Source organism: Marmota monax, unplaced genomic scaffold (genome assembly GCF_021218885.2).
Source record: "Marmota monax isolate L192 unplaced genomic scaffold, Marmota_monax_Labrador192_F-V1.1 WCK01_AAM20220418_F8-fsc00016, whole genome shotgun sequence".
Lineage (NCBI taxonomy): Eukaryota > Metazoa > Chordata > Mammalia > Rodentia > Sciuridae > Marmota > Marmota monax.
The window spans coordinates 12,501,567-12,573,655 of NW_026695209.1; the positions used below are offsets into that span (position 1 = coordinate 12,501,567).

A 72,089-nucleotide genomic window follows, 5' to 3' on the forward strand; every position below is an offset into this window, starting at 1 on the left:
AGTTGCAGCAGAGACCATCTGGCCTGCAAAGCCGAAAATATTTACTATCTGGCCCTTTACCAAAAAAGTTTGCTGAATCTCTGTCTATATTAAGGGAGTCTCGGGAGTTTTCTTGATGTTAAAGTATTTTGGCAATCAGAAGAATTTGAGGCTGTTTCAGAGCAGGGTTTTAGAACAGGAAGAAGACTCTAGTTCTCACTAAAAGAGCTGGAAAAGAGAGAGCATGAAGACCTTCAAGGGGTGGGCAGGAGGCAGAGGCATGGAATTAGAAGTGGACAATTGTCAAAGTTAACTTCCTTCCTATCTTATTTCGTGATGTGGTTTGAATGGTTGTCCCCAGAAGCAGCCTGCGGAACTTGGTTCCCAGTGCCACAGTGGTGGAAAGCGAGGTCTAACAGGAGGTGTTTGGGTCAAGGAAGCGGAGCCGTCAGGAATAGGTTAATGTAATCATACAGGGAGTGGATTAGATGAGATGGTAGTTATGTTTGTTATAAAGTAAGTTCATGCTTTGTCTCTGCATGCTAACTTGCCTTCTGCCTTTCTGCCATAAATAACACAATCTAAAAGTCCTTGCCAAACACTGGCCATGCCCATGGCCTTCCCAGCCTTCAGAATTGTGAGCCAAGTAAACTTTTCTTCTTTATAAATTACTCAGTCTATAGTATCCTGTAGCAATTGGAAGTGGACTAAAACACTTAGTAACAGCTCTGGTTGTTTTATTCACCCCAAACTTTGCATATCACCTTTTTCTCTAAGGATTAAGAGAAAAAAATCACTGAAATACTAGAAGGAAGGGTCCCTAGCTAATGTATGAGTGATGGGGGCAGACAGCTGCTCTCTGATGAAACTAACCTGCACTAAGAGAACAGTAGATTTGATTCAAATCTACCCACAGTCCAAATCTTATAATGCATAGATTTTATTATCAATAGGCTTTATGGGAAGGTGGGAAAATGAAATTTTGTAGTTTCAGTTTCCCAAAACTAGACTGTGAATGACAGATTCAGAAAGAAATCTTGGCAAGTTCTTCTCTGCCTTGTTCTTTTTTCCCTTCCTTCCAGATGCCAGAAACACTAAGTATGGCTATGTTTAAAAGGCATGCTAATTTCAGCCATTTATGTGCACTGCTTGTCTGTTATGCCATTATTATCATGTAGCACAATTACAATTATTAATGCCATTAAGGATGTATGCATTAACTTGCCAATGATTTTACTGTTCACTTTCTATGGAATAGCTCAGGCAATATGCAGGGAAGTAAGTGCATCACTCTTAAAGTCAAAGATCTCTACTAAAGTCATGATTCTTTGAATTAATCATGTGTCATCTTCATAAATGAATTAAATTCTTTTAGTTTTCGTTTTCTCATCTGTAAAATAATGACAACTTACTAAATTCACAGGGTTGCTGTGGGTGCTAGAAAAGATGATATAAGAGGTGAAAAAAATCTGAAGTTATTGATATTTGGCCTTAACGCATGGAGACCCATTTTCCTTAAAAGCAAGCAAGGAAACTGATAATTCTTGTGCATAGGGAAATATCAGTTGGAACTGTTCTCCTGTCTTCTTATTCCTTCTACCCACCACCATTCATTCTCCTTCTACTGAAATCATTCTCAAAGTGGGGGAGGGTTAATGGTGGGGAAATGTTCCAATCCCTCCCTACCCAAATCTAGTCACCACAGTGGGAAAATACTGACTTAGGTTCTAAAAGAGTTGAACGTGTGAAGGGCTATATTTTACCATTGATTTTCAGCCAATTCTTAGACAATTACTCAATGTTAACATGTCTATACTGCTCTAAAGAGACAGCTTCAGAGGATAAAGTAACAGTTGACTGTGGAATGAGAATGTTCTAAAAATAAAGACTTCTTACAAAGTCTTAGAGTTACATTTTATTTATTCTGATAGTAATTTTTAGATTCCAGGTGTCAACGTTGTTGTGTTGTTGTTTCAATGTTGGATCTACCATGATAGTGACTGGAACTTTCAGAAAAAAGGACTTCTCTGCAAAATGTCTAGAAACAGAAACCCAAGTCGCTCTTTTTTTCATATGTTATTTGCCTTTTGGATTTTGAAAGGAGAATTTTAAAACTTGATATCTTAGAGTTTATACAAATTTCAGCTTTGAACTAGTAAAAGTATTTCTGTATATTTCTTGAATTAGCCAACCTTTGAACTTCCACTTAAAGCCTAATTATTCAAGAATTTTTATGGATGGCTATAGGTCTTTGGGGGGAAATCAGCAAGACTTTAACTGTCCATTAGTTAAAGCTAAATGATAGTGGAACATCTAGAAAAGCACACATGGTATCTATAGATGTGAATACTAAATTAATTCAGCATACTAGCCCAGCCAAGATAAAATATTCACGAAACATTTTGTATGGCCTGGAAGAGAAGATGGAAGTTGAAAACATAAATGCTACTAAACTATATGACTGTCAAAGAAAGATACACTTCACAATATTTACTGAATGTTAATGAAATAACAAAGCATCACTTTAAAATTTTTAAATTCCAGAAATGTCCATTCTGTAATAGGTTTTGCAGCTATTATATTGCTTAAGTCATTATCAGTCAAGTTCTTAATAAGCAACCAGAAAATTTTACCACAAAGAGTAGAAGACAAATAATAGTTAATCAGTCAAAAATATTTATTTAATACTTATCAAGTTCAAGAACTGTTCTTGATATGCTAGGAAGAGTTAACAAAATGAGTTAGACTTCTTTTCCATCCTAAGATTCAAATAATCCAGTTGGGGGAAATATATACATGCTCACACATACATACACATGTGTATACACACACACACACACACACACATACACACATATATGCATTTATCTTACAGTATAAAGATGTAAAAATAGCATCTAACATTTCTTGGGTCCTCATTACAGATGAGGTACTGAACCAAGTTCTTTACAGGAATCATTTAATTTTTTCCAGGAAACTGAGAGAAGATCTTTTATGATTCACAATTTACAGAGGAGGAAACTGATGATTAGAGAGGTCAAATACCTCACCCACAGTCACCCAGCTGAGAACCAGAGAGTCAAGATTAAAGCCAAACTCTTTCAATACCATCCTTTCAACATTTTATAAATTCAGAGGAGTGGTCAAGACTCTAGAAGCCAAGTGTCTGGTTTTAAATGGTGGCATCCCATTCTTCACTAGGTGACCTGGGACAAATGTTAAAACCCCTAATGACAGTAGTAGATTTCGGATACTTTGAGGTGAGTTCAGAAGCCAGAAGTCCACACAGAGGTGGACTGAGGAGGGATGAGGATGTCCCAGGCACCATCCTGTTACAGGAAGAGATGCTTCATAGCTATGAGATCTAAACCCAGAAGCAGGGAGGAAGCAGAATGGGGAGGGTCTTACCACCAAGACAAGGGGTTCTCATTGAAATCTTCAAGCAGTTGAGAAGGCAGAAGTTGAAAGGAACAGCTTAGATTAATATGTTTTCAATTATTTCTCTATGATCAGACCTGTAAAAAAATATTTCCTTCAAACTTCTGGGCCTCCGTCTCAAGGGATTTAAGTACTTCTGCACAATACAAGGTAAATATTGATGATTTCATGGTATATTTTTATAAAGAATTGGCTGAAACAGGATAATTCAGAGTGGGTGTTAAAATATTTAGTGAACAAGGCTGTTCATATTTCAAAAACAATAAAACACGCACAAGCTTTTTTTTTTCCCACAATCTTTACTTTCTTTATTCCTCCTACCCTACAAAATGAGATGGGAAGATCGTTATATCAAATGATATAAACTGGTAGTATAATCTTATTGAATTCCTAGTATTATAAACTAAGTTATCTTTTAAACTAGCTAATTTGATTAATTTTCATCAGACATATGAAGACAATCTTTGGCAGGCAGTGTAGTTATTCCAGAAATATTTTTTCCATGTTATCCTATATATAGCAGTTAAGTAAATACATTTTTACCTCTCTCATGAGACCAGTTTTTGAAAGTAACTTAATGTATCTAGGTTGTGAGAACATAAACTGCCTATATTCTCATGGTTTTTACATCATTTATCTTTTAGAGGTCTTCTCTTATTTTAGCTATTGAAAAATACTGGTTGTCTCTCTAAATTCTACATATAACTTAATATATGGATTAAAACAAATTCCGCCTACCATTTACAGCCTGAGGAATGAGAAGTTATGCTCCATTTGTGTATGTCAAAATGCATTCTACTGTCATGTAGAATTAGAACAAATTTTACATTTTCATCTAAGATTTTAAAAAATACATGAATTCTACTACAATCTGATCTTTTAATTTTATAAAGTGTTAGATACTGCTAAAGTCATTTTCATAAAACAATCACTTTTTCTCACTCACCTAGATGGCTTATGGCACTTTGATTGTTTTGGTTCTATTTTGTATCACTTAAGTAAAAGTTCAGTTGTAATTGCAATACACTTCAGAGATACACAATGTTAAGACTTGAATATTTTATTTTTATTTATTTATTTTTTAACATGAGCTTTATTATTATTATTATTATTATTTGCATTACAATTCTTAATACACCTTTATACCACAATTTATCATATCTCTTTATACAAGATATGTTGACACCAAATTCACATTTTCATACATGTATTTTGTACAACAATGAGGGTCTCCTTCCACCATCCATGCAATTCCCCTTCTCCTTCCCTTTCCCTCCCACCCCTCTTCCCTAACTAGAGGTAATCTTCTTCCCATGCTCTTCCTCTCTTCCCCATTTTGAGTTACCCCCACCCTTAAATCAGAGAAGACAGTCAGCATTTGTTTTTTGGGGATTGGCTAACTTCACTTAGCATATTCTGCTCTAATGCCATCCATTTCCCTGCAAATGCCATGATCTTATTATTTTTTAGTGCTGAGTAATATTCCATTGTGTATAAATGCCACATTTTTTTTTTATCCATTCATCCATTGAAGGGCATCTAGGTTGGCTACACAGTTTAGCTATTACGAATTGTGCTGCTATGAACATCGATGTGGCTGTGTCTCTGTAGTATGCTGTTTTTAGGTCCTCTGGGTATAGTCCTAGAAGAGGAATAGCTGGGTCAAATGGTGGTTCCATTCCCAGCTTTCCAAGAAATCTCCATACTGCTTTCCAAATTGGCTGCACCAATTTGCAGTCCCACCAGCAGTGTATGAGTGTACCTTTCCCCCCCCCACCCCCGCATCCTCGCCAGCATTTGTTGTTGTTTGTCTTCATCATGGCTGCCATTCTTACTGGAGTGAGATGATATCTTAGAGTACTTTAAATTTGCATTTCTCTGATTGCTAGAGATGATGAGCATTTTTTCGTATATTTGTTGATTGATTGTATGTCCTCTTCTAAGAAGTGTCTGTTCAAGACCTGAATATTTTCTGATTTTCACTCCTAGGTGGCAACAGAAGGCAAAAATGTCACCTCTCCTCCTTTTTGCTCTAGCATCTTCTGAAATCCTCCTTAAAAGATTAAAATTAAAAAATGAAAAGTTTTAGGGGGAACAATCTCCAATGATGAACCAGGGTACAGTATCCTACATTTATATTTTGTGTTATATGGGAGAAGAGAGGGAGATTCCTACAATGAAACCAAATTTGGGGGGAGGAAAAATTTCATCTTAGCAAAGGACGCCTTTAGTTTGTTTATGTCATTTGGGAATCTCTATGGCAAGATAATAGTTATAGCAGTTTTAAACTTATTTTACCACAGGATGCCCTTTCCTACGAAAATCCTTTGGTTGGACTAGTGTTCCAAGGAACACACTTTGGAAACGGCTGGTGTGGAGCAGACAGTCCATGTCCACTTCCTCTCATGGATATACCACAGCCTGACTGGAGGGAGAACTGATTCCCTGAACTGATATCCTTTCCTCATGTGATTGTGTGTAAGCCCCAGGAATGACCTCCTATGGAATAATGGAATCTCTGTTTCTGACCCAAAGCCTTGGAACAGCTGTTCACCTCAGGCCTCGCTCAGTCCTGCCTCCTCCTCTGTGTCCTAAAGGTCCTCCAAGTGGAGCTCGTCGCCCTCAGCAAACACTCAACTCAGTGCCGGAGGAAGGGACACTAGAGTGGACCCTGGGAAGGTTCTTGCAGGCATTGTCCCTCCATCTGTCTCCTTGGTGATTACGTGGGCCTCTCGTCTGAGCAAAGGCTGCAGCTGGATCCTGTCAGCCCTTCTACTCAGGATTTAATTCCAAAAAAGGAGAGGAGGAAAGCTGACGACTGACAAACTGTGTCTCTAAAGGGAAGGAAAGCTCTGATGTCTCAGGTACTTACGAATGAAGAAGGAAACGAGTCATAAACTTGCCCGTGGTGCTGCATTTCGCTAAATTGGTCAGATTTCTTTACCAATTTCACTTGAATTTCCTGAATACTAAAATGAAAAGAACACACACACACACACACACACACACACCACTTACTTGCTTCATCTCATGCTGGGAGGATTTAATGAGCTAATAATATCTGTTACAATTTAAGCTTCTTCCCCTATAAGTTTTGTCTTCAGGCAAGTCACTTAACCTCTCTGGGCTAGAGTCTCCTGAAAAAATATGATAATAATGCTTTCCCAAGCTGCATCTTAGGGTGACAGTAAGGACATCATGAAGACAAATGTTCTTTGTTCATTTTTCAGGAATTTTAAAAAATCAAAATACATATTTTTAAGCAAATAAAACCCTCTTAATCCAGTTCTTATGAGCATCATTCAAGTTATTTTGGCTAATCTTTCATAGGGTCTGGTTCTATGTCACTTTCAAAGGAGAAATAAAACTTGTAAGAAATTTTAATGATCCTTTTTGGGTATAATAAGAACCTCCATCAACCACTTAGACTACATATGTGTGTGTGTATATATATAATTGTATAAATATAATTGTTTTTTAAGCTTCTGTTTTTAGGGTCCATGCATTTTGTGCCTATTGAAAACATTCATCTAAAGATGTTTTAACAATGGTATCCAGGATCATTACACCTTATACCTGAGTCACTGTGCAACAGCATGTGGAAAAAACACACATGGCTTTCCGTCGGGCCCAACGTTGTTCTTGGCTTTCCATGCCTCATGCCCCATCCTAGATCCTCCTGGTTCATGCTTCTCTTTGCACTGCTCTGTATTCTCACACTTTGGTGGTGCACCTCAGATGTGGCTGTTGTAACCACCACTACCACCCCTTTATTTTCTTCTCAGTTTTCCCCAAGATGTAGTTTGTATTCTACCTCCGACTCTACTAGAGCTTTGACCCTGAGACTCAATCACCAAAGCCCAACAAGTCAGAGACCCAAACAGACCTGGTGGTAGAGAACGATGGTAGGTGGGAGAAGGGTGATGTATAGGTTATGAGCATTCAGTAAAGAGAGGTACTGAATATGAATTCTATGGTTGCCTATCTTATTTCATTCTCTTTCACTATGGTCTGTGAAAACAGACTGGGTAAATTACAAAGAATAGAAGTTTATTTCGCTTCCGGTTCTGGAGGCTAGAAATCCAATATTGAGGTTCCAGGATTTGGTAAGGGCATCATTGTAACATGTGGAGACAGAGCAAGCATTTCATCACTTTTATAACAAAACCACTCCCTCAATAACTCCTTAATCCATTAACCCACAAATGGATTAACTCATTCTCCAGGGTTCTGCCCTCATGAGCCAACCATCTACCTAAGGCCTCCCAATCACAATTAAATGTCATTAACACATGGTTTGGGGGATTAGGTTTTCTATACATAAAATTTGGGAGACATATTAAAACCATAACACTGCTGTGATGAGTTACCAAAATTTAATGATTTATAATTATGTGAATGTATTATCTGATAGTTGTGGAAATAAAAAATCCAAAGTGGACTTTATGGGGCTAAAACCAAGGTGTTAGCAATGTTGTGCACCTTCTGGAGGTCCTAAGGGAGCCTTTTCCTGCCTCTAGAGGCTATCCATGTTCCTTGGACTATGGCTGCATCAAAATTTTGTGTTTTCACACTTCCTTCTCTGATTCCTATCTTCTTTCACAGATAAGGACCTTTGTGATTAGGTAGGACTCATTCAGAAAATCCAGGATAATCTCCCCATCTCAAGATCCCCAACTTAAATCACATCTGCAAAGTCCCTGTTGCCATGCAAGGTAACACATTCACAGGTTTTAAGAATTAGGATGTAGACACCTTTGGGTGTTGGAAGGTATTATTCGGACTACCACAAAAGGGAAAAACTGGAAGCGGAAGAAGACAAGTCAGGACCATAGGCTCCAACCAACAACCGAGAGCAGAACTAACACCATCTGAATGAGTGTCTCCCCCGGGGCCTGGCTGCCTCTTTCCCTACTTTGCCAGCCCAGCCTTGCACTCTGTGATCTCATCCTCTTTTGTGCACTGAGCAGGAAACTTTTCTGAAGTTCAACTCAAAGATAATGAGCTAATCGAGGCTAATGAGTCCTTCAGGCAGGGCTGCATCATCACAGAGACTTTCTATTGAAAAGATGCCCCACTTTTATTGACCTTGGTTTTTAGTGATTAGCTGTTGAGAATTTGTGGCCAGGCAGAAAGGGATTGAGACCCCACTGGGAAGATGCTTTGTGGAGAGATTCTCTCAAGTCTCTCTAGGCAAGGAGTTGCCTTAACCTCTGTCTGTAGGCCTTCCTCTAGAGACAGAACTGTTCTTCCTCCTGAGCAAAAAATGAACTCCCAGGCCTTTTCTGGCTGTAATTTTCACATGTATTTATGAGGAAAATTGTTCCTGTTGGTGTCAAATAGTGATTTAAGACCCACTAAAAACTTTAGCCAGGCTACCTGGATTAAAAAAGGGAAAACCAGATGTTTCAGCAAATTATTTACACTAAGTGATGTGACCATGGAAGTATACTTATACTTTTCCAAAAGCTCTGGGAAGCCCTTGCCCATACTTCTCCCTCTCATCCAATGCTTTCTCACCTGGCTGAACCATTTGTCAGAAGTTCAGAGGCCTTCCTGATACTAGAAAACCTTCCTTGACTCCCACGTTCTGGGTACTTCCATTGATCTGATGTTTATCTCTATCCTGACACCCACCATGTTACTATTTAAGTGCAAGCTTCACAAGACTGGGAAGACCCAAAGCCAATAATAATTTTCATTCTTCATGGTCTCTTCAGAGGCCTTCAATGTTGTTTGAATTAATAGATGAAGGAGCCATCTCAGTGGTCTCAAACTACAGGAGCAGAATGCTACAAATGTGGAAAGACGGAACTAATCCTCTGAGAAACTAGAAAGAGCACCAACAAGCACAAGAAGAATTCTAGAAGTAACAGGAAGAGGGGTACAGACTTGGGAGATGGACATCACACATTTACATTTGACTTGAAATATTTCAGGACAGTACTGCATGTATGATCCCCTTTGCTACTCCCTCCATTCAAGCCCCCCACCAAGTACTTGATACACAGGAGGACTTAATGTGCTTTCTGATTCACTGATTGCCTAGTTTGGCATCAATATGAACTAAGAAGTGTAGCCTAAGCCAGTGATACTACTAGTCCATTTCTGTTACCAGAATGAAATAGCTAAGGCTAGATAACTTATATTTTTAAGATGTGTATTTTGTCTCATGTTTCCGGAGGTAAGAAGTGGTCTAGGGTTCTCATCTGGTGATGGCCTTCTTGCTGATAGAGTTCTAAGGCAGCACAGAGCAACACATGGCAGAGACAGGGGGCATTTGTACTTGTGTCTAGTCCTTCTCCATCTTCTCATCATTCTATTCAGTCAATAGATAATGACTTTATCTTGTCCTAATCACTTCCCAAAGGCCTCACCTCTAAACACCATAGTCAGAATAAGTTTCCACCCTCTTAACACTTCACAATGGGGATTAAATTTCAGTGTGAGTTTTGGAACCAACCATATTCAAACCATATCAGGGTTTTATAAAATATTTCTATAAATTGCATTATTCCAAAACCACATAAACAGTGGCATAGAGAGAGTCAACATTTATTGGATTCTTACAATGCAGAGATTCCTATAGTATCTGGTGAGCATCAATAAAAAAGGTATAGAAGAGATCAAATATGACCTAATCTTGGCATTGTTAATAGGAAAACAAAGGAAAATATAGTACTAAAAATTATGTAGTTATATATATTTGGAGTTATTCTGACCTTAAGGATAGTGGAAAATGTGCCAAATTGGCCTTGTGGAGTCCAGTGCAAACCACAGCAAAACTGGGTCATAAAGATGAAGAGAGATCATGGTTTCCTTCCCAACAGCCGTTCAGATCTCCCTTGTGTGCAATATTCATGAAGTACAGCTCATGAAGCTGTTCCAGGAATGTACTAATACCTCTGATCAGAGGGTGGTTCAATCAGCGAAGCTTAGTAATTTTGTGCAATAGATAATCAAAAGTCAGATGTTGTTGACATCTGTCTTGCAACTAACAAAGAAACCTGCCTAAGGATGAAGCAATACACAAAGAGGTAACTCAAGAAATTCACAAAGAAAGAGAACAGGAACTCCATTTTAACTACACCTGAAGCCTTACTATCTCAGTACTTCTCAGTTCTGTGAATCAATATACCCACTTTATCTTTTATCAGGTTTGATCTGGGCTACTATTGCTTACTACAAAAAGCATCCTGATAGGAATAAGAAGGAGCATCTATGTCCCCATCTTGCATGTCTTCCAATTGTTTTGTTGCACAGAAATATCTAGGAAACTTTTTGAGAACACCATGCCATAGAGAGTATTAAAATCACAAGTATTCATAATAAGATACAACATATGGAGGAGATAACAACATTGGCATAAGACAGCAGATATAAATACTGCTGAAAGGCAAGAGGGACTATAACAAGCAAATTCAGGTAAAATCCATAGCAGAAAAACTACCCTTTTACAAGAATAAAGTAAGGGTTGAAAGTGTCCCAGACATGCTGTAAGTGAAGAAATCAAAATGCAGTCACACAACCACCAGGGAGAACAAGAACATTTAAGGATCAGCAAAGGTTGGAATATTTCTCTGTATCACTCAATCAGTGATCATCACTGACAGGATAAATGTGGAATTTTTTACTAAAGAATTACTTTTCATTGAAAGCAAACATGATTCACCAGCATAAATACAAAAAAGGAAACAACAGGTGGCGAATACAACTCAAGACATTAAATTTCCATGAGTCATTGAAGCCAGATGGTGTGCATTTGAGAATTCCGAAGAAATTTAAGATCAAAGCATTTTAGATACTAACAATATAGGCAATTTATCATATAAAACAACTATCAGAGCTAGGGAGATTGCCAACTGTATTATCTGCCACTATTAGGAAGAGCACAAATTGTTCAGGCACTTCAATTAATTCAATGAAACCTAACAAATTTATTGGACAATTCCAAGTACAAACCACTATTATATGCATTGGGCACTCAAAGGTTTTTAAGACAAGGTCATGTCCTTCATAATCTCGCAATTGAGAGGACTGGTATATTGTCAGTGGCAATCAAACACACATAATGTCAAACATCCTTAATGATTTTATAAAGAGAGCAATATTTAAATAATTCCTTATAAAATATTTTTCCATTTGAAGGTAAATTGGCCAAGGATATGATGTAGATACAAAACTCATCCTGTCACATCTGTGTAAAAACCTCAAAAGGCTCACAATTTCCTGCAAAATAATGTCTAAGCCTTTTTAAGGGAAATCAGAATTCTTCCCAATAAGAGACTAGACAATGGGGCTGGGGGTATAGCTCAATTGATAGAGTGCTTGTCTCACATGCACAAGGCCCTGGGTTCAATTCCCAGAACCATACACACACACACACACACACACACACACACACACACAGACTAGACACTTCCTCAAAGTCCTCTCTTTGCAGTCTAGTCTTAACTCTGTGTAGTGACTGCACTCCACACATACACCACACCTGTCTATGACTCTATCTTTGGTTTTCCATATGTTATTTTTATACTTCCCCAGAGTTAATGAACTTCTATTCATTCTTAAAAACCCAGTGTAAATGTTACTTTTATAAAACTTTCATAACGAGAGTTCATCTTTCTCTCTTCTCTCCCCTGCTATAATAAATTTCTTACTCCGTTATTCTAGTTTTTCATAACATGCATGTTTCTTCATGCTGTCTTTCCTCCACTGAAGTGAAATTACTTTTAAAACGAACAGAATCTCATCCAGATTCACTTATCTCTTCCCCTCCCAAACTGACCACAGGAATTGGCACGTTAGAAAATCCCACTAGCTACTTATTGAATAACCAGATGAAGAAAACACAAAAGCATTTATAAAGAACCTTTTTAAATAAAAGAGAATTCAAAGACTTAAAAATATACCAATTCTAGTCCAATAAAATAGTATTCTTCTTTTCCTACCTGACTTCCAAAGTAAACCATAAAAGATATTAAGGGAGCAGGTATAGCATTTTTTTCAGGTCTGCTCAGTCTCTAAAAGATGTAAATTTGGCAGCCTCACTTGAAACAGTCAAGCTGAGTTTCTTGCAAACAGCACTGGCTGTCCACCCAGAGTGAGCCAGCAAAATTGATCCTCCCTGGGCTCTGTGTATGTTTAGATTATAGAGGCTGGATGGCTCTAGGGAATGCTACTGGCTTTCATGTAAAACCCAAAAGAAATGTGCTGAAATCCAGAGGGCACTGGTTAAAGTCAAGGAATGCCAGCACTGTGCTCTTGGACTTCCTAGGACAATGAGATAAATAAGCCTCTATTCTTTGTAACTTACACAACCTGTTCTATTAATTCACATAATTGTGAAGAAATTAGAACCTCTTAATGCAACAAGGAGGGACATAGGCTTATATTTGGCCCCCAAAGAAAAAATACAATGGTGTTTGATGTTTTTATAGGTATTTGTTTTAGAGTATAATTTCCCACAATGCATGCTAGGGAATACTAGCTGGAACATTCATAATTAAAAGAATATGGAAAATGAACATATATGTTATTTCCTGGAACTATCACAAAGATGATTGACAGAGTAAGCCTCTAAGAAGTCGTATTAAAATTTGTTTTAAAGCCAATGGCTCTCAAACACTTTTGGCTTCTCTTGCTACACCCCACAGAACTAGTGCTCATTACAAACATAGGGAATCGAGAGGTTAATAACAGAAAGTTTGAGTTGGTAGTACTATAATAGGAATTAAAGGTTTAGGCTTAAGTAAGCCCTCTGATTAAAAAGAAGTAGGAGGAATCAAATGCTAGAATAATAATCCCTCCAGTTGTGAGTTCAGTGGTGGCCCCCAAATGAAATGCAGCAGGTCCTAATCCCCTGGAACCTGTGAATGTGACTTTATATGAAAAACAGTAAATATTACCCTATATGGCAAAATATTTGAGAATGTTGAGGATCTTAGAGGGGCTTACTATGAATGATGCAAGTAGACTCTAAATATAATCATTTATCCTTGTAAGCAGAGAAAAGAAAATGATGTGAACACAGAAAAACAGAGATTGGAACACAAATGCAGGCACCAGAAGCTGGAAGAGCCAAGGTACAGATTCTTCCCTACAGCCCCTGGAGCTCCCTTGAGGGAGTGCATCCTGTCATCATTGTGATTCAGACTCCTATCTCCTAGAACTGTGAGAGAATAAATTTCTGTTGTTTCAAGCCACCAAATATGTGGTGATTTGTTACAGCAACCACAGGAGGCTAATACACCCCACATGAGCACCTCTCTGTCGGAGGCACACTAAGAAATGTTCTGCTCACCTCCACGGTGTTCTCAAAGGTAAGGGATGAACCTGCTACTTCCACCTCTGGCATCCCAATTTTGTTTAATAGCCTGCTATAGTCCTCCTTGAACCTATTTATATATAATAGCCTATATAATATCTCGAGGCAATGAGTTTCATAAATTTACTACCCACTGTGAATAGCATCTTGGTGTATGGACTTTTTTATGGCACACTGCATTTTCATGATGAATCCATTTGTCCTTTTTTTCAACTTTTGCTTAATGCTTCTATCATTAGCTTAAATAAATGTGTGAGACAATTGAACTCCACTAAATAGGACAAAGGTCAGAAAGGAGAGCTTAAAGCCCTTAGACCATATTCACGAGACACAGAAAAGGCAGCTTTTTCTGAGTTGAAGGCTTTTGTGAAAGGGTCCTGTTTTAGAGTGCTGAGGTTCAAACTGGACAACATGTCAGAGGAAGACCTTGCAGGCAAATATTCATCTTGGGAATGTTTCAAGAGGGGCTGACCCAGACACAAAATCATGTAGTCACAAAAATTAAACTCAGCACAGGGATCCACTTCTGTGAGATAACAAGAAATATTTTCTTTTGGCCTTTAGTTGGGAAATGAACATGCCATTGGATCAACACCATTACATAAACCCCAGCGACACGGGTGGAGGAAGGCTTTTAAGGATTAAGCCCATAAGCATGTCTTATTGCTTGTTTTGACACTTACATTCCATTTACCATCAAAAGAGCCCAATTTATAAAAAGGAAAAAAAATAGTATAATGCAAAGAATTAGAATTTGCAGCCCATATATATATAAAAACCAAATAGATGTTATAAGGCAGAGCATAATAAAACTTGGGTTACTCAGTATTAGTTAAATCTTACAGAAGGGTTCAGGGCATTTATTCATGAGTTTTAGTGTGCATGAGTGAATCCTAGGGAGTGATTTAAATTGGAGGTTCCTCACCATTGCCAATTTTTTTGATTCAGTAGGTGCAAGGAAATGATGGCTGTTGAAGAGGATGATGTGTTGATAAATGCTTTAGAATATGTGTGCATGTTAAACACTAATAATACAATGGTCAGCACTCTCCTACCCTCCCATGCATGCTGCAATTTGGATTGGGGTAAGACAAGAGAATCAGGAATGTATGTGTACGTGCACGAAAACTCAATGCTTATATAATTAGCTTGAATGCAGAAGACAACTGAACTCTCTTAAATGGGATTAAATATTTCTATTTCTATATTCAACCTGGTAACATATAAACAACATAAATCTATTGCTCACAGTACTGGTTGCTGGGATGTCCAAGATCAGGGACATTCATAAACAAGCAGATTTTAGTTCTGGTGAGGGCTTAACTCTTTCTTTCATAGATAGTGCCTTCTAGTGTTCTATGGTGGAAGGGGCAATAAGCTGTCTGGGACCTCTTATATAAGGGAACTCGTCTCATCAATGAGAGTCTGCTCTCAAGATCCAATCACTCCTAAAGGCTCACCTCTTAATACTATTGCATTGATTGTAACATATGGATTAGATTGTAATCTATGAATTTTGGGGACACAAACATTCAGACCATAGCATGCATAGATAGATGATAGAGAGATATTCAACATCTGGTACTACTGTACAGTTAGTAAACACATTAATCTGTTCAGCTTATCATTTCAATCATCTTAAAAACAATTATATACTCAAATGATCCCTTTTGTAAACCTTTATGGTCTTAAAAGAGATTTATAGACTCAAAAACAAAAGAAATAACTCTTGGCATTTAGTGAGGACTTCCTGTGCATGGACACTGTTCCAAGTGCTTTGTGTACAGTGACATATTTAATTCTCTGTGCCACGGGGTATAGCTCATGTTTATTCCTCTTTTATACATGAAGAAACAGAGGCCAGAGTTTCTATCCAGTTCCAAGATCACACAAAGAGTGAGCCATGAAACAGGTCAAACACCCTGCCATGGAGGTTCAGCAACAGAACACACTGCCTCTTTTGAACATTTGCTTTACATAATTTATTGAATTTTAAGTCTTCATATATAACTTTTGTCATTAAAGAAATTCTATGTAGCTATTTTATATTATTTTCTACATTATTTTAAGCCACATACTAGATGGATGAACTTGGATTTAAGACATGATTCCCTCTTTTTGTCACCTATCTAGCTTGGATCACTAAATGGAACTATTCTGAGGCTGAGAAGTAAAAGGGAACAGTCCTCATGTTTCCTACAATCAAGTCTTCCAGGGCCTGGAATGCAGAAGACATCTGCATTCTGTGAGAAGTAAATGGTCAAACCATGATGGAATGCTTCAAGGTCATCTTATTCAGGTTCTTTTAATAATCCCCAACAAAATATAAAACTCTAAGCAATTTTTTTTCTCATAATTAAAACAGCTTAAGCCCCAAACTGCATGGTTATTAATTTGTTTAAGACCACTCATCCTTTTCATAAGTAAGAAGAGGTAATATCTCCATTACAGATGTAGAAACACATCCACATTATACTTCTTTTTCCAGAATTACATAAGCAATTCCTGGAATTTTTAAATTTTCCTCTTCTAGTGCTTTTAAACCTGGATCCCCTTCTTCCTGCTACCTCTTTTCACACTGGGCTAAATATGAAACAGTGATCTCATTTTAGTGGTAATGCAAACACTGTCCTTAACCAAGGCAAAACTGATGACTGTTGATTGTGATGGCTTCTCCTACTCCTCCTTCTATTTCCTGATATTTACGTGTTTCTGTTTCATCTTCTCCATCCTGTTTTAAAGCCATAGTTAGGCCTCTCTGTTTTTGCTTCTTCTCATAGTTTTAGTTCAGTTTCTATAAACATCAAATCTCTTTCTGAATAAGGATTCTGTCTTCAGAAGCCAACAACACTTTCCAAAATGAAGGTTCTGAGAGAGTTTTGTTTTTCTTCTTCTTTTTCTTTTTAATATAGTGAGCATTGAACCCAGGGCCTCACAAATGCTAGGCAAGCACTCTTACCACTGAGCTATATCGCCAGCCCTTTAAAAAAAAAAAATATATATATATATATATATATTTAGACAAGATCCTGCAAGCTTGCCCAGGCTGACCTCAATCCTTGCAATCCTCAGCCTCCCAAGTAATTGGAATTACAGGTGTCTACCACCATGCCACTGTCTGCTTAAAGCAGGCCTATATTAAGAAAAGAAGCAAGGTCTTCAGTGCCTCCAGTGTTGGGATGAATTCCTTTCTACATGGAGGAGTGTTTAGTGGCAATAAAAATAATTTGGATGTTGCTGCTGGAATAAAAAATAATGATATATGAAAGAAAGCGATGACTTATAAAATGGTAGCTATTAACAGTCTCATTATTACTAAAGAAGAGCTAGAAAAATAATAGGTAAGATTTCATATTTTCATATGGAGGATATAATGGATAGAAGCAGGAGGAGTCAAAGGTAGGCAAACCACAACAGAATTTCTGGTGGAAGGAGGTTTAAAAATCTAATGCTTGTAATGAAAATGAAACTCATAGAAGGAAGGAAAAAGTACTTGAAGCAGAAATAATGTCAGCAGGAGTAGATGAATAGCATTTAAGTGTGTTAAAGGAGGTGAAAAAATAATGATGCTGAGAGAGAATGATGGGACAGGAACAGAAGGCAGCATCCGCAGGGGGAATGTAGACCCCTGCAAAAGAGCTCAAAGCTCAGAAAACAAATGTAAAAGATTTTTGCCTGTAGTTGAGTAATAAGATCTTTTGAAGGAAGAAGAGATTTGAAGGCAGGAAAACAAATAAGAAAGATTGCAGCATCCAGGAACTCTATGTGGATAAGTACATGAATGTCCCTTACAAATGCTAATGTGACAATGCTAAGTGAATTCACTGTGGAAATTTTGGGGAAAAGTGTTATTAACACTAGCTGAGGAAGTCACTTATTGACTCTGAAGTTAAAGGAACCAGGAAAACAGCTTTACTTGAGAATGCCCAGAAGTGAGTTAATGGCCAATCCCAAAGGGGAGGAGAGTAAGCACTTTTCAAGCATTTGCTGATCAAGACTTTTGCATATCTGAGCTCCTGCACATCAAAGGGGACTTCCTGCTGGGTTTGCTTACCCCTTTAACTAAGTCCTTGAATTTAAGGACAGAAATTCCTGTAAATGGAAAATTTTGAAAAGTCAGACATTATAGGCAGACCAACATAGCTGTTTGAAATTGATGGAGCAAGAATTCTGTCCCACCTGGCGTCCAGGGAGACCTTACCCTGGTAGTTGTAAATTGGCAGGTATCAGAATTCAAACGGGAAGTGACCTATAACTATGCTGAAAGATTGGGATGCAAAGGTCAACAGTCCCTTCACCAAGAGTTCAGGCCAATAAGGTCAGGGTGACCAGAACTGGGTCTTAAGGTCAGAGTACCCTGCCAATAAGACTGTGACCAGAGTATGCGATTGGAAGAAAGTCATGACTGTGGGTGGAGCAAGAAGATAAATAGACTTACCTACCAGGGTTCAAGAAAGTCCTTGAAAAACTGAAGCACATTTGGAAATACAATTTTAGACTTGGTGTGTTCATTAGAGTTTGATATTTCAGAGGAAAAGTTGCTTTGCACCATATAAGTAAAAAGGTCTTGATTTTGTGGCTTGTTACATATAGGTGACTTAGCCCACCCAGTGCCATTGTTCTCTGTGTTTTGATTAGCAGAGATTATATTCTTTAGAATTTGGACTTAAAAAGTGAGATTAAAAATCAAGTGCCAACAATTTCCTAGCACTGTGTTCCAAACAATATTTGCAGAAGCCAGAATGAGGCATCATTATGTAAAGATTCTTATAAACTAGTTGTCTTAAGTTTTAACTTTTAGGGCTGGGGATGTGGCTCAAGCAGTAGCGCACTCGCCTGGCATGCGTGCGGCCTGGGTTCGATCCTCAGCACCACATACAAAGATGTTGTGTCCGCCGATAACTAAAAAAAATAAATAAATAAATATTAAAAAAAAAATCTCAATTAAAAAAAAAAAAGTTTTAACTTTTAGTTTTCTTTCAAAATTATTTAGACGAAGAAAATTATTTTAACATTAGGATGATTTTACTGTATTTCATATTTTTATTTCAAAAGCTATAGTACCTTACGAAGACAATAATTTGGAATCATTTAATAAAAAAATGTAGTTTTCCAATAAAATTATAAGACATATGCTACATTTTTCTTTTAAACACACTGGTCAAATATAACTATTATTATGAAAACCTTACATTTTAATGCGTTTTTTAGTTTATAAAACATTTTAATATATATTACTTGATTCATGCCCTCTAGACACAACTTTCAACAATATCAGTTACAAAGTTATTTTGAAATATTTCTGATATTAAATGGCACTTATTCATATTAAAGACAATGAACCATATTTCCACTTTTGGCATATGATTTCAATTTAGATCTACTAAGATAATGCATTTCATCTTGTGGACTATATAAAAAATAAATTCATATAACCTAATGTTATTAAAGTTTTATCATCTTTGGCTCCTCCCTCCTCTGGAACATACCAAATACCATGAAGAAGAATATTGCAAGTTTGCATAACACAGAACAGCAGTATAAATTTTGAGATGTAATTCTGTTGTCTTTTTAAGATATACCTCAGCAGGACTAATGCCAATAGATCTCAGCTTCAGCAAGATCCAATTTTCTCTCCTAAAATAAAAAGTCATTTCCAAGATTTAAGCTTTCATTTCATAAAATTATTCCCTTAAAAATCTACCATATATGCCAAGACTGTAAAAAAACATATACAAAATATGTGGCTATAGACACAATTGTTGCCCTGAAAGAAAAAGGTTTAATTAATTACTGTTTCAAATCGTACATTCCACTGTGTATGTGACTTTCAGGGCAATATATTGAGGAAGGATATTGCATGAGATGATTAATTTAATATTTCCACCACAAGAAGGAAGGTTTACAATTTTGAGGGCAAATTGATACAGGGTAGATAGTACATCTAGATAAAGATCACATTCCCACTGTGGCAGTCTCTTCTCCAAATAATTCAGAAGGGTCTTAAAACCTACACTGTTATCCTAAGAAATATGTTTAAAATATTTCCATTTAGACAAATTATGAATTATTTTGTATTTTGTTGCTGTTGTTTCCTTCTCCTTCTCCTTCTCCTTCTAGTAAAACCAGGCATTTGATATATACCTTTGTTTTGTTTCAAAGGCTTTTAGGAGTGAGAGGTCCCACTCACAATGTTTAACACACTTGGATAATTGACCACCACCAAAGCATCCATCATAATAATATTGTTTACCCTAAGTAGGTCAAAAGATTTAAAATCCTATTTTCTAGAACTTCGTGGAAATTTTTCAGTTTTAAAGAAAAGAGTCTAACTTAGCTATGCCCGTTGTGTGAGAACAAATTTCCTTAAATTCAGATTTAATCTTGTATATATTCCAATATTTTTTTCTTTCTATAATCAGCTCCCAACTCTTTCTCACCTAAGCAAATCTTATCAGTCTATAAAATACCAATTTGGAGCCCCTTTCTCTTAGGAGATCTTACCTAACTACTCAATTCTATTAATAATCCAGCAAGTAAAGTGTCACCTATATAAACATATTTCATTAGTTTACATATATTTCAGATGTGTTAGTCATGTTGAAGCCAGATTTACAGATAGGTAGTTAGTGTAGTTAGGTAAAACGGGTCTAATATCAAGTAAGATAAATAAAATGGAGGCGATTATGAGAATGGAGTCCAGGAAACCAGAGCAGTACTTGAGGAAATTGAAATGTTAATGTCCCAAGGCCAGGAACTCATCCTAAGAAACTGTTAATGAAGCAGCTCCCAGCAAACAGGGAGGTGCTAATCCAAAAACCGCCCAGGCCCTTCCTGCTCAGATTACTCCTTGAGCCCACCTATCTCCCACCTTTTGGGCCTTCCCACCTGCATTCTATCACTGCAACATAAAGGGAAACAAAGGACAGGAGTGTGGGAAGGCTAAAAGAAGACCTTAGCTATGAAAGAGGGAAGACCTCCCCCTTCCACGGATTCTGCCTTTTGGGTCCCCTTCTTCCTCGGGGGAGAAGTCTTTCTGCTGTCCTTTAATAAAGCTTCTACCTTCCACTCTAAATTTGCCTCATGGTGCTTCTCTGGTGTTATACTTCAGCATTCAGGGAAGCAAGGACTCCTCACCGGTAAACAGCGGTAACAACGTTGCTCCAAATAGATCTTAAACTCACTGTGAACAGTGAAGAAAGCATAAGCTGACCTGCTGTGAATGATGGAACGTGTCAGACACTTTATATACTCTATCCCAAGCAATCATTTAATATTCAAAATCAAAGTTTTACATATCTTGCATGATATTCAAAACAGGGAACAAATGGTGTTCAAAAATACTTGTTCATTTGGAAAAAAAATAACAAAGTCATTTTCTCTCATAGATGCTGTTATTGCTAGTTAATTCTATTAGCCATTAGTAAGGCTCTTTCCCTCTAAGATTAGCCAATTTTCACATTCATGAGAATTTTAGTGTCATTTTTATAAATGGTAATAATTCTGAGTATCATGAGGAAGCATGATAATTTCAATTTAATGTGTTATGTAAAGTCTTTTATTCTCCCCCTTATTACTTCTAGCATTTACTGTAGAAGGAAAAGGTTACAGCAAATTCTCTGTTAAATTATAGACTGGTCTTAAAATGCTGGGTTCAAATTCTGTCTCCACTAAATGAAAGTCTTTAAAATTTCTAAAGTCCAGTTCTCTTATCTATATTGTGGAGATAAAAATAAATATTGTAGAGTCTATCCACAAGCTATTATTAATGCTTACAAAATGCTTGCTTTTAGTAAATGTTCAGTAAATATTAGTTATTATTTTATGATTTTCCTTACAACTTATCCTTCCCATTTCCCTACTTTCTAAGGGCTTAAGAAAAATAAAATTATAGCCCATCCAAATAATTGAGAGAAAATGCACCCAGCCTCTCTATTTATATTTGTCATTAACCAAATGTGAAAAAAAGAATAGGGCATAGATTACCAGACCAAAATTAAATTATCTGTGTCAACTCTTCCCATACTTCTTCTCTTCCTCCTTTTCTAGATTAACCATTTTTCTCATATGTTGTTCACCAGGGTCCAATTTTCTAATAGAGATACACTGCTTTTTTTTTTTTTTTTTTTTTTTTTGTACCAGGAATTGAACTCAGGGCCACTTAAACACCGAGCCACATCCCCAGCCCTATTTTGTATTTTATTTAGAGACAGTGTCTCACTGAGTTGCTTAATGCCTCCTCATTGCTGAAGCTGGCTTTGAACTCAAGATCCTCCTGTCTCAGCTTCCCAAGCCACTGGCATTATAGGCATGTGCCATGGCACCCAGCACACACACAACACACTGCTTATTTTTGAATAGTCCCAGTCACTTTACTCTTCTGAAGCCTGTTCAAGATTATTCTGCCATTGCTTTCTCGGTTTCTTCCCATCCCTTACAATCTGGTGAGAATTCTCCTTTCCCAGATGGTTCTTATGAATCTCTGTGATGCAAGTTAGAAGGAAAGTGATAGGAAGGAAACAAAACAAAACACAATGCTTAGTCTGGGTCAGAGAAAAGTGCTGTCAAGGAGTTGTGGAAGTGGGACTCTTCCAGACAATGGCTGCGTAGAACAAGGACAGAAAGGGATTCAAGAGGATCAGCTGTGGATTTGTGTTCTCTGTGGTATTCTGGAAATAGAAGTAAAGAGCTCTAATTATTTTAAGATGACTTTTTGGCTTCTAAGTTTTTATTTAACTTTAGTATAAAACCGGATCACACATTTGCAGGTAAATGGAGGGAGCTGGAGAATAGCAGGCTAAGCAAAATAAGCCAATCCCCAGAAACCAAAGGGGGACTGTTTTCTCTGATATGCAGACACTAATTCACAATAAGGGGGCAGGGCTAGGGAAAAATAGAGGTAGTCTGCATTAGGTAGAGGAGAGTGAAGGGAGGGGAGGGAACATGGAGGGAGTAGGATAGTAGAATGAACTGAACATTATTACCCTATATACATACATGATTACATGACTGGTGGGATTCTACATATGTACAACCAGAAGAATGAGAAGTGATACTCCATTTGTGTATAAAGTGTCAAAATGCATTCTACTGTCATGTATAGCTAATTAGAACAACAATAACAAAAATGAACCACCTGGGGCTGGGGATGTGGCTGCCTGGCATGCGTGCGGCCTGGGTTCGATCCTCAGCACCACATACAAACAAAGATGTTGTGTCTGCCGAGAACTAAAAAAGAAATAAATATTAAAAAAAAAATTCTCTCTCTCTCTCTCTCTCTCTCTCTCTCTCTCTCTCTCTCTCTCTTAAAAAAAAAAAAAAATGAACCACCTGGTTCACGACTATCACCCATTTCAGGTACAGCTGTAATACCAAGCTGTAATTACGCCTGTAATCCCAGTAGCCCTGGAGGCTGAGACTGGAGGATTGTGAGTTCAAAGCCAGCCTCAACAACATTGAGGCACAAAGCTACTCAGTGAGACTCTGCCTTTAAATAAAATACAAAATATGCCTGGGGATGTGGCTCCATGGCCAAGTGCCCCTGAGTTCAATCCCCAGTATCAAAAAATGAATAAATAAATAAACAAACAAATAAATAAAATAACTATCACCCGAGTAAAGCAAATGACTAAAATTTATTACAAAGCATAAGAAGGAAATTCAGGGATAAAAACAGTTTTGAAGCATATAAATTGGAAAATTCATGTTGACTGAATATCTTAAGGCCCTGGGTTCCACCACACAACAATGAACCTATTCAGCCATCCTTATACTGTTACACTCAAGAGTTCACACTACACGTTTGCGACTTTCATTCTTCATGAAAATGTAAAATTACTTGAGATTTCTCTTTCTTATTTCATATTGTAGCCCATGAATTTGTGCTTCTTTATCCCCAGGAGGATATTTTTATCATGATAATTTGGGGGAAGATAGTATATTAGTACAATAATCATCATTAGTTTCTTGAGTCTTAAGAATGACTCAAGAAACATAGAACACAGATGCCTTATTATCCTAAGAAAATTCTAGATTGCCCTTTTCCCCCATTCCCTTCTAGTGCCTCACCACCCCCACTCCACTCTGGCCACAAACTGAGTGATCTTCCAGAAGTATATTCGTTTATCACACAGATGCTGTGACTCCTCTGTTGGTTTCTCAATAAAATACCAACTCCATAGATGATCATTTCTAACTGAGCCCAACAGGATTCAAAACATATTATTAAAAATATGTATCTTGGCATACTGAGTATTTTTAACCTAAGGGAATTTGATAAAACGAAAGAGCCAGGAAGGTCTGTCATTTTCCAGTCCTTCTCCCCTAAGCAAGCCATGAAACCTAGAAAAAAAATTCTGACCATCCTCCTAAGCAGGTCATAAGACCCTCATGAGAAAAGGGCCCTTGCTACACTGAGGGAAGGAACATCTTTATCTCTGAAGACCCAGGGACACAGAGAAGGATCTGAACAAACAGGCTTTGCTAATTTCCCTAGCATATGCCCTTACCTTATTACTGCTTACCTGCATCCAGTCAAACTTATCCAAGACTATCCACTCCTTTATCAAACCCAGCACACAAAGAAACAATTTGAATATTTTCTGAATAAATGAAGAAATCAATCAATGGAAAATTAATTTAAGAAGGAAAAGTACCATGAGCTATTGCTTAATGAGCGCTTTACACTGTTTACTAGACAATGTGCTAGATTCTGCAAATCTTATTCAGAATTATTTAATGAGTCTTATTAACACTATCTGAATTTATGTAAAATATAACACAAAGTTGAGACTTGAACCAAATTAAGTAAATCTAAACACTTAAAAATGAGGTGCTTACAGAAGACTTATTGTGCAAATTGCTGAAAATATATTTCTTATTTATTAATAAAGAAGAAACCAACCTAGAATCAGCCAATTTATTCTCCTTACACAGATATAAACCCAGTGGTATCTGAACTTCTTTTTTCATACTTGAGTAGAAGCAGTCTCCTCATTCTGCTGTGTGCTGCTTTATTTTAGCTCTGTGGGTTGCAAGTAGCAGACCAGTTTACCTCAGCTTCTGCAAAAGATTTCATTATAAGAACTTAGGTGAGCCTCAGAAAATCCTAGTCACTAATAAAATATTTTAGAAAACCAATTTCTCTCCCTCCCCTTTCTCTTCCCTGGTCTCATGTCTCTCTGATTCTCTTTGCCCATTCCTGCCATCCTTCTTTGTCATTTCTGCTTCTCTTTTGATACAGTGAGAGACGAGTAGGGCAACTGCCCAGCATCCGTGAATATTTTCCATGTTGCTTACCTGCAGCCTTATTTAGAAAGTAGCTAAATGACTCTGAATATCAGTTCCTTGGAGAGAGAATCTGATGGTTTCAGAAAATCAGTTCCGTCTTGGACCAGTCACTAGCATCAAAAATAAAAGAGCAATTAAAGCTACCCTGGGGAATTTCTCAGAATAAGGGATCAGTATCAATGGAACAGACATCCCAATAGTTTTATCATCCATATATGTTCTTAATATTTTCTTACTTAGAAAACAAGAGTGTTCTCAGTGGGGTGCAGCTCAGTGGCAGAGTGCTTGTCTGGCATGCGGGAAGCCCTGGGTTCCAACCCCCAGCACTGCAAAATAAAAAAAAAAAAAGAAAGAAGAAAAACAAAAAAGAAAAAGAAAACAGTGCCTGTATGTTACTACTTTATCAACTATTTAAAATACTCAATATTGAAAAGAGTCCATATCCCAATGAGTTTGTAGTGGATTCAATCCTGAAAAATTAGTCCACTCTTTTCCAGCCACTATAAAATTATTAAAGATGACTGATTCTATATCTTAACCAGTGTTTATGTAATTTCTCCAGTTTGCCAAACAGATCCATGTTTTCAGCTCAATGTAACTAGAAGTAAAGAAAATCTGCAGAGGAAAAGTCTTTTCTTATTATATTATAATCATGTTTGTGTCATAATATAGTGGCTAAATGAAAGGGACATATCAAATCACTGTGGGATCAAATCAGCAAATTGAATAGTTTTGGTGTGTTCACAGAATAACCAAATAAACTGTGTCATCTCTGGAGAGACAGGCTCCAAACCCAGAAATATTGCATAGCAAGAGCCTCTGACTTAAGAACAAGACTGCATGTGGATGGAGGCAGAGCATCAAACCTTCACCCAAATTCACCCCTAATTTTGTCTTGTTCAAAATAACTCTCCAGTCTTTAATGACAATTATAATTCTTATTTTGTATCTTATTTTTTTTAAATACAAGTAAGTTTATTCATAAGAATAAAATTATTCTCAAAAACTGCAACACTTCCAGTTTTCTTAAACAACTCCTCAAAATTAGCTCATGAAAACTTCTGTCATTAGGCAATAAACTGAGTACATACATCCATCTGCTATTCTTTACACACACAATTTCCTAGCAGAGAAAACAACCTCTTATTATTTACATTCATTGAGTCTTTTCTTGAAAACTTCAAGCAGACAAACAAACAATATCACTCATTTGAGGAAAACCAGGGATCAAAAAAGGACTGGACTGGCATGTGGCTCAATGGTGGAACACTTGCCTAGTGTATGCAAAGGCCTGGGTTTGATTCCCAGCACTGCGGCATCGCCATCACCATCATCAAATTAAAAAAAGAAGGACTTACAGGAAAGATGAACAAATACATCCCAGAGAAAAACCACATAATCCACTGACTAGGATTATAATTAATCTCTTCAGAGAATTCAGGATTCAGAAATATGTTGTTCTGTATAATAAAACAAACACGCTCAAAAAAATGTACTATCAAATCAATATTCATAGCAGCTCAATTCACAATAGCTAAGCTATGGAACCCACCTAGGTGCCCTTCAATAGATGAATGGATAAAGAAAACGTAGTACATATACACAATGAATATTATTCAGCCATAAAGAAAAATGAAATTATGGCATTTGCTGGCAAATGGATGGAACTGGAAGCTATCATACTAAGTGAAATAAGCCAATCCCAAAACACCAAAGGCCACACATTCTCTCTAATATGCAAATGCTTACACACAATAGGCAGAAGGTGGGGAGGAGTGGAAGTTCACTGGATTAAAGTGGGGGTATAAGGGGAAGGGAGAGAGGATGGGAAAGACAGTAGAATAAATCAAACATAACTTTCCTATGTTCATATATAAATATACAACCAGCATAACTCCATATCATATACAACCACAAGAATGGGAAGTTATACTCCATCTATGTATGATATGTCAAAATATATTCTGTCATGTGTAACTAAAAAAATTAAAATTTCAAAAAAAGGAATAATCAGAAAATGAGAATTCTTATAATTAGGTAACTGGGAAATATCTTAAAGTTAATTAAAGTGCTGTATATGAGTCAAGAAAATCCTAATTTGGAACATAAAGTCAATACCCCCAAAATTAAAAATTTATAAGTACATGAAAGAAAATTTAAGAGCCAAGGCAACTCAATCAGGAAGTCCAGGATATCTATCTAAGAGAAATTACTGGAAAAAGAGATTAGAAAAAGTGAATGAAAAAGACTAAAAAGAAAAAGAATGCAAGAGGAAGAGAAGAGGAAGAGGAAATTCAACAGAGAGGTAGAAATGCCCAAGAGTTACTTAGTGAACAGGGTGAAAGATCCATGTTTAATCACCAACAAAAATCAGGCAAATCTAGAGTTCTCAGCAGGGCAAATAAAAATGTGAGAGTACATAATAAAGATGCTTTCAAATATACAATGAGTTCTGTCTACTTAGCTTTGCTTAATAATAATAATAGTTGAAGTTTTGTTTTGTTTTGTGTGTGTGTGTGTGTGTGTGTGTGTTACTAGGAATAGAGTTCAAGGCCTTCTGCATGCTGGGCTGTTTTTTTCTTAAAATTTTTTTTCGAAGAAACAGAAGCCATGGGATCTATGGAATGTAACAAATAGTATGTACAATCAACACAAACGTATGGTGGAAAGGAATTTCTTCACAGAGGCTCTGTGGCATGTGAGAAGAAAATGGTGAAAGATAGAACATGAGTATGGAGGTCTCTATCACATTTTCAAGAATAAATGGAGCCAGGCATGATGGTGCATGCTTGTAATCCCAGAGATCTGGGAAGCTGAGGCAGGAGAATCGATAGATGGAGGCCAGCCTCTACATCTTAGTGAGACCCTATCTCAAAAAAGGACTGGAGGTCTAGTTCAGTAGCAGAGGACCCCTGGTTCAATCCTTGATATTACAAAAAATAAATAAATAAAAGGTTAGCTTCAACATACAGTACAGTTAAAAAGAAGGATTAAGGGAATGGTAAAAGAAAAGATTAAGCTTCTACTATCAATAAGGGAATAAAAAAAATTGGAAACTCATCAAAGAACAAAGACCCGTATAAGGAACCTATGGGAGAAATTTGAAGGAAAATACAATGTGGAATGAATTTGAGCAACTCACAGAGTATAAGGAAAGAGCTCCTTTTGACCTTTTTTCTTTTTAATTTTTTTTTTTTTTGTAGTTGTAGATGGACAGAATGCCTTTATTTTATTTGTGTTTTTTTTTTCTATGTGATGCTGAGGATCGAACCCAGTGCCTCATACATGCTATGCAAGCACTTTATCACTGAGCTACAGCCCCAGCCCTTGATCTTTTTTCTTACAACACTGTTTGTTAAGTGGGCCAGATTCAGTGAAACAGGCTTATATCACAGTTGTATGATAATTACTTATTACCACAATCATAATATGGGTAAAATGTATTGCTTCTGAATTTTAGAATGTAATATAGATAAAGAATTAACTATGTAATTGTGTTAATACTATGTTTATTTTTATTTTTATTTTTTGCAGAGCTGGGAATTGAACCCAGGGCCTTTGTCATTCCAAGCAATTGCTCTACCACTGGGCTACATCCCCAGCCAATGCTAAATTTAAATAGTATACATTTGGTCAAAGTAAATAATGGCACGACTAATAGATCTGAAGAGGTATAAAGGAGAGGAGAAGAAAAGTGTACAGGAATGCTGATTTTCTTATCTTACTACTTTATAAGGAACTGATGTCAACTTGGATGCATAAAGATGAGATTTAATACTAATACAAAAAGAATTTCAGGTGGAAGTAAGGAAAAGTGTCAGCAAATTCATCAGCCTCTATATGAAAAATAAGAAGATATTTTAAGTTGCACATTGGGATTTACAGTTTTTAAATTGCTCTTTTAAGTTATTAAAGGTAAAACAGAGGTATGAATGTACAGTTTAGTTAAGGAGTTATAAGTTGGTAGCCCATAGGTAAATTCTGCAAAATAAAACTTTTTGTTTGTTTGTTTTGTATTTTTCACGCAGTGTTTGTACAAATTAAGACTTTAATTTTGAGATTTCCTTATGGTAGGGGTGGAGTAGGGTGGATGGAAGAAGGGTCTTCCTTAGCTGGAAGACTTCCTTAGCAGCCTTCCTTATATGGAATCTCTGCTGCTCCATTGACCATGACCTCCAAGCCCCCAGCTATGTTTCTCTTGTAGCTCTGTATCTCTTTATGCTACCTCCCACCCCTGTGAGATAGCGTTTATGACTTCCCATTGAGAGTATGGACACTAGAAGCACCCCACATGGCTCAACATTGGTGCCCCTGGGAAATGGGAACAAGGGTGGAAAGGATGTGGTTTGGGAGATAATAATCTTTCATTTCTCCCTTTAGTACAGTTTAAACCAACCTTTTTATTTCCATGCCTCTCTGTGTATGTTTGTGCGTACATATCTCTGTCTGATCTGGTCTTAGCCCTGGCCACAGATAGATTCAGAGAATGTTCCAGAAGGAATGAAAACACCCTATGCTAGTTGAAGGGAAATATACAAGCAGAATTCAGCAACAATTCAGTGCAAGTGTTTCATGAGTGTTATAAGAAATAATAAAAGCAAAAGTTAGAACATCTTATCAGCCTGGTAGAAATAATGTAATAGTTCTGTGATCATAGTTGCTGAAGCTGTTAGCGGTCGGTCTTTCTCTCTCTCTCTCTCTCTCTCTCTCACACACACAAAAACAAAAACAAAAACAAAACCATACAAGTGCTTGTGTACATTTCCCAGCCTTTCTTACAATATGATATGATTAGCACTGGGTTCTAATTCCTGGATCTAATTACTGAATTCTAGCAGGTGGGGTGCAAGACACTCCAAAGCCTGGCACAGGGAGCTCTTCCCAAGCCATCCTTCAGATCTCACTTTTCCTTCTCAACAACTTGGAAGCCAAGTGTTCTTGCTGTCCAGCTACAAGCTGGAGGGAGCCTATCTGACACATTTTGGACTGTGATGAAAGAAAGAAGCCTTAGTGTGAAGCTGTTCAGATTGGGGGTTTGTCTGTTGCATTAGACATGTTGTTGTTAATTACCTAAACAAGCGGTTCCCAAACAGTATATTTAAAATCACCAGGAGGATCCATGTATGAGTTTTTCAAGATGAACTCAAAAAGAACACACACACACACAAACACACACACACACACACACACACACAAATCACCAGGAGAGCTCCTGAAAAAACATAGAATGCTCACAGGTGATTTACTAATAAGTACCCTGAGTAACCATCATGGAAGCAATAAGCGTTTAACTGTATTGGGCTGAACTGAAATGATGGAGGGAGATGCCAGGCTCCCAAAATGGAAGAGAAGAGTGAATTAATTTAAACTGAGATGTCCATGAGCAATCTGGAAAGAGATGACTTAAGTTTACTTTGAAGCACAACTTCAATTGCAGCATGATTGCCATCTTCCGGGAAACCAGAAGGCAGAAAGATCAGCCTCTTCTGGGCTCACTCCTGTTGGGTAAAAAAGCCTGAATCAGAAAGAAGGTGAAAGTGTTCAAGAGAAGACATATCCAGACCCTGGAACTTGAACACCAGTGACACTGTGGACAAACTGGACTCATAACACATGCCATGATCTTCATACCTACATGCCCATCTGGAACAATTCATTTTCAAATAGAAGCAAATAGTAAAAAGTTAACTGTCAAAGGAAGGAAAATATCCAATAGAATCTCACAAATTTCTGTCAAGAATATTGGAAGAGCCAGGTGCAGTGATTCACACCTGTAATTCCAGCTACAAAGGAGGCTGAGCCAGAAGGATCACAAGTTTAACACCAGTCTGGGAAACTAAGTAAGATCCTGTCTCAAAGTAAAATAAATAAATAACAAGAGTTTGTGGTATAGCTAGCTCAGTGATAAAGCATCCCTGGGTTCAAATCCCAGAATGAAAGAAAGAAAGAGAAGACCAGAAGAAAATGCATGCATTTCCAATGATGTGTGACTGGGAGACAAACCTTGGATATTAAACACAACTTTTAAATTAAACCTCCATGTACTTTTTTTCTTTTTTTCAGATATAAAAATGTGTATCTCTGGGTGGGTGGGGGTTTCTACAGTATTTTTTTACAACTTGCATTGTCCCTTCTTTTAATAGGTAATTTTATATCCTATTCAACAACATATTATAAGGACTCAGAACACAATACCTCAAAGATTGGTGCCTTGGCCTGCTGATTACTTTGAACTGAAAGAAATGGGCTCCCAACCTTAGCCTACTCTTCTTTTTTCTGCTTCCCTTTCCCCTCCAGGGGGGCCATAAAAACTAGAATTCTTCTTGCCCAACATGGATGACAGAAACTAGAACCCCTCTACCCTAAAGCCAGCCATAAAATCTAGAAATATTACTGCAACTTCTCCTAGCTTTTCTGTGCAAGAGCTGGTCATAAAGAAATTTTCTGACTTAATTTGTTAGATAGTCAGTCATAAGACTCTCATTCCCATAAGGGTCCTGCCATATACCAAGAGGAAGGAATACTATATAGAGAGGCAAAGAAAAATCTAAGCAAACAGAACTTGCTATTTCCCCTCAGTCTATTACCATTAGAACATGCCCTTTTGTCTAATCATATTTTTTACACAAATTTCCAGTCTTTTTTGAAACTAAACAAAAAAATATTTTTCCTGAGTCTTTGGGTCTTTATTACTTAAGGCTCTTGTGTCACGTAGAACTTTGATTAAATAAAACCAATATTTTTTTAATATGTATTTTTTTTTAGTTGTAGGTGGACATAATGCTTTTGTTTTATTTTTATGTAGTGCTGACGATTGAACCCAGTGCCTTACATACGCCAGGCGAGCACTCTACCACTGAGCCACAGCTCCAGCCCCAATATGCTTTTTTTCCTATTAGTCTTTGTTAGTTTTTAATCTCATACCTAGCCGGGAATCCCAGGAGAATTGACGAAACTTTTCTTCACCCACAATATATTTGTCTCAAGACCTTCCACAACAACAAGCCACATGAAGGAATATTTCTTTTTAATAGAAAGATATAACACTTTTTTTTTCTTTTAGGATTTGATTAATATTTGATTTTCTAACCACCTGACAATAATATGCTAATAAATTATTCTTGCTTTCCAGAAACTAAATTTTCTACATTATTTCCTTCTTTTGGTTCCTCCATAGATCTGATCACAGAAGCAATACTGCTTGGCCATCACTGTTAACATTCCTGAGGAGAACTTTGTTCCTGCAAGTCATTAATTGAAAGTCTAATGAGAAGGGTTTGATTACACTATTTGATTTTTCAATCTATTTGCAATCCAAAGGGATTTTCACTCTTGATGTTATTAACTCTTCACATGTAAATTATAATACTCACTTAGTAGTCCTCTGTTATCCTAAACTTTACATATATATATATATATATATATATATATATATATATATATCATGTATACACACACACACGTGGATTTTCTCTGTCCTTTTGAGGAAATTTGAGCATAAAAAAATGATGAACTAAAATGTTTTTTATTAAAGTTTAATATTTTAAAATGCTAAATGTTTTAAACTATTCAGAAAACATACTCTTTGTTTTATTCCCATCATTCTTACAATAAATATTATTAACCATCTATTACCCACGAAGCATCATGCTTGGTGCCATGGAGGATTCAATATTTAAAAGACACAATTTCTCTCCTCATAGGACTAGAAGTAAAGTAAATGTGTGAGTAGCTGAGGAACGGCTAGTAAACGCTGAAATCTGTGTAAGTCAGCTTTCCTTCGCTATGAAAAATACCAAAGCGAAGCAATTTAAAAGGACGAAAGGTTTATTTTGGCTCCTGGCTTCAAAGGTTTCTGTCCCTGGTCATTTAGCTCCCTTGGTTCTGGGCCTGGGGTAAGGCAGAACTTCATGGTGGGAGCACATGGTGGACTTAAGCTGTTCCCCTCATGGAAGCAAAGAGAAATAAAACACACTTTTATAACAGAGCTCCTCCTGCCAACCCCTGATAGCATGAATCCATCAAAGCATTGATCCATTTATGAGATTGAGACCTCATGATACAAAAGCTTTACAACGGCTCCCTGTGTGAACACGGCGACGTTGAGGACCATGCCTTCAATACCTGAGTTTTGGAGGACAACTCAGAGGTAAACCATAACAAGTCCCTTTAAAAAAGCAGAATGTATAAGAGAAGACAGGCTTTTTTCTTTTAATTTGTTATATATGACAGCAGAATGCATTACAATTCATATTACACATATAGAGCACAATTTTTCATTTCTCTGGTTGTACACAAAGTAGAGTTACACCATTCGTGTCTAGAAGACAGGCTATTTTTAAAAGGAATCAGTGACAGTTTCTCGAACATCTGAATTAGTTCTTGAGAATCGTAGGAAACTGATTATAGAGAAGGCAAGAGAACATGACAAGAGGCAGCACTATATGGAGTACATTCCAGAATCAGGGCTAGAGAACAAGATAGGTGTCATTGGTCAGAAGGCTGACAAAAGTTAAACCGAGGTGAGATTACAGTAGTTTAAATGGGACTTTCAGGAGTTTGGAATTTGCCCTGTGGTCTCTGAGGGTGTGACTGAGAATGGGGAAAATTACAATTTTGTCATAAGAAGATCAATCTTAAAAAGATGACTGTGTACGAATTGTATTAAATGAAGGAAAGTCAGAAATTAGGATTGATTGGATATTGATGGGACAGAAATTATGCAGGTCAAAGCAGAGGAGGAAATCAAAGATGACTCTGTTGTTGAGAGTCCGATAAACCTGGTGAATGATCTATCTAGACACAGCAAAGAAATGAAGAAAAGTTTATTTGGGGAAAGATGCTACTATAGACTTGAATTAAAAATTCCATGGGCTGGGGATGTGACTCAAGCGGTAACGCACTCGCCTGGCATGTGCGGGGCACTGGGTTCGATCCTCAGCACCACATAAAAATAAAATAAAGATGTTGTGTCCACCGAAAACTAAAAAATAAATATTAAAAAAAATTCTCTCTTCTTAAAAAAAAATTCCAGCAGAAAATGAGAAAGAAGAAAAGAAGGGAAGGAAGGAAGGAAGGAGAGGAGAGGGGAGGGGAGGGAAGGGAAGGGGAAGGGAGGGGAGGGGAGGTATTGCTTAGGAGAAGATTGGGGGTTACTGCTAAATATTTAGGAAATGTTTAAAGCTGGGTAAGGATTGTGGAGACTGGAAAGAGTAAGGTCACATAAAGCAAAAATTTATTCAGATCTAGCATGACCCAATTTGTTTCATTCATGCTAAACTAAAACACTAACACAGGTCCCAGTGCATCCATAATGGTCAGCAGTGTAGGCTGTTTCAGAAAGAGGTGGATCAGGGGATATCTGCTTGCATTTGTGATCAAAGTCATGACTGTGGTACTCTATATAAGTAGTCTCTTTGTTTGTTCAGGCCACGTGTAGATTAGGCAGTTAGCTAGGTCATCTGACAGAGACAGAAATTAAATTGGATAACTCCTAACATCCAAATCCACCTGGACTCTGAATTATTTATTTGGATTTTCTAGAAATGAACACATTGCTTGTAACTCCACATCTTCTGTACTGAACTCTAAGTTTCTTAAGGGTCTGACTCTGGTCTAACAAGGGCTTGGCCCTTAAAAAATGCTTAATACTTTGTTTTAAATATAGAAAGTGAATGGACACTGTGTATAGATCCTTAACCATTCATAGGAGTAATTAGGAATAAAAGAAGAAAACAAATGATTCAGCATAACGTGTGTTCTAGGGCAGGCAGAATGCTAAGGAAGGATGATCTAGCAATGATAGAAATATTTAATCCCTTAGATTCAACAGTGAGTCAGTCTCCCGGTCGCCACCACAGAGATGTGCTTTTGTGGATTCATTAACCATTACCCTCCATTTACAAAAGAGTTTTTAGAAGTGGACAGGTTAAGTCACTTCTAGAAGATCAAAAAGTATCAGCAGAAGACCAAACCCTGATGCAAGAGGATTCTCCCTTAGAGCTGCATGTCTGGGAACTAACCCAGAGGACCTAGACTTCCTCAGAACTGGGACTTCACTTCTTAGTTGGAGTTTCCCCGGGTTAGTTTTACGTGAGCAATTCAGAGGAAATGTGCACTTTTACATGACAAGGAATCTCAACCACTGCTACTGTTATCTTTTTAAAAATCATACCTAGCCGGGTGTGGTGATGCAGGCCTGTAATCCCAAAGGCTTGAGAGGCTGAGGCGGAAGGATCACAAGTTCAAAGCCAGCCTCAGCAATTTAGGCCTTAAGCAATTTAGTGAGACCCTGTCTCAAAATAAAAAAATAAAAAGGGCTAGAGATGAGGCTCAGGGGTTGAGCACCCCTGTGTTCAATCTCTAGTACGGAAAAAAAAAAAAATCAGACCTGAATTTATTTATTAAAGAAACATTTGGAATTTAGAATTAGACATTTCCCCTCCAACTTTACTTCAGAAATAAAAACTTAAAACTCACACTGTATCCTGAACAAACAGGAGACACATGTTTACTTATATTTTATCTAGGGTTTTTGAAATGATTAGGTAAATTGGTGCTTCCACGTGTAAAAGGCTTATTCGCTATTGATTTTAAAAGTTCATTGCTTGAATAACAGTCACCAGTAAATTAAAAATGAAGTTACCTTTCTGGCTTCTCTTTCTGCCTCACAGAAAACTTGAACAGGACACAGAAGAGTTAACCCGAGGCCTAGACAGTTCCCTGCTGATCTTGTAATGAGTGAGAGCTACAGCTGAATGTCAATAGCTCATTGTGAACTTGGGTAACCCAGCTGAGCCCTCAGCTTGCCAGAGCTGGAGGAGGTAATCAGCTTGACCCTTGTGACCTTCCTGAGGCTGTGCTCCATCCTGCCTGGAGAAGCTTCTTTGCATATGACTCTGACATGCTGCTCAGTGGAAACCCTTTTAGGAGAACTGGACCTTAGTCAGCCTCAAGAGACTACCTACTATAAATTAGCCAATGCTGGTTATAGGTTGCACAATATGGTAGGTGCTTAAAAAAAAAATGAATGGAAACACATCCTGGAAACCTCAAAAAGATTTCCAGGAATGGCTATGACATCTGCCCTTCTAGAGTTATTAAAATAAATCGAAGGTTATATAACAGTTCTGTCAGCACTTCACATTTCTTTGTGGAGTTGTGTTTTATCAACTGCTTTCACCTTTCGGGGTTTGGTAAATTGATTTCCTTTTGTTTCTTTGTTTACTTGTCACTATTTTCATCTCATAGCCCCAAGGATGTCATACACATGGTGTATAGATATGTACATTATAGATTAAGAAGGTCTTTCACAACAATTTTATTGTATTCCTAAACAACCATTTCAATCCTTATTCTGTTCCATAAAAGAAACTTGAACAATCACTTAAACTCCTCTTGGTCTGCATGTGTCTAAATATATTGTTATTAAAATAATTATTATTCATAAGCTGAGAAAATACATGCTAATTCTGCTCTTAAAGTATATAACTTATAAAATCACAAAGACTACAGAACAAAAGTATTTTCATAAAAGTAAGAAAGAGTGATTTAAATAATAAACACTAACCTATTATAAACTGTGCACTTTTATAAACAAGCCCCATAACAAATAGAGTTCATATTCCCAAGGAAATGAATCTTAAAGGTAACAAAATATGCAGTTGGCTTAAACTCATAATGATGATAAAGTGCTCCAACTCAAAGGCACTTGATTTCATCAAGGTGCTAGAAGCTTTATTTTTACCCTAAAGCAAATCTATCCTAAGTATGTTTATTATGCATGCACCATCTTTTAATGCTAAGGAATCTTTGATCATGACTAATGAATTTTTGCATAGAAAAAAATATATATAGTACTTAGTTACTATAATAATTACTCTTATAAAAACATAGTTATTGTAATAAAAAAAATTGCCAGCTAAATACTCTAGAAATGATGCTTTTTTCTTTCTTTCTTTCTTTTTTCTTTTTTTTTTTTTTTTGTGGTGCTGGATATTGAACCCAGGGCCCTGTGCATGAGGCAAGCACTCTATCAAACTGAGCTATGTCTCCAGGCCCAAGATGCATTCTTAACCAAAAGCCATCAGCCACTAGCCTTATTTTGTGGATTAAGAGGACAAAGAAGATTCAGCTTCCAGGTGGGCTAAGGAGACAAGCAAGGTTGAAGTCACTATGTGTGATCTAATACTGTAAAACACTGTTCTTTATCCTGTGAATAGGCACATGTGGAAAGGAAAGAAAAAGCCTGCCACCAATTCTATGTTAACATTATACCCTCAATTTGGTCCTAAGTAAAACAACACAGAAATGGACCCTAAGATGAGCTGAGGCAATAGATGGTCACAATTACTTAAGGGACACGACATTTATATATTTGACCACAACTGTCAAACATGCACACCCAAAAAGATTACATGACAACTGCATTTTACCCAGACTTGACTCTTTCTGGCTCAAGCATCTTGTAACTGAAGCTTTGTACATCTCTGAATGAATATCTTAAGGGCCCAATTCCCAATAGAGGCTGATTTTTTAAAACACATGCCACAAGCCCAAGTAAATCATATATTGAGATTCGGTTCTGACAAGCAGCTAAACTAATAAAATACATTCCCCTTGCTGATTTTAAAAAGGCTGTCAAGACCAGCTCACGTGCAAGCTAGTTATTTCAGTAAAGTCTAAATTTGTAGACAGAGATGGCCTCTTAGAAAATGTCACGTGTTTGTTTTGCCCCTAAAACACTCTTCTTTACAAAGATTTGTAGAATTCATTTTTGTGTAAGCAAATATAAAGAGCAAATCTGCTCTGCCTAATCAAATTGCATCTTAACTGCACAGAAGAACTTCATTGCTTTGTTTGAAGTGTTTCTTTTTCACTCTTTGGTCCTGTACAACCACCACCACTCATGCTTTTCTGAAAGGAGAAGAGCTTTATCAAAAGATTTCCCGGTAAATTAAAAGCACTTTGTGGATAGGAATAGTGTGAGTTACACCAAGATGAGATCTGTTTATATGGCTCTCTCCAAAATGAGTTCCTGCTGGTTCTGGCAATTCAAGTATCTATGACCTGAAATGAATGAGGAAGTCTGAGAAATTGCTATAGTAACTAGGTTAAGTTAAACAAATACACCCAAGTTTTGCATAGTTTCATATTTCTACAGTCAAAATATAATTTGCAGTTTAGCTGTCAAAATATACTTTGGGGGTGAGCCTTATGGAGGTTACAAAATGGCCATTGGGCTATCCCATAACCATTTTCAAGGATTTTATGGCTCCACATCAGGCCTTGTGAAAAGTAAGGGAAAAGAAAAAACAATTAAGATGTGACATCCAATCTAAAACAGATTCTACTTCAGCAGGAGAAACAGATAATTAGATTTACACATAATAAAATCATAGTGAGACCTCAATAAAGCTATGAGCCAAATTCTGAAAGTACCTAGAGATGGGTCAACTTTTGCCGCAGTCTGGCTGGGCACAAATGCCGCAGTCTGGCTGGGCACACAATCACGAGCCACCACACAGCTTGTAGATTCAAACAGCAACTCTTTATTCCCGAACTCACACCAGCCGTCTACAATCACGTTCTGGGGAAATCCACGTTCTCTGCCCAAATCCACTACCACTGGGCTTCTATCTCTCAAAAAATATTGTCTGAATCCCGTGAGAACTCAAGGGGAACTCAGGCAGCAGGATACGCCCTATTCCCAGCAGGAATAATCTTAAACCTTAAACCTTGGAACCTAAACCGGGAACGCCCTAAACCCGATTATCTTAAACCGGGAACACCCTAATCCGCCTTGGTCCTTGAGCAAGGTCACCTACATGCAATGTCACTGCAAAATGTCAGCAACATGGGGTACGCTGGCAAGGAAATTGTCATACCTACTTGGCTAATGGCTCCCAGCAAACTTTGTTTTATTTGAAAAACTAAGCAAACGGTTCCTAGCAGAGGTGACATTGAGGCCTTCAAGGACCACATCAAAAAGGATAGGAGACACTGCAGGCCACATAATGAAATACTTGAGGACACGAATCTAGTGTGTGACCTCTGTTGGAGGTGCTAAGGCTTCCCCAGGTGACAAAAAAGGCTAGAAGTTTGTGCAACCAATTTTTAAATAGTGCTTGTTATGAAAGAAACCAAGTATTCACAAAAGGAGAGAGTATAATAAAATGATCCTTTAAAGTCATTGTTTACATTTAATAATTATCAAGATTTAGGCCTCTTTGTTCATTGGCCTTTGTTTTTCATTCTTTTTTCCTTTTTTTTTTTATAAGTGTGTATTAGTTTACCATTTCTGACTTTGCTTTCTGAAAAGATGGACATTTTCTTACATCATTATGGTGCAAATATCACAAAAAGTTAATAATTCTTAGTTATTATCTAATAGTAGTTCATATTAAAGTTTTCCATCTTTCTCCAAATTAGTTTATTAAATTAGAGATTGATTTTCTTAAAACCCAAATGCAATCTGTGGAGAATAGTAATAGGGGTTCCTGGATGACCCTGACATTATCTATATGTTTGTTGAATTGTTCTGTACCTAGCACAGTGGCCAGCCCAGACTTAATTCTAGATAAATGTTTTCTGAACTGCACTGAATTGAGTTGCATGATGGCTTTGAAGTAGAAAGGCATCTTGTCAGTATTCTGTTTTTACATAACTCTGGTGACTATAGAGGGGATGTTGGTAAACCTCCTCTAACAAAAAGTACATATGGTCCAGAAGCCTATGATACAGGGGGTCAACACTACAGATGTCAAAAAAAACTGGAAACCAGAAACTGGAACTTTACAGAAGTTCCCAGTTTATAGATTTGCTGAAATAAAGGCTTTAGAACTTTCTGGAGTATAGAAAGTAGCCACACTTACCCTTAAGTATTTGAATAGACTAATATGTGAATAGATTAATATCAAAAATAGACCTTTTAACCAGGATAAAATGTCCTCTCTGATGTCTAAAGGATTTGGGGAAAAAAATGTATTTATATCAAAAAAGTTCTGGGTGAATGATTCTTGGACAAACCTTCAAACCCCAAGAAAAGACATCACTAGAAGAGAGAGAATTCCATCCGGGAAGATTGGGGCCTATGCCTTTGACCAAGTTCTAGCATCTTGCAATTTAAGAAGCACTTCAGCATTTATCCATTGTTTCTCTTTAATATTCACAACTGGTGGAATGCGCAGGGCAAATATTGCCTACATTTAAAAGGTGAGGATGTTGAGGCCCATTTTAGGCGGCTGATATAGTTAAATCCTCAAAGCTAGTTATGGGTGGAGGCCAGGTTTGAAAGTCTCTGCTGTGCGAGAACAGCACCAGGGGTTCCATGTTTCTTACTTTTTCCTTCATTTTCCTTTCTATTTCCTTGCGTTCTCTTGACCTCCATTTGTTCTGTGGCACCAAATCTCCTGTATAGAAGAAGCTGAAAGGCCAAGGAAGTCTCTCCATTTTAGGCAGAGTAAATAAACTTCAAGCAGTTTGGGAGTACTTTCTCTGATAACCTCCTTTTCATGTTAATTTTGTAGGTTCTTCAGGCTCCATTATCATTTCTGAAGATTTTTTTTTCAAAGGAATAAACAGAATTTTGCTTTCCCCTTAAAACTATATATACTGGCAATTAAGGATCCAAAATTATTTGAAATATTCATTATGTAATTGGCATATATATTTGTATAAATCAAATGACATGGTGTATTTTATATTCATCGGAATGAAAAAGGTAAGAGTGTTTTAAAAAGTATTTGTGTGCAGTTTGTTTGTAGGATCTATGGTATGTATACTTTTTGCCTTAGATAAAAATCAGACATTCATACTGCATTGAATTTTGACAGCATAAAATGCTGTCATAAATTTTAGCATGAAAATCTTTATAATATCAGGTTGTTGTATTAAAATAAAATGCATAGAGCAACAATTAGTTCTGGTTCAGTTATTCCACTGCAAATTATCTTTAGTCAATTATTGTGAATAAATGTATATGGTTCTTGCATTATTAATATATGAGCTGCAGTTCTGCGTTTAGCTCTCTGTTATTGTTCCTTGCATCACACCCATTTTGTTCAGCTTGTGGTCTTATTTCTAGTGTCACATGGGTTTCCAGTATTTTTCATTTTCCTCCAAACTATTTCGTTATAAAGGTTTTCCTAATTTTCGAAAACGGAATTCTTTTGCATAAGTACTCTTAGAAAAGATGGCATAATAGTCAAGTGCTATCATTCTTAAAACCTAAAGAAATTGGTACAAGATATGAATGAAGATTATTTGGGATTTTCTTTCATCTAAAAACCACAGAAATTTAATTGTAGAATCGATTGTTTCCGCTTATGAGCCAATCTAGCCTTTGGGCTATATTTGATTCAAAAATCTCATTGCAATAGCTTCTGATTGAGATCACGCTCTGTCTTCTCACACAGTGATTTCTCAGGACACTCCACTGAGATAGGTGCTAATTTCTATTCTTCTTTATTTCTTACAAGTTGAATTAGAGTGAGATTGTTCAACCAGCTTTTTTTTTTTTTCCCTTCAAATTAACTTTCAGCACTTGAACATTCTTAGAAATGAAGAAAATTCATCCACCTAGACCAGGGAATAGTGTGGTTGTAAACGGCTGGAGCCTTACTCTGTTTTGTTATCACTTTTACTGTTAGCACCAAAGAAAATGACAGTAACATTGAAAATATTCTTAGGGAATCAGAAGAATAGTTGTTACTAATCCTTTCTTTTTTAACACATATTTTTAGTTGTCAATGGATCGTTTACTTATTTATATGCAGGGCTGAGGATCGAACCCAGGGCTTACCACTGAGCCACAAATCCAGCCCCAAATGTTACTAATCTTATTGGAGCTGTTACACTTCTAAACAAAAGCAAGTGGGTTTTAGAATAGTGGGATTAAGCTGTAGACCATCTGGATAATAGTGACAAAACTTGGGGTTTAGTGGTAAGCAAATTTGCCTTACAAAAAGATGGTATTTGGGGCTGGCACACAACTGTAATCCCAGCAGCTCCGGAGGCTAAGATAAAAGGAACTTGAGTTCAAAGCCAGCCTCAGCAAAAGCAAGGTACTAAGCAACTCAGTGAGACCCTGTCTCTAAATAAAATACAAAATAGGGCTGAGGATGTGCTTCAGTAGTCCCTCTGAGTTCAATCCCTGGTATTAAAAAGAAAGAAAGAAAAGAAAAAGAAAAAAGAAAAAGAAAAGATGGTATTTTGGTGGTATGCTGAGAATCTTGTAGTTGACCATGTCTTGGCCCTTTTTGGATCATGGTACGTTCATGCAAAAAAAAAAAAAAAAAAAAGGAGGGTGTGTTCCATAAAGTTTTGAGGCATAAAGAATGCAGAGATCTAGTTTTTTTCAGAAAGAAAATGCACATTTTTATGACATGGTATCTCCCAGAAGCTCTTAATTTCAATCCCTTCAGACCTCTAGAAGATGCCAGGGGTGATCTTTCTACATTGCAAATATGGTCCTGTCATTCTTTTTTTATATTTTTTTAGTTTTTATAGTTGGACACAATAGTTTTATTTTATTTATTTATTTTTATGTGGTGCTGAGGATTGAACCCAGTGACCCGCACGTGCTAGGCGAGTGCTCTACCACTGAGCCACAACTCCAGCCCCTGGTCCTGTCATTCTTATATTTAATCACTTTTCAGTGGCTTCCATTTACCCACAGGACTCTATCCAGATACCGTAGCAGGGCATGGAAAGCTCTTTCCCTGTTTCAGATACCAGCTTCACCTCCTGCATCCAACCACCTTCACTCTCTGCCAAATAAAATAAACAGAGATTTGCACTCTCTTTCTGTGTTTGTATGTGTTGTGTCCCTTGCTTTCTTTCTCTTGATGTACTTGGCTAATGGCCACTTTTCTTTTAGTATTAATCAATTCAAAACTAAACTTCTGGGAGAGCTTTCCCTGAAAACCTACTCCTGCCCCTGGATGATCTCTTTGTCCCTATGGTTCTCAGTACCTTCTGGTGCAGGTATGTGGTTTCCTGTCTGCTGTTCTCTGGAGGCCTTAGATCTTTTCCACTTTAAATTCCAAAGCAACCAGCACCACAGTTCTGGGTATACAGTAGGTACTCAAATATTAACAAGGAAAAAAATAAAGGAGAGTTAAAGAAAAAGCAAGAAAGGAGAAGGGAAGTCAGAAGGAAGGGGGGAAAGTCACCGTCAGACCAGATCATTTTCCTAGTTTGGTAAGCCACAACTAGAAGAAATCTGATTTCTTCAGTCTCAATGTTTGGAATAAGCAGAGGGCAAGGATAGGTTTCTTTTTCTTCTTTTTTTTTTTTACCTGGATGAACATGGCCAGTGACTATTTAGATCCATGATCTCTAAAAAGAAGCGTGTTCAACATTTAAAAAAATATCTAGTAAACATGAAATATAAATTTTAAAGAATTCACTTTTACATTTTGTAGCTTATTCCTAAGACTTAAAAACTTGAATACAGCTCCTCTTGAGTGATGACATGATTTTTTTTTAAAAAAAAAGAGCAATGATTTTCTTATTAAAGCCAGCCCTATGAGATCAAAGAAAGCATAACTATTTTCAAATTTATTTGGTTCCAATGTTGAAATTTAAATTCAAATCAGAAATAACTAAATTCTCACTCTATAATATTTTGCTTACCTACCAAGTAAAAGTTAATTATTTTGCAGCTTTGGATGTTTTGGCGAGTCACGAGATCAGTCTATTTTACTTCCTCTTTACCACAAGCTGGAGGCTCTTAACTATTTATGGATTCCAGTCAGCCAGGCTGGCCAAACTGAAATGCTCCTAGTATCGCAGGATTTTAACAGAAGTGAATCTTCCTTTAAACATAGTTTCATTTAAAGACATGTTTGAATATCTTGCTTTATAATATGCAATATCATTTTAAGTAAAAGGCAAATAACCAGTCATTCTTATTGTAAAATCCAAAATATACAACGTTAATCCTTAGGGAGAAAAACAGAGAAAGGTGCTAGGGATGAGGAGAGAGGAAATACCAAAAGCTGTCAATAGAAAACGCCCTTTGATATTCATGTCTCCTCCCACTTCTTTTCAAATCACTTGGGTTACTGGAGACCTCCACAAAACACAAGCAAGTAAACTTTCAATCAGATTGTCAGGGCAGTGAGGATTGGTGGTGATTCTCCCTGTGCATCAAAAGGAAGCCCCTCGCCTTGATGGTTCACCTAAGATAGCCCTTGCTTCTTTGTTACAAGGATTTTCATGCATTTGCCACTTTTCACTTACAAACACTGGGGCCAACAGTCAGGAAACCTGCCTATCGGTCCCATCAGGAAGCCCTGTCCAAGGCCATTCAGTCCAAGGCCATTTAGTCCAGAACAGTGAGTCTGAGGCAGAGCTGAGAACCCAAGCCCTGGATTCCCAGTTGGTCCAACCACTAGACCACATTGCACCATCAGAGCAAGGACAAACAGGGTGGGGGTTGTTCCAGGACAGCCTATGTTTGTTTACCAAAGTGTTTGCAGCCTTTCCAAAGCTCTGTTGTCCTAATTTCTTTTTCCTGTTTGCAGCCTGTAAGCATTTCTCTCTTCCGTTCCCCTTACCTAGCCTAATTCTGTGATCATTTTTTTTCTTTTGTTTAAAGTGGATTCTATGAGCAACTGAATAATAAAATAATCAAGGGCTAAGTAATCTATAAGCATGTTTCTATCGAGATATCGGTATAAATCTACTGGCACTAAAGAATATTCAACAACAACAACAACAAAATTCAAAATGTTTCGAGCCAAAACAAATTCCAAACCTTCTCAAATATTTTGAGCCACATACTTTTAAGGGGTATAGAAGTAGGTAATTAGTCAATTGTAACTTTTTAACCCAAATGCAGTGGTGATTTTACCCAACCTTAAAATGTTGTAAAATGAAACCTTTCATTCTCAAAATCTGTTTAAATACATAATGTGAATCAAGAATCACATAGAGTGGAGATCCATGGACAATTTTTAGAACAACAACAACAACAACAAAAATGAGAACTAAAAACCTAGAAATAAAATAGATAAAAGAAAATTTAAAACTTCACAGTTGCTAACATTTTAGGGTGAGCAGCATCTTTGTTTGCAGGGGGAGGTACTGGGGATTGAACTCAGGTGCACTCAACCACTCAGCCACATCCCCAGCCCTATTTTGTATTTTATTTAGAGACAGGGTCTCACTGAGTTGCTAGCACCTGGCTTTTGCTGAAACTGGCTTGGAACTTGTGATCCTTCTGTCTCAGCCTCCTGAGCCACTGGGATTGAACAGTATCTTTTAAAAGAACTAGCTCCTATTGAAATTCTCAAGTGAACCCTAAGCAGGTAGGAAGACTTAAGAGTTAAAAACACTGGTTTCACTTCTATCTAATATAACTGTACTCTTTGACACAGGAATTATAGTATATCCCAACACTTTTATTAAAAGCTGTGGTCAGGTCAATATTTGTCCTGCTAATATAATGAATATATATTGTTTCTGTCAGATCAAAAAATTCTTATAGGCAAAAGCATTTTTTTCCTAGTTTGTAAATTTTGCAGTATTTTTCTCTCTTAATCTCCATTGGTTTCTAAGTTCTGTTTCTCTTGGTTTAAAAAAGTATGTCTCTAGAATTGGAGAGGAGGGGTGCTTGGCCCTTAGAACATTCACCTGGTCTCATGCCAAACAGGCCCTATGGTTAATAAAGACAGACCCTTTCATCCTTGTCCTTGCCTGTCTGTGATCTGTGGCTAGTGGCTTCAGCCTGGGCAGCATGGCAGGAGACAGCCACAGTGACCTCTGTGTGAGTAACCTGGCCATAAGCCCTGACCCATGGGTGGGGCTGGAGTATTGCAGTCCACGCCCATTGCCTAATCCCTCTGACTCCAGTGGAACTTAGAAGGAAGGAATGGGATGACTCTTACATCAAAAAGGGTGAAGAAGGAAGAAGAGGGAAGATGGCCAAATAGCCCTAGGGTGATGGAGGTTCCTGGCCTCCCTTTTGGGAAAGTCAAGGCACTTTAGCTCTTACAGATGATTAATAGAATGATAGGATCTCTGGAACAGGAATCGAAAGACCAACTTGGTAGTTAGTTTGTCTAAGAAAAAAACGGCTGGTAACCACACGATCATGAGCAGAAATTTCCTCAACCAAATTATCCTGGTCATGGCCTTCCAGAATGGATGCCCCTGGAAGAAGCAGCTGGTGAGACTCTGGGTTTTTAGGAAACATAAATAAAAATAGGAGGCGCAGCACCATTTTCTTAACAGCATTTCCCTAAGGAACACTTTTTGATTGCTGCAATACTCCAGCAATCCTGGATGAACTTCTCTGATGTACATAACAGCCTAGTTCTTTGACTTCTTATAGTGTATACAGGAAGTGGGTACTGCACCAGACACAAGAGGAAGAAAATGAACTCAGTCATCCTCAAAAAACAAGGTTTAAAAGGGAAGAAACCTTTGCAAATTATCTACCTCTCTTTTTTTCTCCCTCTTCTTCCTACCTTTGGCTTTTTTGGTGGGGAGGGTTTGACCTTAGCTATATTCACAAAATAAGGATCCACCTGGAGAATCTAGTATTTTTCCCACTTGCTTCATGAAATCTAATTGCATGAAGAGCACTTAGAAGCTGATTGATTCTTGATTGATTCATTCATTTTTCATTTGTCCATTTAGCAAGTGTTTGTTTAATGTCTGCTTTGCAATATTATAGATACATATACATGTATATAATTATATACATTATGTATATAATTATATATATTTTAATTTATTCTAATCAGTTATACATGACAGCAGAAAGCACTCCAATTCACTGTACACAAATGAAGATCAACTTTTCACTTCTCTGGTTGTACATGAAGCAGGGTCATACCATTTGTGCAATGATACATGTACCTAGGGTAATCATTTCTGTCTCATTTCACCATCTTTTCTACCCTCACGCCCTTTCCCCTTCTTTCCCTTCCCTTTGCCCAATCCAAATTTCCTCCATTCATCTCCTGCCCCACCATTATGGATCTGCATCCACTTATGAGAGAAAATATTCAGACTTTTTTTGGAGGGGGATTGGCTTACTTCACTTAGCATGATATTCTGCAACTCCATCCATTTACCTGCAAATGCTATAATTTTCTTCTTTTTTTTAATATTTATTTATTTTTTTTAGTTTTCGGCGGACACAGTATCTTTGTTTGTATGTGGTGCTGAGGATCGAACCCGGGCCGCACGCATGCCAGGCAAGCACGTTACCGCTTGAGCCACATCCCCAACCCAATTTTCTTCTTTTTTAATGCTGAGTAATATTCCACTGTGTGTATATACCACAGTTTCTTTATCCATTCTATTTCTTTGTTTCTTTATTTTTGCCCTGGAGAAGCTCATGGTTCAGTGGTGGAGGCAGACTTGGAAGCCAATGTTTTGGTTATGAATCATGGCTCACAAGTTGAAGTGTATGTGTAATAAATGTCATGTTTCTTTATTTTCTTTAAAGAAGATTAAATGCTACTCTGAGCCCTCATTTTTCTGGGCATCAGGGTAATTCAGTCAGAGTCATTATAGCAAGTCACTAGTTGCTTTGGGCCTCTGTCATGCAGAGGTCCTGTGGTTTTTCCCAGAGCATGTGAGAAGTTCCCATTCAACTTTGGAGCACATGGGCTATTCCTGGATACTCATTGTCCAGGCCTTACGGATAACTTCAGATGTGTAAGCTTAACTACTCCCATGACATACATAGGCCATTGGACCTTTGGTGATCTAGGATCCTGGTGTCCAAGTTCCACTTCTTAAATATATAAGTAGCTATTCTCTTCCTGCAGTTTTGCATCCTCACAGGGCTCTGTCAAGAAGTAGGACCTGCCTGACACAGTACTCACCCAACTTCATTGTCCTCCCTGCCTGAACAATTAATCACCTCACTTTCCCCTCTTCTTTATTTCTTCCAACATAACCAGCAGAACTGACTCCAAAAGCTTGTATTACCAGGGAATAAATACAAGTTACTATCTTCCTGAATTATTCTGGCCTGTGACCCTGAGAGTGAGTATCCATAACCATCATGCCTCAGCAACTCACTTGCCTCCCTCTGGTCCTCTCAGTGTCAGAGTAAGTACTACAAGCTACAATAAGGTGCCATGCGAAGGAAGCAACTGCATTTTAGGGAATTTGGGACTCAGAGAAGATGATGGTTCCTCCAAAGTATGAAACATGCAGATGAACATAATATGCATAAGGCATAAGGGATGGACATTTGTGGTCAAAAAGAAGAATATATATATATATATATATATAAACAGAAGTGTGAAAGTGCCTGTGGATTACAGGACTGGCTAAGATATAAGGCTGGGGAGGGGAAAGTGATGACAAGAGATAAAGCTAAGAAGAGCTTGAAGCTGAATTCTGAAGGGAATGATAGTAATGAGGCAGGTTAGTGTAAGTTCCTAAGCTAAATAGATGTTCTTGGTTCCATGCCTTCTTATGGAGGAGAATCCATGGACTCTGGGATGTGTTGAACACAGCTTGGAACTCCAACCCCATCATTTTCTTAAAATATGACCCTGAGTAATTTACTTAGTTTCTCATGCCTCAGTTTCCATTATCTCTAAAATGGACATAGAATATAGTAGCATCTAGTTCTGAGGACTTTGGAGAATGGAATGGGATATACAATTCATATAAAGCATCTTCATATTTCTGACCACATAATCAGTATAAAATAATTATTAGTAAGTAGCATTATACTATTAAGATTTTTTTTTCATGTCTTTATACCCACAGAAACCTGCAGATGTAGACCTGGTTATGCTATTCTGTGGCTTATGGAGATATCAAGAGGTCAGAATTGAAGTGCCCTTAACTAAACCTCCTGGCAGGCATGAGATTTGATGTATATTGAGGATGGTAATGGTCATCCAAAAGTCAGAGGAGATAAACATTAGAACCTGTAGGTACAGCCAGGGCTGTGACACTCTGACCAAGTGGGAAGGGCGTCTGCCATGCCTCCTAGGTCATGTTGTTTTGAGATTTCGTAAGAGAATATAATAACAATAAAAATGAACAATCTAAAGAGGTGAAATGGTGTGTTTGTTTTCTAGAGTTGCTGGAAGAGAGTACCACAAAACTGGGTGATGTAAAATGGCAATTTATTCTCACACAGTTCGGGAGACTCCAAGTCCAAAGTCAAGTTGTCAGGAGAGCCAGGTTCCCTCTGAGACTCTGTGCAGATCCTTCCTTGCAACTTCCGAGCCTCCGTCATTAGTCCTTGAGGTTGCTTGATTTTCATCTGTTATCACATGGTATTCTCTCTCCTGTGTCTGTCTCTGAGTCTTATTCCCTCTTTCAAAGGTACAAAGTCATATTATTTTAAAGGCCCATTCTTCTCCAGTATGACCTTCTCAACTGATATATTAATTATATTTGCAAAAGCCCTATTTTAAAATAAAGTCACATTCACAGATACCAGGAATTAGGACTTCAACGTATCTTTTTGGGAAATACAATTCAACCTACAGGTGGTGTCATGGAAAGGGCACGGAGCTCAAATCTATGATAAAGTTACCTTTCGGGGGTCAAATGTGTTATTTGTGTAATCAGGAGTAGTTCTAAAATGCTATGATTATCTGAGCTTCTCTTGATTCTAAAATTGAAATATACCTTCAGGCAAAAACAGAAGTAACTAATTGAAACTGTGTGTTCAAATCAAAACTGCAGTTTGAGGAACCAGGGATTACATAACTAATAACCTAAGCCCTTACTGACCCTGGCTACATTAGGAAGCATTGCTTATGAAAGAATACATTCTGTTTGAACAATTTCTTCAGTCGGGCAGAGGATAGTTCTTCTTGTGTAACTGGCATTTCCCACCCCTCCCTTAAAATGTGTTTTGATAAATACATTTGAAAGAAACAACATGAAGGGTAAAAAAAAAAAAACTGGAAAATTTAGTTTCCTTTGTAAATCATATGTTTTCAGACAACACTTTGAGTTTTGAGTACCAAAAAAAAAAAAAACCCTATTATTTCAAATTGCCTCCTCCCCTTAGTTTAATTGCAAAACAAAGATTGCCACTGAAGACCTTCAATTCACAATCTCCATCTACTTCCCTCATCTCTAGCCTTTCTTTCATCCTTAATTGCCATAGTGTGTTTTTCTGTGTGTGGTTCTGTATTGAACGCAATCAATGCATAGGTCATATATATAGTTATATTCTGTCCTCAGAATATGTAACATTGTAAGGGAGTCTTACTTTTTTGCTACCTAGCTGATTATCCTTATATATTATTCTCTCATCTTCATAAGTTTATGTGATTTGATTATGTACGTAAATAAGGGACTCCACACATAGGATTCCATCTTGAATTTCTCTTGGATTGAAACAAGGCATTCTAAATGTTTGGTAGGCTCTCTAAAGGTTGCTCTAATTGGATGGGAACTCTACTAAGGAAAGAGCAAAAGATACCTGGAGGTTGAGGACCACAGTACATACTTGGAGGAAACAAAATTATGTCATTGATGATTATCTTAGTCAGTTCAAGATGTTGTAATAAAATATCTAGACTGGGTAATTTATAAACAATAGAAATGTGTTAGTCATAGTTCTTGACTCCCGAAGTCCAAGATGAAGGCACAAGCAGATTCAGTGACGAGCGAAGGCCACTATCTGCTTCCAAGATGATATGCCTTTTTGCTGTCTCCTTATGTGGAAGAAAGTACAAGAAAGACTCTTTTATAAGGGCACCAATTACATTTATAAAGGCAGTAAATTCAGACTTAATCACTTCCCAAAATTCCATCTCTAAATACTATTAGAATGAATACCTAATTTTAAGTGAACACAAACTATCAGTTTGTGCAATGATCTAGTCTTTGACAAGCCTGAAAATGCACATTTGGCCCAAATCATGAAAGGGCTTTGCCTCCAAGGTTGGCAATTTGAAAATTTATTCTGTAGGTTATGAGGAATGACTGAAGTTTTGGGGAAGGTGGTTAACCTAAGCAGATACTTTAGTAACTGATCCCTTTGGCAACACAGAGTGGCTGGTGAGAGAGAATCTGCATTTACAGAGACCCCTGGGGAAGCCATTGCAAAAGGTGTTGCAGAGCACAATGACAATCCTCTATAAAAGTAGTGCTGTTGGGGAAGAAATGGAAGGTATGGATAGAAGAGACTGTGCAGACCCAGAATCAATTTGTCATTGGTATAAAAATGAGATTCTGGTCCTAGCAAACGGGGAAATGATGTGACCCTATGAATGTGTGAGGAGGACTGTGTTCTATTTTTGATGTGTTGAGTTTGAGGTGACTTCAGGACAGCCCAGTGAAGATGTTCCCTGGGAAGCATGAGGTCACTATCTCTGCTCTGGCATGTTTATAAAGAAGACTCCCAAGGGCACAGACTGCAGCTCTGCGTCCTTTGCTGAATTCAGATGTCCTGCACTGTTTACTGAACACAGAGTGGTTACTCAGTAAATCCTACTTAAGATCTTTACAAAGCACCTTTGATAGAATGCTTAACAAAGCCATTAGCTGCCCTACCTGTCTGTCCAGCTATGGCTGCAAGAAACTTATATTTTTAGCATTTTTAACGCAGTTAACATCTAACCAGTGCATTTATATAAAATCAGCTTTTTACTGAGGAGGGAAAAGTAATGTAGGAATAGCCCGAAGCCACATGTTCCATATATCTAAGAAATGAGAGTGGATTTCAGGAGTCTGAACTCCCAGATGCCTACTTTTATCAGGTTACTTATTTTTTTCTTTGCTACTTGATGTATTAGCATTATATATTACAGAAGTTTCAAGGATCCCATCTGAGAGGAATGACCAGAAAAAGCCTTTTTTTCTCCATAAAATGGTAGTGGTGGTGGTGGTGGGGCAAGCAGGCAGGGAGAAGTGTGGCTTATATGCCAAAAGCAATCATGTGTTGTAGATATGCCCTTGGTTGGTACGCTCGTAAAAATAATTTACAGGGGGAAAGTTGACCTGGAGCCACTCTGTGCCCTTACAACCAGAAGTCTCAATTTCTCACTTCAGTTAAGAGGGACAGAAATATGAATAGGGCAGAGGTAAAGAAGCAACATGCCATTCTGACATGCGACTACCCAGTGCCTAAACCAGTTATCTAACCCAGAAGGGAAGTCCTGCTTGATTGGTTTTCCATGGGCTCAGGCAAGATGGAGTTGGGGAAGAGATGGTGCACCCTCAGCCAGGACTCCTGGGTTCTGATTTTGACTATGTCCTTACAGAAGTTCTGCTGCTAACCTTGGGTAAATCACTTCATCCCCTGCATGGTCACGGTTTTGCCTATAATTTTGTCTCCTATGCACATTACCCTCGCTGTTGATTTTCTATCCCTGCATTCTTCTCTAAACAATTGCACACAAGATGTGTAAAATACCTATGTTTTTTGGATGATGTGTATTTCCTACTGAGAGAGGCTACTTATCTTGTAGCTAATAATGAAAATTACAAGTGTAGAGCCTGGCTCACTTGTGTCAAGATGATATGAGTTAACTGAAGGTCACTTTCAGCATACTTTACCATGCCTCCCAGGCACTGCTGATAAGGAAAAGACAAAAGGACAAAGACAAAATTAACTTTTAATTTCCCATAGAAGCCACAACTGACAGAAACAGAGAGATGGGTAGAATCTCTTCCAAGGCACAATGGAGAATTATATATTAAACATCTTATCTGATTTAACTTATCAGATATAACTGCATGCAACTATTTAAATAGGTAAAGCCCTTAGCTCTGAGCACTGATTAATTTTAGTAACATATTTTCATATCTAGTATCAGTCAAAAAACCCATCAGCCCTAAATCAGATGAATAAATAAACAAATCAGATATATTAATTTTCTCTTTGCATTAGTTTTCTTTTTAAGCAACCACTAAACTTATTTCTATGTTGCTATAAGACATTACTTAACATAATGAGCACAAATTTTCTCTCTCTCCAAGGTATTAGTCACCAAACCCTCAATGATTTATTTGGGCAATTCTGTACAAGAATATTAGTAAATAGTCTTGAGTTTTTTGGGGACTGATTTAATCTCAAGAAATCAGATCAATAATTATGGTTGGTAAAACATTAGCTATATAAGCCACCTAATATAATGGGTGGATCATATACATTAGCTAAGGATAATGAATTGATTATACTGTATAGTCCACTCATGAATGAACTGTGAAACTTAAGGAAAATGACTGGCACCTTCAAACAATAGATTTGGAATCAAGTTTTAACTAAGATTTTCTTCTACAAACTTCTCATTCTTGTGAAGCACATCCTAATTTCATCAATTTTATAATTACAAGTAAGGCAAATGCTTGACTTAAAGGAAATCTAAATCAGTCAAATTTAAAAATATATATAACTTATTACTTTACTCTTTTATAAATTCATTCTTTATTTTACAAAAGTAAAAGTTACCCCAATGCACTTAAGCTAATTTTACTTCTGTAATGATTATTGATTACTTACAAACCTATCTCTTATATAAAGCATGTTTTATCTATGCTATAACTTTTTCAATATATGATAATCCTACTTAAAAGTGATGTGCTATTCAGGAAAGATGTGCAGTACTGACTTAAGATTTGATAAGCTCAAAAACTGGCAAGAGACTAACCATTCCTCTAAAATTACAGCAATTGAAATCTACATAATCATTTTGTTTTACCCTAGTACATTTCAGGAATTCACAACAAAACAGAAACATAAAAGAACAATAACCTTGAACTCTACAGCACATATGGTATACATTTGTGTGTGTGTGTGTGTGTGTGTGTGTATAATCTGAAGACCCAGAGTTTCAGACTCTAAACTTCTATTTTGAATAGGGAACATTAAGTGTTCTCGTTCTAAGCTTAAACTGAAATGGGAGAACTGGAGGTAATATGAACAATGAATAAATAAACACTGGAGATATTGAAAGCATTTAATTTAAAAAAAGATGTCTGTCCTTCAATAGATGCATGGATGAAGAAAATGTGGTACATATATTTAATGGAATATTACTCAGCTTTAAAGAAGAGTAAAATTATGGCATTTGCCAGTAAATGGTTAGAGTTAGAGAATACCATGCTAAGCGAAATAAGCCAATTCCACAAAACCAAAGGCCAAATGTTTTCTCTAACATGCAGATGCTAATTCACAATAAGGCAGGGGGCCTAAGGAAGAATAGAGTTACCTTAGATTAGGTAGAGGGAAGTGATGGGAAGGGAGGGGAGGGGATTTGGGGATAGGAAAGATAGTAGAATGAAACAGACATTATTACTGTATGTATATATGTGACTACATAACCAATATGATTCTGCAACATGTACACTCAGAAAAATGAGAAATTATATTCCATCTATGTATGATATATCAAAGTGCATAAATGCATTCTACTGTCATGTATAACCTAATTGAAACAAATTAAAAAATTGAAAAAAAAAGATGTCTGACTTTCTGAGACACAGAATTAAAAAATAACTTTTCAAAATAACATTAGTAGTAATAGTCCATTATATATAAAAACAGATGAGAAAAAAAAATCCATTCATAATTCCAAAAGTACCAATGCACATACTGTTTATCTGGGGTCAAATTGTGTTTCCCTAAAATTCAAATGTCGAAGTATATTTGGTACTGCAGAATGTGACGTTATTGCGAAATGATATCTCATGGGGACAATAAAGTGAGGTTATTAGGATGGGCCCTAACTTAACAGGACTGGTATGCCTATACAAAGGAGAAATTTGTAAAAAGGGATGTCCAGAGAGGGTAAATAAGATGAAGACATAGAGAGAAGATGGCTACCTGTGAGCCAAGGAGAGAGATTAGTCCAGGATCTTCTCTCATAGTACTGAGGAGGAAATAGCTCTGCTTAAAAAAAGGATTACCTTTCAGGATATTCAGACCAATTTTTACTCCCACTTGCAATAAACAAAGTAACTGTTTTTCTTTACCTTTCTTTCTTTCTTTCTTTCTTTAAACCCAGTCAGTTTATAAGCAAACAAATATGTCTTAATGTCACAACTTGGGTAACTTTGACTCTAGATAAAACTAAGATCTGAAAAATGTGTCCTTTAGTCTTTCCCATTGTACTTTTTGCAAATATCTTATTTCTTCATATACTTTTAATCTAAGGTCTTAACAAAAGTCTTTTTCTCTGGATTGTTCTAACGATTTTCTAATCTTCCACGGTCGCTCCTAGTTTAAGAATTACCACCAGCTAGCTGTTCCTTGTTTGGTCACCTCTAACCCAGAATGTCTTTTATCTGTGCTAGAATCTTATTTCTGACAATCTTAATCACACAGAACACAAATGCAAACCAGAAAATAAGCTAAAACAGTCTATAAGAACGAAGCAAAAGGCAATTATGAAATTCATGTATATTGCACAAAAGGGTTTTATAACACTTTGCACAAATTTTAGGTGCAGTAGATAACAGACTAGAAGACTCAGAGGAAGTATCCTCTGAGAATCCAATTCACAGTAAATAAGACATTCTTCTTTTTTTCTTTTTGCCTGAAATTCTTCTTCTACACAGAGTCATTTCAAATCCTTCCTTCATCCTTCTCTCTGCCTTTTCCATGACCCAAATGTTACTATAGAGATCCGTCTTCAATGTGTGTTTTTCTGCACTTTCTTCTCATCTCCTAGGAGGCTCGTCTCCCATATTATTATTGCATTTTACATAAATCTCCCCTATGGCCTTTGTGACATCTCTTAATTATTTGTTCATGTATCTGTTTTCCACAGTACACTGTGAATGTCCATAAGACTCTGAATGCCATTTGTCTTTGTAGCATCAGCGCCTGGTCCCAGACAAAGGCTGGCACAGAGTAACCACATGACCGCTGATGTCATTCATCCTAAGGGGATGTTTGGGTGAAGGTGGATCCAAATGTTTACCTTTATATCTAAGGTTAAATCTTATGAAATGGCATTGAGGTATGGATGTTGCTATTCAGGAGGGAACTAATGTATTACCTAAAACATAATAGAATGCTACCTGAATTTACATCCCTGATGGGCTTAGTATGCAAAAGTGACAATTATAAATAACACAATCTCCATATCTTTTCATCTCATGTTTTTGTTTTTAATCTGCAAAACAAAAGGTCATAAGATATTCTCCAAGTTGCATTTTAGCATTTTAGTCCAAAAAGCCTCTGAATGATTCTGCTTGGGCAAGATGGGATGTAAAGTGTCTTTCTTGCTATTTTGAGGGCAGGTTGAGTCTGCTGCTGCTTATGTCACCGTCTCGGAGTCTCAGAGATAGCATGCTGTTTACACACAACAGTGCCGCCCTGCCTCTGATAGCTGATCCTATCAGACATGGTTATTTCCAGCTGTCTTCAGGAACAGACAGCTGCCGTGTCCAAATTTGCCTGCTTCACCACTGGAGAGTGTAGTAATGAGAGTCACACTCTTTGTAGGGCTCTTGGACTCCTAAACAAATGTTTGAGAGGATGAGACCTCACAGGGACAGATAGCTGCACGTAAATGCTAACTCAGACCCAGGGATGTTTCACCTTTTCATTAAGTTGGCAAATTTGTCCAGTAGCCAGCTGGGGTCAGAATTGAAGGAGATGACCAACGACAATTAGGAAAACATTCAGTGAGAAAAAAATGAGCCTCGAGAAATTGAAAATAAAGAAAGGGCACAGATTTGCGATCTGATAATATTTTTTGTAGGTGTATAAATTTATTGCTGGTGACTTATAATTGATTTTACAAATTCATAAGTATGTAGATATTGTACATAGTGGCAGTTCAAAACAATAACTTCCAATGTCCTTCTGCTCTCTATAGTGCCGGAGGGGCAGTTTGAGATTTGGGTACTTCTGTTCATGTTAAAACTTTGGCAGAAAATTAAAAATTAAAAATAGTAATAGTGATACTCGAACATGGTAAATAAAACTTATTTATTTATATTATCAAAAGAACATTCACTTACTAAGAAACTCTAGTATGCATGTTTATTTAATCTGATACTGTTTATTTAAAAAAAATGCTCAGACTGACAATTCTGAAGATGGAACCATGACCTCTATTTTGACCTTAGCAAAGCTGTGTGACACGTTATCGAAAGGCTGTCACCTCTATCCACGCTACAGTCCCTAGAACCAAAGGGAGCCTACCACCCATCTCTTTCCCTGCTCTCTGACTGAACTGCTTCTAGTTCATGCCACACTCATTTGCAAAGAGAGGGACATAGAATAGAGATGACCTCGTTTAGAATAGAGATGACCTCATTTCGAATGGGACACCAACAGTTCCTCAAGAGGACCAAATTTCCCCAATTTAAGTTGAATTCAGAGGAACAACAGACTCGAGTCTTAGTTGTTCAATCTTTCTTACCTGGTTTCTCCTTGAGGACTGATTTAGATGTTAGCTTCTTGCGGTTGCTCCAAGGCGCTAGAGGATTTCTTCACTCACTTCTAGCAATACAACAATTTCATTTATACAAATTATTTCAAAGGGCTCTTTGTGATGTGTAAAGAATTGTGTTTGTCCTAGCAAAGGACTTCCAGGGCCCCATGGAATTTCAATAGAGAAGTCATCTACTACTTAACCTTTCTAAGAAGGAAAAGATTTACTTTGGGTAAAATGCAGGAGCCATTATTAAATAAAGAGTGACAACAAAAATAAAACCCAAGTCTTTGACAGTTTCTCTAAAGTTTTTGTTAGATAAATTTGAACAGCCTTGAATTTTCATAGGAAGATCTAGTAAGAATAAACATATTTGTGTATCTCCATTGAAAAAGAACTCCTTTTTCCCCATATGCTTGTGTAATATTTAATTTTACAAGGTCATAGATAATGGGAAACACATATTACAGAGAGATCAAGTCCTTGGTTTTCAATAAGCACTTACTAAAGGTACATAAGCTAATGAAGAAGTCTTACTTGGTTCTAAATGATTGCAGGATATTTTGTAATAACAACCACACCATTTTAATGTGCCTGCCAAGAACAATGAAATCTCTATCAAATATATTTCCAGACCAAAATTATTGGGAAAAATGTAGTTATTTTTAGAGAGTCTTGAGAAATTAATTTTCACAGATGCTAGTTTTCTAGCATTTGCAGAAGATCTTAGCTAAGCCACTTGATATGGGAAATTATTCTGATGGAAGAGACTCCATAGTGCTATGTTGCCCTTCCTGTGTTTAAAATTCTCTGTCAGTTCTTTTCACACTGGGCACAATGGATCATCTGTAAAGCAAAAGTATTTTTCTCCTTGACCATTGACTCAAACCTCATCTTGCTTTCCTATAGCAAAATATGCAAATAATTTACACCAAGTGCCAGAAACTATACTACTCCTAACTCTCAAAAGGTCCTATCATATGGCTGATAACATTTTCACCCATTTTATAGCTAGGAAATACAGGGTGCTAAGTAACTTGCTCAAGTTCATACAGGGATGAGTGGCAAAACAAGAAGGCTCCTGACACAGGTAATGGATTTCAAAGTGTGAATGCATAGCTGCTATGTTATTAGACCTCTGAAGGTCTCGTAAAAATGATTAACAAAAAACTGTAAGTATTCAAGCACCTATGTGCATGCATGTGTGCATGTGTGTGTGTGTACATGATTAATATGAAGGATTCTATTTAAAGTCATGTTTTATAGGAAATAGGCTGCTACTTTATTACCGTATAACTTACACTGCTAAAATTGAAAATCCAGGTGTCATATTTTAGCTAACTTTAAGACATCTAAGTGCTATTTCACCTGGGAAAAACTAAAAGTTATAACCTTATTTGAAATAAAAGTATAAGGTAGGTATAGCTTGAGACTTCAAAGGATAATTAATTATCATCAGTAATTTTTTTAAACTTTTAGCTTAGAGAAAAGTTGGAAGAATAGCATAAGGAAGAGCTGAAGAAACTTCACAAAGGTTTATCATCACTAACATTTTGCCATACTTGAGGTATATACCTGTATATGTGCATGTTTGTGTGTGTATCTGGGTGTGTGTATATGTATACATATACATAATCTCAAGTATTTGACAGCAAATCACAGATATTATAATGATATATAGCTCTAAACACTTAAATATGAATCTCTGGAAAATAAGAAAAATTTCCCATTTCTTCCCACGATATACAGTAATGGTGATATTATTGTTATCACATCAAAAAAATTCCTTAATATATCCTCAACTCAAATTTCCCCAATTGTACAGAATGTCTATTGTACAATTGTTTTGATAGAACTAAGATCAAAACAAGATCCACTCATTATATTTTCCTGTTAAAACCCTTAAGTCTCTTTTTCTAATCTTTTTGATGTTCTATTAAGTTCTTAAATAGTCCTTGAAATAAACAAGTGTTGTTGGCTTTTTTTTTTTTTAACATTTAGAACAGAAATTGGAGTTGATACCTCTTTTAGGAAAATTCAAATAAAAGATAACATCTGTCTTTTAATTATCTTTCAGATATTCTTTCCAAATTGTCTAATACAATGGGTTTTCCTGACTCTTAACCATGGTCTCAATCTATCTTGTCTAGTCCATGTTTCAGAGGAAAACCACTGAAGGGGCTGGAGTTGTGGCTTAGTGGTAGAACGCTTGCCTAGCATGTGTGAGGCACTGGTTTCAATTCTCCGCGCCACATAAAAATGAATAAATAAAATAAAGATATTGTGTCCATCTACAACTAAAAAAAAAATTAGAAAAGGAAAACCAATGAAAAAAGCTAAATCTTGGAAATTCATACTGAAAGATCAAAGATGTTGGAGATAACTGGCTCAACTACCTCACTTAACACATTAGAAAACCGAGTTCCAAAAAGTTAAATAAATTACCCTGGGTACATATTAACGAAGCATGGAATCAGAGCAAATATTCTGTCCTCTCTCCAGTAATACCACAGTAAAAGATCATATTACATGGCCCCTGTGCTTCCAGAAGACTGCAGAACAAATGACTTTTCAGATTCTATGCTCTGGCACAAAAGCCAATAAAGCTATTCCTGACATTCCAATTTACATCTCTGACAGCATATTTTAACAAACTAGTCTGTAGTTGAGCTCCATGGACCCAGTTCAAACCTGTAGACTTGAGGACAAAGATTTGTCACTAGTCTTTGTGCTCATCTCTATGCCTGATAAACTACACAAAACTGAATGAATATGGCTCTTGGTAGAATCTTATAAACTCAACCACTAATAGGCTTTGGGGAGACTTAAGGAAACACCCTCTCCCTGGTCTGTTTTTAAAGCCAGCTTTTCTCTTGACATTGAGAAAATGTTTCTCCTCTTTCCATGTGGTTTTGGTAAGACAGTTAATCATGACTTGTCTACACCTGAAGGAAACATTATCTGTTTGGGCTAATCATGGAACCACAGTTCCCCAAACAAATGACTTACAGAGTGCATGTGTGACACAGCAGAGCTCATCATAGCACTTGACACCTGGGAATTGGGAGTAAACTGTTTGCTATATAGGATCAGACACTGTAGGGTATGAGCTTTGACAATTGATCTTGCCAATGAACCTGGGACAAATTTTAGGTCAATTATTACAGGAAAACTTAGCTAGGCAGCTCTGAGAGAAAGGAAGAGCCCTGACAGCAAACCTAAAGCCTACTTGGAATCTTTAGATACATAATCTAGGACATTACCTTTTTTGCTTTTGGTAGATACAATTAGATTTCTGTCATTTACATAAAAAGAATCCTATGAGTACAAAGTTCTTTACAGAGAACCATGAAATCCTAAGGTTTTAAGACGTCAAAAGCTAATGGTTTGTATCTTGTCACGCTCTTTAAAATTATGCAAGTAGAAGTTATATACGTACAGGGGTACTCTACCCAGCCGTGACCAATTAGAAATAAAATTTGTGTTTTCCTTTTTTTTAGAGAGAGAAATTCCAAAGACCTCATAACTTAGAACTGGATGAAAATGTTCCTGAAGTCAAAGAGAGTAACCTGACCTAGAAAGGGAGAGATAAGGAATTTGGAATAACTTGGGAGACTTCCTTAAAAAGGATCTATCATCTTGGTTAAATCGCCCGCGGGCAAAAATTACTCCATCTTTGGGTAGGTCATTGAGGAGGAAAAGTCATGAAGTTCAAGGCCCAGGTGTCAGTACACACCAGGACTTGAACCTGCCCCTTGCAGTGTAGAAACTAGTCCTCAGTGTATAATAGCAACTGTTGGGCTCCAACATGGACTGCCTTAGAAGTCCATGGCTGCATCATCCTGGGCCAGCAATCTCTCTTCACACCATGTAGGGCTAATTTTTGAGAAATGGCAGCATAGCAGAACACTGATCTGTCTCCATTTCTGTCTGTACTTGTTGGTTGACAGAAGTCCCCTGCTTTGTGTTGGATAAACCCACAGGGATAGGGAGTTGTTGGGTAGGGGAAGGCAGGGAACTTCAAGAGGAAAATGCTAGACTTCCAATTATGGGTCCTAAAACAAGTGCTTGAAAGTGAGGAAAGCGATTAAGTAACTGTCTTTGTACTAGGATTTGTGACACAGTTCATATTAGTCACAGACATTCCTAGCTATGGCTGTACAAAAAGATATATCTATCATTGGTAGGTAAGAGAGATCATAGATACATAGATTATATAATTTATTAAGGAAAAACTGGAGTATTCAAAGCAATCTTAAACCATGTTCTTGGATATTTGATCTGTCAGTAGTGAGATATTCAAGAGTTTATGGCTTTGAGGACAGCAATGGGTTCTCCTTTGCCTAAGTCTGGACAGGCCTTTTGAAATATATCTAATGCAGGTATTTGTATGCACACAGTTACACTCCCAAGGGAGTAATGTAGTTTGTAAACTGGAACTGGAAAATGACAAATGATTGGCTCTTACCTATAAATGGTAAATACTTATAGGTATCCACACATAGGGAAGACACCATACTGCTGCTACATTCCTAACTCAATGGGTTAATTTAATTCTGTTTAGAACCCAGCCTCTCTTGGAAATTGCTTTAATGTTGCTCTTCTGTTTTACCTAAGTCACTGTCCTATAACCTTTGTCCTCTGTAATCTATTAGGTGCCTTTCGCAACCCATAACAAATTCCTATTGTTTAGTCTTACCCTTCTGTTATTCCACTGGAAATATTTATTAGACTACCCTAGTCAGCCCAATCTTCCCTCAGCCATCACTGTCAGGCTCCCTAGAAGAGATTTTCCCTGATGCCCGCCAGGGTCTTGCTTCACCTTCCAGTCTGAATGTTCTGGAGACATATTTGGGTTTCAACATAGGCTATTAATCATGCACATTTATGACCTGCAATCTCCAAGAAGGTTTCAGGATGTACCCAATGGGAGAGTTCATGAACTAGTGGGCAAAATGCCAGCCCAGACTTGAGAATACTTGCTATTCCAGTATTTCTGGCTCTAACAAATATTGTTTGAATATATACAAAAAAACACTTAAATACTCTGATTTGGGGGAAGGTAGTAAATGAAAGAGATCATTTTAAGGATCTTCTGCTTTGTCCCCAGCCTACCTTCCCCTAAACTTCTTAGTTTTTTTTTTTTAATCCTGTCCTGTCCTTATGGGTTATTTCTTTTCCCCTTTACTATCTGTGAATTTAAATTGGCTGAGACTAAAAATACTGTTAGGCAGAAAAATCTTTGGGTCTATGGTCATGAGAAGAAAGTTGGTTGCAAATTATATTATTGGAATGGTTTGGGGCTAGTAGTTTTACTCTAAGAGGGATTCGATTACTCTGGTAACAGAAATGAGAGAGAAAATTATATTATCATTCATTGTGAATTCACATGCTAAATTAGTCTAATAGTTGTACCCAAAGTCAAAATAGTGCAAGATTTTATCTCATGATTTTTTTCCTTTTATAAGCTACGCATTAATGCCTTGCAACAAAATCAAATAATACAGAAGTCTGATCCTCTGGAAGAAAAAAATTGATTACAACTTGGTTATTTTTCAGATTTGCAAATTTAAAATTTATATATATATATATATATATATATATATATATATATATGAATATAAATTTAAAATTATTTTATTCTTTACCATAATGGGATAACAATAAATTTATTCTTCCTCATATTCTTTACTCTTACTCTAGCATGGACATCATGATTATTGTTCAATTTTGAGGTATATAATAGGAAAGTCTGCACAAATTATTTATGAGTCAATATTTATTCAACTAGCAGTGAATACAAAGCATGATATCTGTTCTTATGGAGCTTAAATTCTATTAGGGAAATAAAGCCCAACCAAATAAATATGTAAATAAAAAGATATCAGATAGCCATAACGGCTAATCAAATAATGAAAATTTGTTGTGTTAGAATGGGTAACTACTTTAGATTTATATGGTATCTCTTTTTTTAGTATTATCCAGCGAAAAATGAATGAGTTTGACATGAGAGTTTCTGTACAATAAAATTGTTAAGGTTTCAAAAATATTCTCCTAATGCTAACAACTAGGGCTATAAACTCCAGCAGGACTTGGGAAATTGTATTCTATAAGGACACCTCTTTTTTAGTCAATTACTATGGGTATGTTGACCTTGGCAGTATTACAGGGTCGTATTTTTACATGGTTGAACTGTTCTTGAACAAAGTCTACAATATAATAAGTTCAAAAAATCTTTTCTTCAAGGCATGACATCTTAACTTCCCACCTATCCTTCTCCCCCTCCCCAACCTCACCTGTATTTTTAATTACTTTCACAAAAGAAAAACTATTATAAGACAAGATAAAAACAAAACAACAACACACACACACACACACACACACATACACACAAACAACTTTTCCTCATTGGGACAGTTAGCTTTACATTCTTCATGCTATGTTATAGTTGAAATACTACACTCATGGACTCCTGGTTTATTCTTATCACAGATTTTATTTGTGAATTGAGCTTGTTGTTTTGTAACTCCAATATTGCAAAGAGTAACCTGTTTTCATTTTTATCTGAGAAGGGACAAGAACTGGGAAAAGGATGTAGTTCTATTAGCAATCCCCCTAGGAAAAATACCAATATTTTCTGAACTCTTTTACAAAGAAAAAAATTGCAATATCATCACAAAGCAGACTGAAATTGCAGTCCATTCTTAACTATCAAAAATATTTCCAAGGAAATAGAATTTTTGGATAAAGGAGTAAAAACCATTTCTATGAAAGCAATCCTTCCTTTCTGTCCAATTTAGCAGTATAAGAGAAGAAAATACTGAGCCTAATACTATGGGTGTCAGCAGGATCCCAGCATCGTGCCCGATAGCACATTCAGACTGGGTTATTGAGAGGAGCTTAAAGACAAGGTAATTGACCAAAGCATGGATTTGACCAAAGTGTCATTGATTTTGTGCTGTTATTACAGAACACCATAGATTGGGTTATTTATAAACAATAGGAGTTTATTCAGCTTATAGTCCTGGAGGCTGGAAAGTCAAAGATCCAGGGGCTACATCTAGTGATGGCCTTCTTGCTGAACAATAATATGACAGAAGGTATTTTATGGCAAGAAAGCAGGAGAGAGAGAGAAAGAGCAAGAGAAATTGCCAAGCTCCTCCTTTTATCAGGATCCACCCTCAACAAAAATTCTGCTCTCAAGATAACAACATTAATCCATTCGTGAAGGCAGAGACAGCATGACTTAATCATCTCTTATAGAATTGAGTGTTCTCCCAATACTGTTGTATTTGGGATTCAATGTCCAACACACGGAATTTGGGGGATCCATTCAAACTATAACACAGGTTAAAATGAAGAACAACAAAACACAGAGGGGGCTGGTTTGGCCACCCTCATGGTTGAAATGTCAAGGAACATGGAGTAGCCATCAATGCAGATATAGGAAAAGGCTCCAAGCACTTTCATTGAGGAACTTAGCCAAATAACAACTCAGCAGAGTAGATGCCCAAATCTGTGTCTCCTGATGGAACCCAACTGAAAACCTAGAACAAAGAGAACTTGTGCATATAGTTCCTACAGGTCAATGTCTCAAGGAAGAGAATAGAATGGAAAAGGATGGAGAGGACCCACAGGGCAATCACATCAGATCCTGCCATAGATGAAATCTCAAGGTCCCGGCCTTTTCTTCCTTCTCTGGGCTAGATGGAGGGAGGTCAGGGGTCATCTCAAATCTGTAAGATTCTATAGATATTCCCTGATTCTTTGTCTTATCTGAATAGAAGGAAGTAAACTGCTGATAAGAATAGTTAAAATTATGTTCAAAAGCTTTCAAAAATTCTCAACATCCTTCTTTTGTTTCTGGATATATTTCGCCAAGGTTAAAAAAAAAAAAAACAACTTTTGTGTGTATTAAAACATTTAGTGGACTGGAGCTGTAACTCAGTAGTAGAGCACTCACTTAGTATGTGCAAGTCCCTGGATTTGATCTCCAGCACCACAGATTGCTTTTTTACATGTTTTGAGTAGAAGGTGAATGTACTACATAGCAGTCATCTAAGCATGCCAGATTAGAAATATGATTTAAAATTTATACAGTATTTTCTATAATGTCAATGTGAAAGTGAAATGTTTATGGTGTTTATTTGCCATATTCACATTTTTCTGGACTTAGTATTTATTTATCAAAATTAAGTAGCATTAACAGGGTTTGGTCTCCACTAAATTGTGAGCTCCCTGAGGGGGTCCTCATATGTACTTGTGTCTCCCTGGCGTCTGTGTAAGGGGTTTACCAGTGATCTGATTGCTATGTGCTAAGCACTTTGGTAAATACCTTTTAAACAATAGTCCCCTTCAATCATCGAAAGACTTCTAGAAGTTCACAGATTAGAAATTTAAGTTCAGAGAAGTTTAATCACTTGCCCCAGGTTGTGCAGAGAGTATTTTAATCAGGAGCTCGCCCGGGTCTGTATGACTGAGAAGTTTTTACTTTTTACTAATACATTGAATTGACACTAGGAAGCACATAAGCCAAGAAGGGATGCAAAGGGCTTTCTGCAGTGTCTGGTAAAAAGAACTATAGACATCGAAGGTGGTATTATTATCAGTATCATTATCATTATACTGAGGAATATGAAAAAAAAATCTCTACCTTTAAGTACATTAAATTGTGGTAGGGAGTATGATTACATAATTACACAAATGACTGTAATACAAGATAGAGTCAGGAAAAGATCTTAAGACAAGCATAAAAATATATCTGAGGGTGGCAGCCTGCTGAACAATGGACAGGATTTGAATAGTTAGAAGATGAAAGGATGTCACTCCAGGTGGAGAGAACACTGTGAACAAAGACTATGAGGTCGTAATATTCAGGGTGTGTACAAGAATTTAATGAATGGAGCACAGGGAGGTACAGGGAGCAAGGAAAGAAAAGACTGGAAAGGTAAGTTGAAGCCTACTGATTAATCTACTTAATTGTACTATCACCCAGTACTTATTTCTAGAACCTGTTGACAAGAGAACTCATCAAGTGATGAAATGTAAAAACCTTGTTTTCTACTCTACTCCCTTGATCTAGCAATGCTATAACCTTGCCCAAAAGAAAATGAAGTCCATAGGACTAACTATTCTGCTATCCTCAAATACATTTTGTACATTAGTGTGTGATCCTCATAAAATTCAAATCTAATTGTTACATTTTCCTTAAAGCACATCATCAGCTTTCCCAAACTCCACATCCTCATCCCTTCAGTCACATCTCTCCCAAGGCTCCATTGTTAAGTGGGTCCAACCACATCAAACTTTTGTTTCCTAGGAATATTCTTCCTCTAGCACTCTTCCTTTACGCCTTTGTTACTTCCTAGCCATTTTTCTAGGTCCTGATCTCACAGATCCTTTTTCTATAAAGTCATTCCATGACCTGCTTCCTAGACTCCACCCTGCAGAGCTCTGAGGTTTATTTATTGCATGCCTATGTATACACTGGCCACAAGGTCTCATCATGTTAATTTAAATTTCAGAGGTTTTTCATGTTTGGTTTAAATTCATATTCGCTGGAATGAAGTAGGGTATCAATGAATTAGTCAACAATTAAGTGGAGTTGTGGTTTATTCCTTTGTAAAGACTTAGCTTGAAAGTGGTAGACCCAAGAACTTTCCTGTTGCTTTTTAAAAGTCCTTAAAAGGCAGGACTTTTAGCACTTATACGGACTGTTCAAGACGTCTCTGCAGCCTCTACTTAGTCTGAAATATGTAGAGAGACAACTCCTGTGTCCTTGTCCTCTACAGAAAGTTGTAATAGTATCCCACAATTACAGCATTTATGGTCTGTTCTTTTTACTTCAAATATTCTCGAACGCGCCTCCCCTCAGCTTGTGGAGTTTCAAACAGTTCTGTTTGGGAAGATTTACTCTTCCATCCTCTTATTTCAATGCTATGCCCCATCCAGTCCTTATTCTTTCTCTCCCACAAATAACTGGAAATCACCCAGGCCCTTCTTTGGACTCACAGTTGAAGTCCTTTCATACGAATGAGTTTCCATTCTTTCCATGATTTCTTCCATGACATTTTTTTTTTTTTACTCCCAAATTCAGTGCAAAACATCTTGGGTGAGGGCTGTACAATCCATTTTAATCAATTCTTATCAAACTGCATGTTACATGTTCTCTCATTTTATATATGTATTAATTATTCACCCTTTGGTCAGAAAAATGACTTAAAACAACTAATTTCATTATTTAGTTTAATGGTTGTCACTTAAGAATGACTTAATCCCATTAATTAAAAGTTGAATTTTACATGATCCCTTCTCAAAGATAATTTCCTAAAGAGCTACAATATTATTTTCTTTAGATGTTTTCTTCTTCCAGTGTTTCACTTTGCATCCAACAAGTTAACTTATTTTTAAACTAATCTTAATGTAGGTCTGAAAAGAGGAAACAAGCTATTGGTCCCTGTCCTCTTATAGTCCAGGGAAAGTTCAGGGAGGGGAAGATCCAAGTGTCTAAATCTTAGGTGAGAAATGAAATACTCATGCAAATGAAATAGGCTGCCTAAATCCTACAAATCCAAATCCTACAGGTCTGGATGACAGACCTTATTTTAAATTATTTTAATCATGAAATCTTCTAATATCTGAGGGAGATTAGAGTTCTGGAAAAATTATGACAGCAGGTTAGAACACAGGGATGGTAAGTTGATTGTGTAAAACAGGCCACTTCAAGGAGTGAGAGGCTGGGCTTGGAAGGGAAGTTCTGAAACATAGACATTCAGTGTTCTCTGTTGCGTCTGTACCTGTCTAGTATAAGGGTCATCTGAAGCACAGGGAGGAAGGCAGGAGACAGAGTCAAATATTTGAGTTTGAGACATGGGACACTGATAGCTATAACAACCTGTGAATTGTTTAGCAACATCCAGAGAGACTCATCAGGCACACTTCTCTCAGGTCACTGGTTTACTTTCATCATCAATGGTACTTTTTCTGAAGAAAGGAAAGGTAACATCTTAAGAACCTAGTGCTAGGACTCATGAGGTAGTAACCAACTTAGAGAGTTGAGTTCCCATTTGGCCTTCTATGATTGTTGATTTAAGTCAATGGAATACCTTAGTATTATATTTTAAACCTATAGCAACAATGAACTTCTTCTTAAAGTTTGTATGTCTGTAGGTGTCTTAGTCAATTTGGGATGCTATGACAAAATATCAACTGGGAGGCTATTAAAAAAAAGAAATTGATTTTTCTAAGTTTTGAAGGCTAGAAGTCTAAGAGTGGATACCAACATGGTTAGTACATTAGTTGTTTTTTTTTTCCCCCTACTGATATAGCAAAATACCTGAAGCCAGATAATTTGTACAGAAAAGAGGCCTATTGAGTTCATAGTTGTAGAGCTCTAAGAACAGCATGGGATTCTGCTTGGCTATGTTGAGGGCCTCATGAAAGATGGTATCATAATGGTAGGAGCCCATTTACAGAAGAGATTACATGGTGAGAGAGAAGATTAGGAATGGAAGATCCAAGGAAGCCAGAGATCAGGAATGGACCAGTCTTGCTCTTTTTAATAGTCTACTTCCGCAGGAACTAACTGGGGTGTCACAGGTACTAGATGAATCTGTTCTGAGAACAGAACTCCCAGTGATCTACTTATCTGTCACTAAATCCCATCTCTTAAAGATTCCATCACCTCTTAATACTGCTACAATGGGGATCAATCTTCAAACACATATACCCTTGCAGGACATGTGCACCACATATTCAAACCATGTAGCATTCTTATCTGGAGGCTGTGTGTCTCAGTTCTCCATATTTAGACCTTTTCTTGTGGCCACTCCATTTTATTTGACATTTTCTCTTTTCATACAACATTGGCGGATGGTAGGTACTGAATACTTACCTCACTTAAACAGAAATAGATTTCATTTTCTCCAGGCATGCGAATTAACCAAAATACTGTCTAGTAATAGTAACATAAAACTTAATGAAATAAAATGCCATTATAGTACTAAAAATAATGTGATGCTTAAGCCTGATGACTGTAAAATAAAAGTATTTTTGAATGTCTCTCTGTACCAGGTGTTCTACATAGGCTATTTAGAGTTCTTATAACCATGTGGCAAGATATGATATTATGACTTTATATTTATAGATTAACAGTTGGATGTTCACTGAGACCAAGCAGCTTGTTCAAAACCATTCAGCTTATTAGTTACTGATGACGTTCTGGTTGATTCATAAATGTATCAAATTTAAAAGATTCCTTTTTATATCATACCTACTTGCCCACCAGGTGAGATCTCTACAGAGTATTAATCTCTTTTTTTTGTCCCCATTCTAGGAGGGAGTTGATTCTCAGGAGCCTCCTAAAATGGGATGCTTCTTCCTTCAGAAGTACTTCCCATCAAGTGGCATAGATATAACTATCACTCAGCATTACTGCTCTCCTTTTTTCATTTCAGATTGATTCAACTATGGGTTAAGTGGGTGAGTTGGTTCTAGCCCCAGGCCCACTCAACCACAAACAGCCTGCATGTGAGTCTGACTCGTTTCCTTATCCATTCATCTGTCCATCCATCCGTCCATCCGTCTGTCCGTCCATCCATCCACCAGATTTCTGTGTTTACTCAATAAAAGTTTTATGCCTGGCACTGTAAAGTGTACTAGGGATTCAAAGAAATAGATCCTGTCTTCAAGGAGATAAGAATTTAGTATAGTAATTAAGGAGAATGCAAACTAATGCCAGCATAGGAATATGCTTAGGGGCTGGTAAAGGTCCAAGGGAAGGATTGACCCTTCTTGGTAGATTAGAAAAGACTTTACAGGAAAATTCTTGAGAGAGCTCAGCTATAGCTAAAGCACTGAAGATTCCAGAAATTTCTTCCACCCAGGCCAAATTTACACAAAGCACATTTTTTTTGTTCTTTTCTCCATGGGATTTGTGAATTGAGGTAACACTGTGCTTCCTTATCAGTGTGTCATGGGAGAGAGTGTTGATGGGTGGTACTTTTCATCCCTGCAATGCTGTGGAGAATCATTGTTATGTGGAGGTACACATCTTCTTGGGATTTATCATCACTCTGGGACTTAATGTTAACTCTTCAAAGTGATCTATGGTCTTTTGCATGACATCCTGCATGTGTGCTTCAAGAACACAGTCATCACGTTTCTGAAGTTTTTAGATGACTCTCCCACAAACTTGTGATGACATGCCTAAGCTCAAATTAAAATCAGTCTGTAGAATGATGGCCTGCCAGGACACAGTGGAGACAGGCAAGCATCCTGGTGCTTTTTAAAGCACTAGAGCGGAGAAGAATGTGAATCTAAGTGGAGTGGTTGAAAATAGCAGTATGCTTTGCCGTTAGCAGCTGTGGCTGCAAATCAAGGGCCAATCTCATCTCGGCAGTGTAGACAGGCCTCTCTGACATGCATCATTCTTATCTGAGCTGCACACATACATGCCTGGTTGGTGATAGAATGATTAGCACTGTTTTCAAACACAAAACCCAGTTATGTATATGAGCGTGCAGTGAATATTCATAAAATGTTTGGAAAAATAATATACCCAAGCAAGCCTATTTATTCTTTGGAGAGCTCTCTTAATCACAGAATATATTGCTGTTTACAAGTAAGAATGGTTAACATTTTCAGCATTGTTGTTTCAAGGATTATACTGGCAATTTGGTGTAACTTGATTCTTATGGTTCATGCTTTATGATTATAATTTTCCTAATTGATCTCTGTTGAACTGTCTAAAATAAATTCAATTTAAAAACATATTATATTATGCTTAAATTTTAGTGTATTTGAAGTAATGGATCCCATAAAAATGTAAAATTTAAGTTAATACTGAAATAACTCTGAAATTTGGTGTTTCCATAGTGTGGAAAATTACTGTATAAAGTACATTTGCCAATTGCTATTGAAACCATTTACATTAATAACCTTCCAGAGGAAAAGTAGAATATGAAAGCTGGTATTAAGCTTTTAAGTGATTTTCTGGAGGATCTGGTAATTAATTACTTTCCCCAAAAGTGGCTTGAAGTGGGGATGCCCAGCCCAAATATGAATGAGGGACAGTATCTGGATAAGAAATAGTGGAGCTGGCCCCTATGTCCACTGGCTCCCAGAGGCAAGGGTCAAGCCTCTTTGCTCATTACTGTTCACCCAATTCCCAGAATGGAGTTTCTCACAAAGGAGAGATTCTATATACATTTGTTGGATAGTTGTGTGAGCAAATAAGCTGGTTAAAAGTCAACCAATGGCCAGAGAAATAGGATCAGCCTGTGCCTGGATGGAATACAGTAAAACTGCATAGATAGATCTTGGGGTCATCATGACCTCCTTCATCTTTAAATTAAGCACAGTGCAGAATGCAATAAACACATAAAAGTGTCTAGAACAGTGCTTGACACCTAGGAAGAGACTCTTCAAATGCCATAGCCTTCGTCCCTTCCCACCCCACATGTGCTCCAGCCAACCTTTAGCCAATATTTTGATTAATTTTTTATATGTTTTGTGTGGAAAATACATTCAAAAGGAGATCTGAGTGGATATTAGTCGCAGATTAGTCATTTTAACCTCCAGATTATGGTTTTCTCATCTGTAAAATTAGAGGATTAGACTCACTCTTCAGAGTCTATCTCTAGATTTTAACTTTTAATTCTAATTTCGCTTAAGGGATCTAATAATTTATAATCCTCTAAATCAATAAATACTCT

At 37.1% G+C, this 72,089-nt stretch overlaps 1 long non-coding RNA gene across 1 annotated transcript; it reads right to left on the minus strand.

Moving 5' to 3' along the window:
* Window positions 1-23,860: 23,860 nt before the first annotated feature.
* On the minus strand, window positions 23,861-35,789 carry LOC131423670 (uncharacterized). Its single transcript, XR_009225530.1, has 4 exons — window positions 35,679-35,789; window positions 25,270-25,359; window positions 25,043-25,143; window positions 23,861-24,805 (listed from the first exon to the last, which is right to left on the minus strand). It is a non-coding gene; the product is annotated as an uncharacterized LOC131423670 (long non-coding RNA).
* Window positions 35,790-72,089: the final 36,300 nt, after the last annotated feature.